At 46.9% G+C, this 69877-nt stretch overlaps 3 protein-coding genes, 1 non-coding gene and 1 pseudogene across 8 annotated transcripts in view; 1 reads left to right on the top strand and 4 right to left on the bottom strand.

The window, feature by feature from the left end:
* Abi3 (ABI family member 3) overlaps window positions 1-2065 on the bottom strand; it is a 12333-nt gene extending 10268 nt beyond the window's left edge. The window contains exon 1 of the mRNA XM_090350661.1: window positions 1919-2065. Coding sequence (XP_090206787.1) covers window positions 1919-2035 — 117 coding nt within the window. The 5' untranslated portion in view covers window positions 2036-2065. The remainder of the gene's footprint in view (window positions 1-1918) is intronic.
* The window catches only part of Gngt2 (G protein subunit gamma transducin 2), a 6217-nt gene extending 112 nt beyond the window's left edge, over window positions 1-6105 (top strand). Inside the window, exons 1-4 of one of the 4 annotated variants that reach the window (XM_090350657.1) lie at window positions 1-93; window positions 3775-3857; window positions 5350-5455; window positions 5877-6105. The exon at window positions 1-93 is cut by the window's left edge and continues 112 nt beyond it. In XM_090350657.1, coding sequence (XP_090206783.1) covers window positions 5372-5455; window positions 5877-6002 — 210 coding nt within the window. In that variant the 5' untranslated portion in view covers window positions 1-93; window positions 3775-3857; window positions 5350-5371 and the 3' untranslated portion in view covers window positions 6003-6105. Of the gene's footprint in view, window positions 94-2014; window positions 2316-3754; window positions 3858-5349; window positions 5456-5876 lie in introns of those variants that run through there. The other 3 variants (XM_090350658.1, XM_090350656.1, XM_090350659.1) reach the window with 3 other exon arrangements.
* An 11946-nt stretch (window positions 6106-18051) lies between these two features.
* Trnaq-uug (transfer RNA glutamine (anticodon UUG)) lies at window positions 18052-18123 on the bottom strand. The gene has a single exon. It is a non-coding gene; the product is annotated as a tRNA-Gln (tRNA).
* Window positions 18124-21742: 3619 nt separating this feature from the next.
* B4galnt2 (beta-1,4-N-acetyl-galactosaminyltransferase 2 (SID blood group)) lies at window positions 21743-47091 on the bottom strand. 2 transcript variants are annotated; one of them, XM_090350662.1, is made up of 11 exons: window positions 46914-47091; window positions 34707-34907; window positions 33864-34001; window positions 32218-32324; window positions 31722-31759; window positions 29256-29436; window positions 27114-27200; window positions 25535-25722; window positions 24583-24723; window positions 22898-23117; window positions 21743-22388 (listed from the first exon to the last, which is right to left on the bottom strand). In XM_090350662.1, the coding sequence occupies exons 1-11, from the start codon at window positions 46925-46927 to the stop codon at window positions 22183-22185; spliced, it is 1521 nt and encodes a 506-aa protein (XP_090206788.1). In that variant the 5' UTR covers window positions 46928-47091; the 3' UTR covers window positions 21743-22182. The 2 variants fall into 2 exon arrangements, with proteins under 2 accessions (XP_090206788.1, XP_090206789.1); XM_090350663.1 differs by lacking the exon at window positions 24583-24723.
* An 18130-nt stretch (window positions 47092-65221) lies between these two features.
* On the bottom strand, window positions 65222-66600 carry LOC150051615 (KAT8 regulatory NSL complex subunit 2 pseudogene; annotated as a pseudogene).
* Window positions 66601-69877: the final 3277 nt, after the last annotated feature.

Genomic DNA, 69877 nt, shown 5'->3' on the forward strand with positions numbered 1-69877 from the left:
ATAAAAAAGAAAAGAAAAAAGAAACTGGCCTCTGGAGTCAGAATCCTGAATTCAAGTCTAGGCTCTGCCACCACCTTGGAGACCTCTGATAAGGTGAGTCACCTTTACCAAATACCAGCTTTATTATAGGTGAGGAATAGTAGTCACCTCACAGGGCTGTTGGGGGCAGGGGATTGGGCAAGAAGGAGTCAGGTAATGGTTGAGAGCATTTTGGTATTTTTTGTCATCAGTGTTCTTTAATCTTCCATTTCTCACAGGCATTTGCTCCTCCTTTTCCCCCCACACTCTTATGTTAGGAGATTCCTGTCTCAAGTTTGGTTAAAATCCATTAGAAAAACAAAGTTTTAGAAAGCTGTGTGTAGTTGGCTCATGTCTGTAATCACTGCTATTTGGGAATCCAAAGTTCAAGGCTAGCCCAGGTAAAGTTAGTGAGACCCTTTCTCAAAAAAAAAAAAATTACAATGAAGCTTGGCCCAAGAGATAGTATAGCCCCCTCCCCCTCTCTCTTTCTGTATAGCTTTTAGTGACAGTGACAGAGTCTCACTAAATAGCCCAGTGACCCCAAATTCATGATCCTCTTACTTCAGCCTCCTGAGTGCTGGAATTACTATTATAAAAACACTCAACTCAGCATAGCTTGTCACTTTTAAGAGAGCAGAGGAGATAAAATGAAGGTGAGGCTCAAGTGGTAGCACACCGGCCTTAAGGGAAAAAAAAAAAGGCAGGGGCTGGGAGTTTGGCCTAGTGGTAGAGTGCTTGCCTAGCATGCACGAAGACCCAGGTTCGATTCCTTGGTACCACATACATAGAAAAAAGCCAGAAGTGGTGCTAAGGCTCAAGTGGTAGAGCTCTAGCCTTGAGAAAGTCCAAGGACAGTGCTCAGGCCCTGAGTTCAAGCCCAGAACTGGCAAAAAAAAAAAAAAAAGGCAAAGCAAAGCAAAAGCACAAAGCCCTGAGCTCAAGCTCTAGGACCAGCATGAGAGAAACAGAGAGAAAAAGAGAGAGCGATGAAGGAAGAAGAGGAAACAAGACAAAAAGTGCAGACAGTATCTTTAAATCACTCATCTGGGAGGCAGAATGGAGAGGAAAGAGCTCAGGCAGTCTCAACCAGCGAGTCCAGGGCTGCTGCTCAGCTAAGGGAGCTCAGACAAGTCACTTCACCTTCTGAGCTATTTTCATATCCACAACATAGCAAACACAGTAGCTGTCCCACGAGGCAGCTATGGGAGCAATGAAAGCATAGAGGTGTCCATGATTCACTTCCCTGCTCCAGGGCCTTTGATTCAGGAATCTAGATTCTCATTCCTGAGACACTCGCACATTTCACACACACACACACACACACACACACCACCACCACCACCAACAACAACAACAACAAACTGGTCCCCAATACCACTCTCCTTTTCTTTTCCCAGCCACCTGCTTCTAGGAATCATATCATAAGCCCTCTGCCATGGTGCCAGCCTCACAGTGACTTCTATCTGTCCTCAAGTACCAACCAACAAACTCCTTTCCTTTGCCCAAGTTTGTAAACTTGTCCCAAGTTTACAACAATGGGAAGTTCTTCTGAAATCTCTCCTAAAGCCAGCCTGAAAAATGGGATGAGGCTCAGGCACTGGGTAAGGGTGTTTGGGTTTCATGAACCTGGCTGAGGCTGGAGACCAGAATGGAGAGAGGATGCAGCCTGACTGGGTCCTCATATGGAGAAGGGGCTTTGCCAGCACTTGAGCAATATGGGATCCAGGCTGAGATTGGGGGAACCAAGATGACACCGAAGCCTGGAAGGAGAGGGTTTTTCAGCCAAGCCCCAGATCAGCACCTGTCAGGTGGCCCCTTGGCCCTGCCTAAGGCTCCACTGGCACAGGGGCCCGGTGCGCCCCCCACCCCATGTCCTGCCTGCATTCTCTCCACTTACTTTGGTGTAGTTGTCCTCACAGTAGTCAGCCACCCTCAGCAGAGCCCTGTGGTTGCCCAGCAGAGCCTCCCGGCCTGTGGGGATCTCAAACTCTTGCAACTGCTGTAGCTCCGCCATGGCCCCCAGCCTCAACGCTCCCCGGGGAGCCTCTGGTTTTGAGCCTCACGCTGCCCTTGATTGGTCGCTGGGCCTCCCCTCCCTCTTACTGCTTTTGGTTTCCTCTTCGTGAGAGACCCAAACCTGCTTGCAAAGGGCAGGCTTGCTCATTCCGAGACAGGAGGAAGTCAGTCCCTGCTCCCTGGGCCTGTGCCTCTCTGTCCTCTGCCTAGAGGAAGGGGGAAGCCAGTGGAACGTTTGGGGGCCCAGCCCCCAATCCCACCCAGCAGAGGAAGCCAAGGTCGGGCCGCTGTGATTACTCCCTGATCCTGGAGAGGAAACTAGTTGTTGGGGGGGGGGCGGTGAGGGGGGAGGAAGGGGCTGGACTGCTGGGGGGTGGATTTTCCACTCATGGAAGAGGGGAGGAAAGGGCAGAGGGTGGGGGCTTCCTTGGGAAGCTTGGGGATGAGTCACCTAGAGACAGGGGAATGGAGGGTGGATAGGATATGGAGATCAGTCATTCTGGGGGCACTGAGGATTAGCAAGGCAGCAGTGAAACCAGTGCAGCCAGCAGCAGGAGGAATCAGGGTTAGACACTGGGCAGATAGTGTCCAGAGATTCCTAGAAAGGTGATTATCAAGGCTGTGAAGCGTCAGGTTTGAAGTAGGTCTGTTCTACATAGCCTGTGTCTGGCAGAGGCAAGACAAGATGACACTGACTTAGATGAGACATTAGGAAGGACTTGGATTTGGGATGCAACCAGGCTCAAATTCTAGTTTAACTGGCTGGTTTTAGGCAGTAGTGGTGGACAGACCACAGAACCCAGCTAAAACGGCCTGGGCTCTAGTTCATGAATGAACAGCGGGGTTGGAATTGAAGTTTTGTGGAATCTTGTCCTGATCTCCAATTCTTTGAGCTCACAGCTGAGAATGGGACTTGGTCCTGAAGCAAGGGATGAGTGTTAGGCCTCTTCCTGCCCCATCCCTGCAGTCTCCTACAGGCAGATAATAGGAGAGGCCCATACTGGGACCACTAGTTTGGCCTAGTGTTAGAGTACTTGCCTAGCATGCATGAAGACCCAGGCTTGATTCTTCAGTACCACATACATAGAAAAAGCCAGAAGTGGTGTTATGACTCAAGTGGTAGAGCTCTAGCCTTGAGAAAGCCCAACGACAGTGCTCAGGCTCTGAGTTCAACCTCTGGGACTGGCAAAAAGAGAGACAGACAGACAGAGACAGAGGGGCCCTCACTGACCACAGTGGTTTCTTAGCACTGGCTTCTTGGCCATTAGGCAATTGTCAGCCAGAACATTGTTCTATGACGGAATGGAGAATGGGCCGGTAGATTCTTAAAAGGCAAAATAGTGGGGATCCAATGGGAGAGTCCAAAGACTTTAGAAAGAGAGTAATTAGGTGCTGATCTGAAACCTGTTCCTAGGAAAGAGCAGCCTAGGGCAGGCTCACAGGTGGGGAAAAGCCGGTGAAGGGAGTGTGGGGGCTGCAGGGCGGGGCTGGGGGAATGGCAGTCTGGAGGAGGGTCACAAAAGGAGCAGGACTGCTGCAGGGCCCAGGGAGGAGGTGGGAAGAAACTGGAGGGGTGGAAGGGCCTATTTCCTTCTTTCTGTCTGTGGGTGGAATGTGGGTCTAGGGTGGAGGTGTGGGGGCTCTGAGGCTCAGGAGGTAGCTGGGATTACAACCATGAGCCTGTGATCAGCTTAACTTCAGAGATTGGGGTTTACAGACCATCTGCTTTATCCGAAGATTTCTATGTAGCTAAGGAGAAGCCAGGCTTCCACACCATCTTGCCTGTGTCCTGGGTTGGACTGCACGCTCTTCCTTGGCAGGTGAGAGGGTTGAGAGGGCCCTGGGTGGAGCCCTGGACTAGTGTTAGTATTACTGAGGTTAGCCAAGCCTTCCCGATTACCTCCAAAAGACTGACAGCAATGTTTCTCTCAGCAATAATAAGAAAACAATGCATTGGGTTCATTATATGCTAAAGGCAGTATTTTAAACTATGTCATAGCCCTCACTCTCTCTCTTTTTTTTTTTTGCCAGTCTTGGGCTTGAGCTCAGGGCCTGAGCACTGTCCTTGGACTTTCTCAAGGCTAGAGTTCTACCACTTGAGCCTCAGCACCATTTCCGGCTCTTTTCTATGTATGTGGTACCGAGGAATCCAACCTGGGTCTTCATGCATGCTAGGCAAGCACTTTAACCACTAGGCCAAACTCCCGGCCCAAAGCCCTCACTCTCTTAATTCTCATAATAATTGTGTGAGGTACTACCATTATCATTCCCGTTTTGCAGATGGGGAAACAGCTTCAAGGAGGGTGAATGACTTGCACAGTACAACACAGCCAGGAAGCAAGAGAGCTGGGGTCAGAGCTAGAGTTCCGCTAGGTTCAGAGCCCTCGATCTTACACCAGAGGACATTCTCCTCTGCTACCCAACAAAGAAAACATCTATCTGGGTCATCTTATGGATTTGTCTTCCTCCAAGAAAGAAATTCTTCCCTTCCTTCTATCTCCTCCATAGAGAGATCCTCTGACAAAGATGATGCCTGCTCCATCACAACAGGACATTTCCTCTCCTCCAGAGCTTAGGGCAGAAGGGAAAGGGATCGAGTGAAGATGTGTTGAATGATGAGGGGCCAGAACTGAGACACATGGCAGGGAAGAAGAAAAAAGTAGGGATATGGGGCCAGGAGTTTGGCCTAGTGGTTAAAGTGCTTGCCTAGCATGCATGAAGACCCGGGGTTCCATCCCTTAGTACCACATACTTAGAAAAAGCCAGAACTGGTGCTGTGGCTCAAGTGGTAGGGCTCTAGACTTCAGAAAGTCCAAGGACAGTGCTCAGGCCCTGAGCTCGAGCCCCAGAACTGGCAACACACACACACACACACACACACACACACACACACACACACACACACACACACACACAGAGTAGGGATATGGCATGGCCCAGGGCTGCTGGCTCATGCTTAGAATCTAAGCAGCTCCGGAGGCTGAGATCTGATGATCATAGTTGAAAGCAAGCTTGGGCTGAAAAGTTCATGAGACTCTTATCTCCAGCTAACCACTAAAAAGCTGGAAATGGAGCTGTGATTCAAGTGGTGGAGTGCCAGCCTTGAGTAAAATAGCTAAGCAACAATGCCCAGGCCCTATGTTTAAGCCCCAGTAGCAGCACAGAAAGAAAGGAAGAAAGAAGGAAAGAAAGAGAGAGAGAGAGAAAGAAAGAGAGAGATGGAGGAAGGGAGAGAAGGGGAGAAAAAAGAAGGGGAGGAGGGACAGGGGTGTGGAAGGAGCAGAAAGAGCTGATGGCTTTGAGTCCTTCTAGGAGCAGGTATCTCCAAGGCAAAATGGCCCAGGAGCTCGGCGAGAAAGAGCTACTGAAGATGGAGGTGGAACAACTGAAGAAGGAGCTGAAGAGCCCCCGATTTCCAGTGAGCACCTGCTTCCTGCCCTCACCTCCTGCTCTCCATGTCTTCCATCCTGCCTGGAGGAAGGAGGGGATGATGGGCCCTTTCTAGAGGAGCAGTAAGCAATGCCTCAGGATGGGGAGGAGATGCAGAAAGAGGCTGGGGTCCCCTCTACTTGCCCAGAGGCAGGAGAGAGCTTTGGAGCCAGAGGGAGCCCAGTGGGTCCTGCCTAGTCTCCAGGCTGGACTGGTCAAGCATCCCACAAAGGTCAGAGTCTATGCTGAGGGTCAGGCCAAGGTCTCAGCACTCCTGCCTGCTTGACCCCTTCATCTCTGGCGTCTTTAGCTTCCATCCCGACTCTACCCAGAAGCTCATTTTCCTGCCAGTGGCCAAGTCGTAGATCCTGAAAAACTAAGGCTATAAACAAATTCTTGTGTTTTTACAGATTTCTAAGACAGGAAAGGACATCAAGGATTATGTGGAGGCCCAAGCGGGGAAGGATCCTCTTCTCAAAGCTATCCCAGAGGACAAGAATCCCTTCAAGGAGAAAGGTGCCTGCGGGATTAGCTGACAGCCCAGACTCCCTCGCCCTGAGTATCTGTCCCTCATGAGCCAGGACCAAATGTCTTGGGACACCCAGGATCTCCTCTTATTGCAATGAGTAAAGAAGCTGAATCCACTTTAAGTTCTTTCTTCCATCCATCTCTTCCACCTGCTGGATCTCTGTAGACCCCACTTGGAAACACCCCAGGGGGGCTTTGAAAGCTCAACAGGTGATGTATGGGTGGAAGGGAAGAGCTTGGAATACTCAGGGACAACCCTAGGAAGTATTCCCTAGTTCAGGAACTGGTGGCTCATGCCTGTAATCCTAGCGACTCAGGAGGCTGAGACCTGAGGATCACAGTTCAGTGCCAGCCTAGGAAAGTCTGTGAGACTCTTATTTCTAATGAACCACCAGAACCCCCAAAGTGGCTCTGTGGCTTAAAGTGGTAGAGTGCTAGCCTTGAATGAAAGAGTTCAGAAATAGTGCCCAGGCCCCAAGTTTATTCCCCATGACAGAAGAAGAAGAAGAAGAAGGAGGAGGAGGAGGAGGAGGAAGGGGGTGGGGGGAGGGGGGAGGAGGAAGAAACAGTCCTTCCTCCTAGACTTCCATCTTTGTTCTCCTCTCCCTTCCTAGAAAGGAAGCATTTCCACAGCAGGAAAATGGGACTAGAGGGCTGTCTCACCTTCTTGATGTGCAAGTCATCTTCTTCCTAGCCATTATATTACCCTAGATGGTCTGATGAGTTTGTAAAGTCATGATTTCAGAGTTTATTTAATATTGATGAGTGTCTATTATGTGCTTGGCACCAGAATATAAGAGTCAGCAGGCTACTTGGTGGAGAAGAAATGAAATTATTTTCGATTAAGTCAGTAAAACGTAGTTGTGTACTGGTGACTCGCAGTTGTAATCCTAGCTATTCGTGAGGCTGAGAACTGAGGATCGCACTGTTTGAAGCCAGCCTAGGTAGACAAAACTGTGAGACTCCTATCTCCAATGGACTAGCAAAAAGCCAGAAGTAAAGGTGTGACTCAAGTGGTAGAACCACAACATTGAGGGAAATAGCTAAGCAAGAGCAGAGTGCTCTGAGTTCAAGCCTTAGTACAAGCACCAAAAAAAAAAAAAAAAGGAACAAATGTTCTAACAGAGAGAGTATACACATAGCAGACAGACATTTGTAGTGATGGACAAGGCCAAGGTAAATGGCCAACTGGGGATGAAAAATAGGGAGGGGTAAAATGTGAAGCTGAAGAGGGATATCAAGGTCAAGCCTTTTTTTTTTTTTTTTTAACCAGTCCAGGGGCTTGGACTCGGGGCCTGAGCACTGTCTTTGGGCTTTTTCAAGGCTATCACTCTACCACTTGAACTATAGTACCACTTCCAGCTTTTTCTATGTATGTAGTACCAAGGAATCGAACCCGGGTCTTCATGCATGCTAGGCAAGCACTTTAACCACTACACTAAACTCTTGCCCCGGGGTCAAGTTTTGAAGCTCAGTTGTGAATTTGTGAGATAAAGATTGACCTCAGCCCTTAAGGGGAAGGGAAGGAAGGCATTTGAGTTGCTCAGGGGCCTCTCTGCTCTGTAGCAGAAGGAAGCCCTTCTTCCAGGAGCTGGGCTACATGGTAAGTGAGATTGCAAGGCCATGTCAACCGGGAACTGTAGACAAACATTCATGGTGTATCGTGTCCCCCACAACGTGAGAGTTGAGGGGCTCAACAGGAACCCCTGGAAGGCCTTTTTCATTCAGCTGAATGAGTGCCACGTTGGGTCCCAAGAAGAAGGACAGAGAAAGCCTCCAGAAGGAGGGCCCAGAGCTAAAGGGCTAGGTTGTAAATGGAGAAATGGCTAGCACTCCTGCTAGGAGCAATGTAAACAGGGGCATTTGATAGGAAAGAAAACAAAAACAAGGTGTGGTTTGGAGTTGTGTGGAGAGGTGCATGCCTGTAATCCCAACACCAGCAGGATTCCCAGCAGGTGCTACCTAGTAAGACCCTGTCTCAAAAAGCCATGGGGGCTGGGAATGTGGCTTAGTAATACAGTGCTTGCCTAACATGCATGAAGCCCTGGCTTCAATTCCTCAGTACCACATACACGGAAAAAAGCTGGAAGTGTTGCTGTGGTTCAAGTGGTAGAATGCTAGCCTGGAGGAAAAAAAAGAAAGAAAGAAAGAAAGAAAGAAAGAAAGAAAGAAAGAAAGAAAGAAAGAAAGGGAAAAAAGAAGCTCAGGGACAGTGCCCTGAGTTCACAAGCCCCATGACAGGTAAAAATAAAATAAAATAAAGCCCTAACCATATCGCTGATCTTACATACAACTACAAACTTGGCCTCCCTTCCCCACCAGGTTTCAGCCCAAAAGGACATCAAGAGTGAGGTCAGATGAGGGCATTGGTCTGAATCCAGGATCTTCAATTCCCCATTTCAACCTGGCCTCATCTCATCATTCTGTAAGGTGGAGTAAATTCATCCACAATCAATACACCACACTCAACAGAAGGAAAAGAGGACTGAGAAGATAAAATATTCAATACAGCAGTTCTTATTTCAAAAATGAGGAATAGTAAATACATATGTTCCTTCAAATAAGAGAAAGAGAAGCTGAGCACCAGTGACTCATGCTGTAATCCCAGCTGCTCAGGAGGCTGAGATCTGAGGATCATAGTTCAAGGCCAGCCCAGGCAGAAAAGCCTGTGAAACTCTTTTTTTCTTTTTGCCAGTCCTGGGCTTGAGCTCAGGGCCTGAGCACTGTCCTTGGACTTTCTCATGGCTAGAGCTCTACCACTTGAGCCTCAGCACCACTTCCAGCTTTTTGTAAGTATGTGGTACTAAGGAATCGAACCCAGGTCTTTGTGCATGCTAGGTAAGCACTATACCACTAGGCCAAACTCCCAGCCCCATGCCTGTGAAACTCTTATCATCAATTAACTACTAGAAAACCAGAAGTGGAGCTATGGCTCAAAGTGGTAGAAGGCTAGCTTTGGATGAAAGAGCTCAGAGACAGCACCCAGGCCCTGAGTTCAAGCCCCATAACCAACAAAAACAAAGAGAAAGAGAAATGAAATGGAACAACAGTCATGAGACTATAACCAAGTAGCCAAGCTTCCCTCAGCCTCCCGGGCCCCATCTTTGTTCTGCCTGTAGGGGAAAATCTTGCCATTGAGGCTCTTGATCCAGGCAGGTGACTAACCTTTCTTCCTGGGGAGGCTCAGCCTCGGCTTGGACTCTACATAAAGAAGCACTTTCTTGGCTGGGAGTTTGGCCTAGTGGTAGAGTGCTTGGCTAGCATGCATGAAGCCCTGGGTTTGATTCCTCAGTACCACATGCATAGAAAAGCCAGAAGTGGTGCTGTGGCTCAAGTGGTAGAGCTCTATCTAGCCTTGTGCAAAAGGTTCAAGGACAGTGCTTAGGCTCTGAGTTCAAGCCCTGGGACTGGCAAAAGAAGAAGGAGGAGGAGGAGGAGGAAGAGGAGGAGAAGGAGCACTTTCTCCAGCTCTCCGTTTCCCATCTGTTTCCTGACCACACAGTTATGATTAAGTACCACGGGGGTCCTTGAGCCTTGGGGTTTGTCTGTCTGAATCCTCTGCAGAATTATTATTTTTTTTTTTGCCAGTCCTGGGGACTGAACTCAGGGTCTGGACACTGTCCTTGGGCTTTCTCAAGGCTAGGGCTCTACCACTTGAGCCACAGTGCCACTTTTGGCTTTAAAAAAAAAATGTTGGGGGCCAGGAGTTTGGCCTAGTGGTAGAGTGCTTGCCTAGAATGCACGAAGACCCAGGTTCAATGCCTCGGTACCCCACATACATAGCAAAAAGCTGGAAGTGCTGCTGAGGCTCAAGTGGTACAGTGCTAGCCTTGAGAAAGTCCAAGGACAGTGCTCAGGCCCTGAGCCCAAGCCCAGGACTGGCAAAACAAACAAACAAAAAAAAAGTATGTGATAAGGAGGAATTGAACCTGGGTCTTCGTGCATGCTAGGCAAGCCCTCTACCACTCGGCCAAACTCCCAGCCACTGCAGAATGTTTTTCTAATGCATCATTTCCACTTAAAGGAATGATCACATTGTGTCCTGGTAGCTTTCATGGCTCCTTCCAGCACTCCATCCTCACATGCTCAAACTTCAGGCTAGCAGTGACCAGAGGAAAGACACATTCTGACAGGGCATTATTGACAGGACATCCCATCCTATCCCAGAGGTCCTTGAGGATTTTAACCATGAAAGAAAAGCCTAGTGTGGGACTGGGAGTTTGGCCTAGTGGTAGAGGGCTTGCCTAGAATGCACAAAGACCCTGGTTCAATTCCTCAGTACCACATACATAGGAAAAAGCTGGAAGTGGTGCTGCAGCTCAAGTGGTAGAGCTCTAGCCTTGAGAAAGTCCAAGGACAGTGCTCAGGTCCTGAGTTCAAGCCCAGGACTGGGAAAAAAGAAAAAGAAAAAAGAAAAGCCTAGTGTGTCGCCTCTAGTTGAATTCGGAGCAAACGTGGCAGCTTTTTGAAGCCAGCTCACCTGTAACTCTCCGGAGGGCTAGTGGCACCAAACAGGGCCTTTACCAGGACACAACATCTATAACACACACACACATACACACAGCTGCCAGCTGTTACATACATGATGCCATCAGTGAATGCTGCACACATTAGCCCCTACCTTTACTTTATTTTGCTTCAGTGGTTTATTTTGAAATAATTTCAGATTTACCAAAATCTTGCAAAATTGTCAAATAACGGGGTTCCCCTCTGCCCCTCACCCAACTTTCCCAATACCAGTCTCTTATATAACCATCACACACTTTTTTTGCCCGGGGGGGGGGGAGGAGGGGGGATGGGGTCGGTCATGGGACTTGCATTGTAGGCCTGGACACGGTCCTTGAACTCTTCAACTCTTCAGCTCAAGGCTAGCGCTCACAGCGACACTTGGTTTGCTGGTAGCTAATTGTAGATAAGAGTCTCACGGATTTTTGTGCTATGCTGACCTGAACCTCAGGTCTCAGGTCTCAGCCTCCTGAGTAGCTAGGATTACAGGTGTGAGCCACCGGCACCCAGCTGCCTTTTTTTTTTTTTTTTAAATCAGCACAAAAGCTTAAACTCAAGGCCTTGAGCTGTTGCTTGGCTTTTTCTGCTACTGGATGGCACTTCACCACTTGAACCACGCCTTCATGTCCAGCCTTTTGCTAGTTAATTGGAGATGAGAGTCTTTTAGACTTATCTGCCCACAGTACCTTCAAATCTCTATCCTCAGGTCTCAGCCTCCTGAGTTGCTAGGATTACAAGCACAAGCCACCAGTGCCCGACTAACCATCATACCTCTTATTAAAATGGAGAGATTGGTACAATGCTATTAGCTGAGTACTAGACTTGGATTTCTCCAGCTTTTTTCTCTTAGTGTCATTTTTCTGTTCAAGGACCTACATTGCATTGAATATATTCCTTCATTTTTGAGGGGGGAGGGGAGTAGGGAGGAGGAACCTTTGGCTGCAGATAGCAAGGTCTAAAATATCATGGCTATGAATATCGGTGAGCCATTCCATGAGCCCACCGATGTTAGTGTGGACCAAGACACAACAGAGAATGCCAACCAAGTTCCTGAATCAGAACCTAATCTGGTGAGCTGCCACCAGAGACATAGCCGCCTGGGGCGGTTGGCCTGGCCTCCTACAAGGGATTCAGGGCTGTTGCTGACTCCCTGGGTGGAAGTCAGCTGACCACAAGGAAGGGAAGTTGGCGCTGTTCCACCCAGGCGTGATCTCTATCCTGTTTCTCTGGCTTCTCCATTTCATGAAACTTGGTCAGCCTCTTGGTCATCCTTACTGAGGGTGATGCTGGACCCCTCCTGTGGGTGGTGGGCTGGGAAACCCATGACATAATTTCCCATCTCTGGGCTCCTTCCCAAAGGGTCCAGCCTTAGCACATCTCCCAGAAGCCCATTCAGACCAAGACCTTGACCATCTAGCTGGAACTTCTGTGGCTTCTCAGCAATCCGAGAAAAAAGGGAATTCTTTTTTTTTTTTTTTTTTTTTGCCAATTCTGGGGCTTGATTTCAGAGGCTGGGCACTGCTGCAAGCCTCTCTGAACTCAAAGCTACCACTTAAGCCACTGTGTCACTTCCAGCTTTTTCTGAGCAAATTGCTTGGAGGTAAGAGTCTCATGAACTTTCCTCCAATCTGGCTTCTAACTTTGATCCTCAGATCTCAGCCTCCTGAGTAGCTAGGATTACAGGCCTGAGTCATCTACCCGCACTAGCTAAAAGAATTTTTTTTGGGGGGGGGTGGATCATAGGGCTTGAACTAAGCTTGGGTGCTGTCCCTGAGCTCTTCAGCTCAAGGCTACCACCCTACCCATGAGCCAAGCCCCACTTCCCTTTTCTAGAGTTTAATTGGAAATAAGAGTCTCTGGTCCTTTTGTGCTGGGGCTGGCCTTGAACCTTGATACTCAGATCTCAGCCTCCTGAGTAGCTAGGATTACAGGCGTGAGCTACCACACCCAGCTAAAGGAATGTTTTTATTTGCTGACTTCCAAGGGCCACCCTGAGATCCACAGAGACAGGGGAAATATCTGATCAGGAGGTGAACAACTAAGGAGGGGAAGTGAGGATGGAGAGGAAGTGAAGATCTGGAAAGATAATGAAGCAGTAGTTTTCTAGAGACTGGATCATTTCACAGAGAGGAAATTAGCAAGGGTGCCTCTTTCTGATTAATCAAGTTTCTTCCTTGGCTGGGTGGGTGAATGGTGGCCATACCAAGTGGAAAGCATCCCCTCCAGGTGATTCTACATGACTCCTCTTCTTCCCCTTTCCCTTGAGCCACATTGAGAGGTGATTGATGATTTTACAACTGGCCAAGATTACACAAGAGGGCCGTGTGTGACTGCAAGCTAGGCATGGAGAACTTGGAGATACACTGATAGCTCAAACTGGGGTGAAGGAAAAGGGACCAGGAAGATGAAGTGCAGAGGCTCAGAGGCCTGAGGGTGCCAAGCAGAGACCACATCAGGTGAGTCTTCATCAGTAAAAGAGAGGGAGAGGGAGAGGATGCTCTTGAATTTGATTTCCTGGTGAAGAAATACAGAGCCCAAGCCTTCTCATGTTTCACATTCAATTCATGTTTTCACCTTTCACTTTCAATGTCCTCCAGTGACTCCCAGGATTGATAGCACCAGGCCTCAGGAGAGGAGGGGACAGTTGATTGGTTAACATGGCTCTCAGCTTCTGTGGACAGTAGCTCAAAATTGTTCCTATTGGATGAGGTAGCTGGGTACCTCCTGCCCCTTGAGCTTTCTGGTTTTCATCAGAGGCTTGGGTGTGGGAGAGACAGGGATTCAAGATCTTGTCTCTTGGCACATTTTAGAGTTTGGGGAAGAGTATGATGAAGGTATTCCATCTTCCCAATTCATCTACCTGAGCTTAACACCTGGGGACATGCCCAGAGGACAGGACATTCCACTTGTTCCGTCATCCAGGCCTGGCGTTTGGAGGGACTCACACTGGGTTTAATACTCTGTTACTACTGCTATGTCGAAATCTTCAACAGTTTGTAGTGTGTGTCTGGTCCTATAATGACACAAATATCCCAATGTGATGGAAGAAGGTCCTACACTCGTCCAGGTGCAGGGTGAAAGGTAGCACCAGTACCACCCTGCGCTTGGCCCCTTTCTTACCATGTCTGGCCATTACAGACTAGGGGGAGAAGAGTAGGAGGTGACACCTTGCTGGCCCATCTGATTCCTTACATCTAGCAGGCCAAGGAACTGGGACTAGAGAGTGACTCTGCACCCCCCCGGCATCAAGCCAGGGCTAAAGAAGCAGAAACCAGAGAAGCCAGAAGAACAGAAGTTACAAAGAGCCTGGCTCCCACCTGAGAAAGGGGTAAACCCTTCTAATCATGCTAATTCCTAATCATGCTTCAATCTCTAATGCTCTCCTGCAGGCTTTTGTCTATCCCTTTATTCTGCCACACCCTTCAAGACCCACCACACACACACACACACACACACACACACACACACACACACACCCTAGTCTGAAGCTTCCTACAGAGCTTCTTGCCCAGCCTGAGACCACCTGTACTCTGCTTGTTCGTGTGTGCGTGTGTGTATGTGGGGGGGTATTCTAACCCCTCACTAGTAATATGGAGCTTCTTTTAATTTCCTGAGCAACTCATGTGGAGCTTAAAACCTCCTTCCTGTGTCCTTCCCCTTTTCCTTCCTTCCTTCCTTCCTTCCTTCCTTCCTTCCTTCCTTCCTTCCTTCCTTCCTTCCTTGGTACCACATACATAGAAAAAGCCGGAAGTGGTGGTGTGGCTCAAGTTCTAGAGCAGTAAACTTGAGAAAGCCCAAGGACAGTGCTCAGGCCTTGAGTTCAAGCCCCAGGACTGGCAAAAAAAAAAAAGTCTTTGTAGCTGAGGAATTTCAGAATACCATGATGTAGTTTCTTTGTCTAGCTAATTTGTGTAATACATCACAGCTAGGTAATCACCAAGTAATATTTCTCTAGCTCCAGGAGCCCCTGCAACTTTGAGGGGTAAAGGGAAATGCAGTCAACAGTCCTTCTTTCTCTCTTCTCTTTTCATCCTCACAGAAAGCAAAGTTGCCAGTTTCTACTGTAACCTTCCAAAGATACTTTACACATACACAAGCAAATACATTTGTATGTACTAGTTCCTCTCATTTCTCCTCTAATGGTCCACATCCATGTTATTCTGCACTTTGGTCAAGATTTCTTTTCACTTAGTTGGATTTCATACATACATACTTCTAAATCTACATTCTGTCTTTATTTTATTTTATTAATTTATTGCCAACTCTGGGGCTTGAACTCAGGGATGAACACTAACCTTAGGCATTCTCAAGGCTAGTGCTTTACCACTTGGGCCACAGACCACTTCCAGCTTTTCTATGTATGTGGTACCAAGAAATCGAACCTTTGTACATGCTAATCAAGCACTCTACCACTAGGCCAAACTCCTGGTGCTTTTATTTTATTTGTTTTTTGGTTGTGGGCTTGAACTCAGGGCCTCAGGGCCTAGACGTTGACCTTGAGCTTTTTCAACTCAAAGCTAGTGCTCTAACCGTTTGAGCTAGAGTGCTACTTCTGGTTTTTTGGTGGTTAACTAGAGAGAAGAGTCTCACAGACTTTTCTGCCCCAGGACTGGCTTCAAACCAAGGTCCTGAGATCTTAGCCTCATGAGTAGCTAGGGTTACATTCATGAGACACGGGCATTCAGTTCTGTCTTTATTTAGTCTTTAACTTTTTTTTTTTTTTTGCTAGTCCCGGGGCTTGAACTCAGGCCTGTGCAATGTCCTTGGGCTTTCCCCAGGCTAGTGCTCTACCACTTGAGCCACAGCACCACTTCTGGCTTTTTCTATGTATGTGGTATTGAGGAATTGAACTCGGGTCTTCACGCATGTTAGGCAAGCATTCTACCACTAGGCCAAACTCCCAGCTCCTAGTCTTTTTTTTTTTTCCTGTCAAGATTACAAGCAGGGATCAAGGCTTGCTTATTTTGTATTTCTAGTATCTCAACAATAGTTGATTTCTGGCCAACCAGTATTGACTGTTTGAATTTTGTAATGCATGGGTTTCATGCGTTTATTTTTTAGTAGACAATATTGCACATATATTATTTCATGTACAAATGAAAAACCAAAATAATCAATAGCCAGCCTTGGGAGGGGAAGGCATAAATGGGGCTACACTAATGTCAGTGTGCTGCCCTCTGCTGGTAAATTTGTTCAGAGCCATAAATGCTTCAAAATGTAGCATTTTGGTTCTACCTTCCAGGAAAAGCCACCCTCCACTTCCCTGGTCTGTCCCTTCCAGAGAATGAAACCATGGGGAGAGAATCCTCAGACTATTATGAACACAAAGAGATTGTCTTAAAGCTACTGGGAATGAAAATAGAAGAGATGAGGTCAGAGAGGGTAGAGCTAAGAGTGTGGTACTTATGGATTATAAAATAAAGTTGGGCTGAGTGCAGGTGGTTTACTTCTATAATCCTAGCTGGTACCCTAGAGCCTGAGGTCTGAAGATGGTGGCACAAAGTCTCAGATTTCCAATTAACATAAGAAAACTGGAACTGGAGTTGTGGCTCAAATGGTAGAACACTAGCTTTGAGCAAAAAAGCTCAGGGACAGTGCCCTGAGCTGAACTCAGGTCTCAGGATCTGAGTTCAAGCCCCAGGACTGGCACAAAGACGTAATAATAACGTCATTGTTCAATAATAATAAATTTAGAACCAGTTGTGTTTTTTAAAAAATAATATATAGAACATTGAGCTGGATGAGGTTCAGAGTGCTGATTGTGTGTGTGTGAGCAAGGGGTTCAAACTTGAGGCCTGGGTGCTGTCCTTTAGCATTTTCAGTCAAAGCTGCCTTTTTAACACTTGGAGCCACAGTTCTAGTTTTCTTTTTCTTTCTAACAAAAAGGAAAAAAAAAGTGTTATGCTAATATGGTGAAGACCATTAAGCTTTCAGAAACTTTGGGTTCTTCTCCTACAATTTTCTTTTTGTGGTCGTGGGGCTTGAAACTCAGGGCCTGGGCGCTGTCTCTGTGCTCTTTTGCTCAAGGCTGATACTTCACCACCTTTTGGCTTTTGAGTGGTTAATTGGAGCTAAGAGTCTCAGGTGACTTTTCTGCCTGGGCTGGCTTCCAATGGCAATCCTCAGATCTCAGCCTCTTGGGTAACCAGGATTACAGGCTTGAGCCAGCTCTAGCTTCTCTTAAAACTCTCTCTACTCTGAGATTATGAAGATAATTCTCCTGTTATTTCCCTACAGCCTGACTGCTTTTCTGTCACCTTGAGGTCTATAAGTCACATGGAATTTATTGCTGCTTAGTATCAGTTAGGGTGGAATCCAATTCCATTGGTGTCCATTGGACATGCTCAATTCGTTATCCATCAGCTGCCCACAAGGATCGCTTTTCCGTTCTGTTCCACTGCTCTGTCTACCTTTGTAACCATACCTGCATCATCTTAATTTCTACAGTGTGCCGTGGATAAGAAGCCTTGGCCCTTCGCACCCTCACTCCCCTTCATTAGATACTTTTAAGGTCGGGATGGTTCACGCAGGCAGATCCACTCAAACATTTGGGGAGGGAGGGGAAGAGGATCCTGTTTCCACGGCAACCTCCCAAGAGGCGGGAACACAGAACCACCGTGCCAATCACTCCGTGGGGAGAAAGCAAATGCGTCATTGAACTCCCTCGTCCTCTACCTCACAGGGATGGACACTTCCCATAACGCAGACGGGAATCCAACCCTCCCTGCACCTGGCTCCCACCGATCCTAGAGGTGCCGTGCGCGACGGGGCAGCGCCCCGAACTCGGATCCTGGGGAACGCCTGAGAGATTCGCGGCCGAAACTGGGGGAAACACCCCCTGAATGGTGCAAACCGCGCGCAGAGACCTCACGGACAGGAGCCTGACCACGGGATGGGGCGGGGGGAGATCAGGACGCGAACGCGGTATCTTTCGTTCATTGGCTGTCCCTCTACCACTTGAGCCATGCCTCCAACTACAAAGGAGATGTTTTCTAACTGAAAGATACAAATATTCTTCCTGGCTGGTCACTGGTCAACCCACACACCGACACTAAGGTGTGTCTGACCCACAAACATACCTGGACAGAACCCCAGCCGGGTTATTGCTTGTGACCAATTGGAGGTCCGTAGGTGTCGTTTTCCCCGCCCTTTAGCCTGATGCGGTCACTTTATTCGCTGTGGAGCAGAGCAATCACGTATCACGTTCCGAACAGTAGCCAATAGACTAAAGAATCCGGGGAGAGGTGGGCGGGCCTTCCTCAGCGCCCCGCCCGAGCGCCCGCTTCGGAATCCTTCGGGTTCTTTCGGCCGAGTCCCCGCAGGGCAAAGTCCCGTTCAGTCTCGCAGCAACACATTTATTTTTCCGCCCCACTCTAGCGCGTGCGCACTACGGCCCTCTAGTTGTCCCTTGAAATAGGAGCTTGTTGAGGGAGGGGGAAGGGACCCTAAGCCTTGGCGCGTCTGGTCAGTGGTAACCCGGCATAGCCTGAAATGACAATCGTCTCCAGTGGTTCCCCAAAACGGATTGCGAGGCCAAAAAAATGTCCGCTGAGGTCCCACCGAGATTTGAACTCGGATCGCTGGATTCAAAGTCCAGAGTGCTAACCATTACACCATGGGACCTGCTGGCTGCTTTAGGCGACCGGGAGCCTTCTCAAGCCACATGGCGCGCTAGGCTCCATAAGACACGCAGGGCAGCTGTTCAAACGCTCCGAAGCATCCGCGGCTCTCCCGGCTGGCTGGGGACCTGGGCTGAGGACCGCCCGGGTGCGCGGAAGCCCAGCAGCAAAGACTCCCGCCTCCTGCGCATTCGAGACGTTCTTGGCCCCTGGGGTGTCGTCTCTTCCCGCTTCTCTTCCGGTGCGTCTCCAGGGGTCGATGCCCGCCTCCCAGGAGTCCGGAGGGTGCGTGGTCGGCGGGGCCGGGGGTGCCGGCAGTGTGGAGCGGGGCAGGGGTTCGGAGAAAGCCCCGCGGCAGCTCCGGACGCGGGCCGGGAGCTCGGCACACGCAGCCTGGGCTTCCTACTTGTTTATTTATTTACACTGGCATGCCCTCCGTGCTGGGGCGCCTTGGCCGAGCGGGGAGGGAAACGGACCCGTACGTGCTGGGACAGGGGTTCAAGCCCCCGGAGCCATCGGGATGCTCAAGCCGAGATGTGACGGTGCGCCCCACCTGGCTGCCGCAGCCATTTCCAAGAAGTTAGATTTGAAACAAACTTCGTTTGAAACTTGTTGAAGTGATGTATAGCCAATGCTGTGACATCGTACTTTCCAGAAGGATCTGGGCCACAGCAGGACAGTGGACTGTGCTATCAAGATCAAGTCCAGCACAGGTACAAATAAAAGGGCTCAAGAGAAGTCCTGGGGTCAATCCTCGCGTAGAGACCCCTTTGTCCTACGTATCCCTTTTAAAAAGAGAAGTAGGGGATTGTGCTGGTGCTTGCCTCTAAACAGGTCGACCTTCTGGCTGCAAAAGCAATAGAAAGAAAAAGAGGAATAAGCTGCATTTACAAAATACACCCAGCAGCCAGCATGGATTTTTAAAGAACCTCTTCCCCTTTCAGGGACTCCATCTGGTTAATTCTAGGAAAGATGCCCCCCTCCTCTCCTCCTGGACATTTTCTTTTCTTCTATTTCCCAAGGAATGGATGTGTGTGTGCACATGTGCATGTGTGCATGCTTGCACACCAGTCCTGGAGCTTGAACTCTGGGCCTGGGCACTGTCTGTGAGCTTTTGTGCTCAAGAGCTCTACTAATCGGAGCCACAACTCCCTATTCTGCTTTTTGGTGGTTAAATTGGACATCGATTCTCATGGTCTTTCTTGCTGCGGCTGGCTTCAAGGCCTGATCCTCATATCTCATATCTCAGAATCCAAAGTAGCTAAGAGTACAGGCATGAAGCAGTGGCATAGAGTTTCACCCAGCTTGTGTTGCTGAGATAGTCTGTGTGGCGCACAGTCTGTCCTGATATTTACCACCCTCCTGTCTTGGCCTGCTGAGGTTTGATAGCACAGGTGTTCACCACAACACCTGGTTTTCATGATAATTCTTAATGAAGGACTAGATAGATAGAAATGAACATTCACACACATGCCTTCCATGTTCAGCACTGAGCAGTAACTGCCTAAAGAATTAAGTAAAATGTACTAACACCTGTAATTCTAGCTGAGATCTGAAGATTATGGTTCAAAGCAAGCCCGAGCAGGAAAATCCAATTAACCACTAGAGAAGCTGGGAGCTTGACCTACTGGTAAAGTGCTTGTCCAGCATGCATGAAGCCCTGGGTTCAATTCCTTGGTACCACATACACAGAAAAAGCCAGAAGTGGCACTGTGGCTCAAGTGGCAGAATGCTAGCCTTGAACAAAAAGTGTCCAAGGACAGTGCCCAGGCCCCTGAGCTCAAGCCCCAGGACTGGCAAAAAACAAATTAATCACTAGAAAACTGGAAGTGGAGCTGTGGCTCAAAGTGGTAGAGTGTTAGCCTTGAGCAAAATTGCTCAGGGACAGCGCCCAGGCCTTAAGTTCAAGCCCTGTGACCACCACCAACAAAGCAAAATTTAACTTTATTCAAAGTGTCCGGGGGTTGATTCGAGCAATCATTTTTGAAAGATATTTTATTTATCTATTAAAATTGAAAGACAAAATTATATGTTCAAGAAATGTACTCACTAGCTTCCTATGTACTAGCTTCGTATATAACTCCTCTGTATATCATCCTTACAATAAAATTAAATGAAAAAAGACAAAATTATAACGAAGACTATTGTAAAGTCAACTTTTTAAAATATAAAAACAAAAATTGAGTGAAACATTGTAAGCCTACTTTATAAAAATAAATTCAGGGGGCTGGGAGTTTGGCCTAGTGGTAGAGTGCTTGCCTAGCATACACGAAGACCCAGATTTGATTCCTCGGTACCCCATACATTAAAAAAAAAAAAATAGCCGGAAGTGGTGCTTGGCTCAAGTGGCAGAGTGCTAACTTTGAGGAAAAAGCCCAAGGACAGTGCTCAGGCCCTGAGTTCAAGCCCCCGTACTGGCAAAAAAAAATTCAGGGGCCAGAAGCATGGTCTAGTGGTAGAGTGCTTGTGCAGCATACACAAAGCACTGGGTTTGATTCCTTGGTACCACAAACAGAAAAAGCCAGAAGTGGTGCTATGTCTCAACTGGTATAGCTCTAGCCTTAAAAAAAAGCCCAAGAACAGTGCTTAGGCCCTGAGCTCAAGCCCTAGGACTGGCAATAATAACAACCACCACCACCGGGCGTGGTGGCTCATACCTGTAATCCTAGCTACTGAGGAGGCTGAGATCTGAGGATTATGGTTCAAAGCTAGCCTGGGTACTGAAGACCATGAGACTCTTATCTCCAATTAAGCACTAGAAAATGGGAAGTGGGGCTGTGGCTCAAGGGGTAGGGCAGTAGCCTTGAGCTGAAGAGCTCAGCGACAGTGTCCAGGCCCAGAGTTCAAGCCCCATAACCCACAAAAAAATGAAATGTCAGAAACAATTTTTTTTTATAATAACAGTCTTAGGATAGTGAAAGAACACTATGTGGCACACTAAAATTTTAAAAGTTTATTCCAGAAAGGAGCCAATTCCCATAACGTGATAGCTTCTTACAATTAGGTGAGATTCTTTATAAGAATTATCCACAAATGACCCAAGTTAAATTTCACTTATGTTTGTAGTAGATGCAAGATTATGGCTCTCTTTAAGGCCTTGTTAATGTTTTTGTTTTGCTGAGAAATATTTTAGACTAGCACATGTATCCATTTTAATGCTGTTTCAGTAGCATTCAGTATCTGACAATGGTCAGACTAAAGAGCTGCTGCTTATATGATTTACTCACCATGTGCTCAGAGCCCTCTCCTGAGTGGCATTATCTGTGTTCATTTTATTAAGGAGCCAAGTTTTGGTGGTAAGACCACATAATTCTATGCAGTCTGAAGCAGGCACTTCTCAAGGCAAAGACCTAGACTTTCATTGTTTGAGACCAAGAGACAGAAAACAAATAACAACAACAACAAAAATACAGAATGGACTGGGCTACACTGGATTATGCCTATAATCTCAGCTACTCAGGAAGCTGATCTGAGGATCACAATTCAAAGCCAGCCCAGGCAGAAAAGTCCATGAGATGTATCCCTTTCTGGCAAAAAGCCAAAGTAAAGGAATGGCTCATGCAGTAGTACACCAGTCTTGAGCGAAAAAGCTGAGGGAGAGAACACCGTCCTTGAGTTAAAGCCTCAGTACAAGCTCCAAAACAAATCCCCAAGTAAATGCTGGAGAAGCTGAGAGCAATGGAGCAAATTATCTAATTTCCACCAATATTCTTCACGCACACAGTAGCCTTTCTTTTGTCTGAGGATACCAACCAGTTTATTCACTTCCATGAGATCAGATCAGATGAGGCCAGACCGCCATGTGCAAATGCGTCACAAACATGTAGGAATTTGTTACTGATATGTTCTCCACCACCCTGATCCGTGATTGGTCCGTTTCTAATGCTCCTGAACATTTGATTGGTCCTTCCATTGACAGCCATATCCACTTTTCCTCTCCACCAGTGGGAGTGGTCGCTGCTTATGTTGTGAAGAGTCTGCTTTTGGGAGCCCTGCCTGCAAGTTCCACGCTTCCAGATACCCACAGACAGTGAAACAGGCACTTCCCCTGGGTCATGTGCCTTTAGGTGCTACACTGGAAGTGGTTTTTGAAGTAATGCAGAGCCAGCTTGTACTGGATCTGAGCTTTGGTGTTCTTGCGGTATTTGCTGTAGTTTCTTTCCAAGGCAGCCAGCTCTGGATCCTCTGACAGACGACGGGACTGGTGACTTACAATCACCTGTGGGCAGGAGCCCACCAGCAGGCTCCCCAGTCCATCAATGAAGAACTCTGCAAGGAAAGAGGGAGCAAGAGAAAAGAAGAAGAAGAAAAAAAAAAGGCAGCTGTATCCTCAGGGTCCGCATCCAGGTCTGAGAGTAGCAGCACAGGAAGTTTAGCCCCACAGAAAGCCCCAGAATCCTGTTGGTACTGATGGGGTTAAGAGGAAATGAACAAGCTCTTTCTCAGACAGATATGGGTGAGAGGCAGACACCAGACAAAAGGAAGATGAGGACAGGAGAGGCAGTGGCCAGTTGTAGTGTTGTAGGAAAGCATGTCCTGGGGAAGAAATACGAAGCAGGTGGGACAGAGGGATGCGGCAGAGCACAAGTGAGGGGATTCTCAGACAGTAGGAAGCCAAGGGGAGTCTCAGAAGAAGAAGAGAAATGATCTGGGAAGCAAAAGCCAAGAAAGAGGTCCTTAATCTGAGGGGAAAGGGGCATGAGACCCACTGGGGTGGTCTTCTGCAAAGCCAAGCTTCCAGGGGCCACCCCCACCCCAGCTTGTTTCCTCATTCCTACCTAAATGAGCCACTCGTTGCAGTCGGGGATCAAAGCCAACTCTTTGGAGTCTCTCTGTGTGGGCCAGGAAGAAGTTGATAACGCCACCAGTTACCACGCAGTTGGGGAAGCCGTTAAGGCGCTGGACAGGCCCTGGCCTCCGGTGAATACAGTCCCCATTCTCACCCTGCTCAAGCAACAACTTGAACTGGAACACGTTTCCCTGCACACTGCCGCCCACCTAGCCAGGGAGCAAGCATGAAGACACCATTATTCATCCCACCTCTTCCAGGAAGCCTTCATGGATTGCACCTCAGTTACCAGAATAGCACCTCTCTTCCTCCAAATCCAATGATGCCACCCTGACTCTCCTTTTGCTGCGTGACTGCAATGCTTTTGCTTGGTGCTTAGAGCACTTAGCCCAAGATCAAAGTCAGCCAACTACTGCCTATAGTGAACAACCCTGCAGCCAAGTCTCTATCCTCTGTGCGGAGTTCACCGCATGCTCCCTTCCATGAGAAGGTATTCACTATGGGCAAGAAGCAGCGGCTGCATCCAGACATTATTTACTTATTTATTTGGTCGGTCATGGGGCTTGAACACTGGGGGTGCCTAGGTGCTGTCCCTGAGCTCATCAGCTCAAGGCTAGCACTCTACCACTTTAACCACCAAAAAACCAGAATTGGTGCTGTGGCTCAAATGAAGGTAAGAGTATCATGGACTTCTGTGTCCAAGCTGGCTTTGAACTGCGAACCTCAGATCTCAGCCTCCTGAGTAGCTAGGATTTCAGGCCTGAGCCACTGATGCCCAGCTTATATATGTGTGCATGGGTGCGTGCATGTGTGTGTCTGTGTATGTTGCCAGTCCTGGGTTTGAGCTCAGGGCCTGAGCACTGTTCTTGGACTTTCTCAAGGCTAGAGCTCTACCACTTGAGCCTCAGCACCACTTCCGGCTTTTTTCTCCCTATATATGTGGTACTGAGGAATCAAATCCAGGTCTTCATGCATGCTAGGCAAGTACTCTACCACCAGGCCAAACTCCCGTCCCCCCTCCCCTCCCCCCGGCCCCAGCTTATATTTTTAAAAAAGAAAATGTTGACAGAACCAAAGCATTGCTGTCTTTAATGTCACATTTGCTCAGCAAGGGAGTCTGAAATGATACAATTTTTTTTGTTGTTGCTTTTAAATCAGTCGTGGGGTTTTAACTCTGGGACTGGATGCTGTCCCTGAGCTCTTCAGTTCAAGGTTAGCGCTGTACGATTTTGAATGACAGTGCCCCTTCTGTTTTTCTGGTGCTTAAGTGGAGGTAAAAGTCTCACAGACTTTCATGTCTGTGCTGCTTTGAACTGCAATCCTCAGATCTCAGCCTCCTGAGTAGCCAGGATTACAGGCTTAAGCCACCAGCACCCGGCTCTGATACACAATCTTCACAAGTGTGTCTGATTTGTGTGTACGTGTATGACATATAACCTTAAGGCAGAACACTTGTGCATGTGTGTGTTATTTACTCAAAGAAAGTAAGCATAGAGGCAAAAGCAGAATTCCAGCCTCTTCTGAGTCCTGGTCCCTGCTCTCCACCTTGGAGCTAGGAGGGCTCCAGCATCAACCCCCCCGATTCCTGCTGCCCCTCCCTCAGTTATCCCCAGCCCTTTCCCCTCTCCCCTCCACCACCCTTCTCAATCGCCGCACACTGACAATTGTCCATACCACATCCAGTTCTGTTTTTTCCAGGACATCTACCAGCACCTCGATCTTGGTCTGGCTAGTGAAGAGAAAGTCATCGTCCACCCAGAGAACGTATTTGGTTGTGACCTGAGAGATAGCCAGGTTCCTCCCTGCAAACCAACCCTGTAAAGGAGCGCAAGGTGGATCAGAGGGTCCCCGCCCTAGATGCGTCCAGAATTTCCATTTGTTCCTCCCAGGGACTGAGTCACACCTATTCAGGGGAGGGGAGTAAGGACACTGTGCAACCAAAGCTGTAACGCAATGGAATCAAAGAGAGACATGTCTCCAAGATTCTCTAAAGATTCTTCCCTTGCCTCAGTGTCCTCTGTGACCTAACTGAGCTCTTTCTTAACCTAACAGAATTTTTCTCTCTCCTGAGAGAGGTCAAATCTGAGAGACATGAAGTATGTACGGTATGCATTTTCTCCTCTGTCCTTACAGGAAAGTGGGGAGGGGAAGAAAGAAAGGAGAGAGGTTGGGTGCTGATGGCTCATGCCTATAATCCTAAGGAGGCTGAGATCTGGCAGCAAAAAACCCAAACTGGAAATGTGGTTCAAATGCTACAGCATCAGTGTCGAGTGAAAAACCCAAGTGAGAGCAGGAGGCCTTAAGTTCAAGTTACACACACACACACACACGAGGAAAAGAAAAAAGATCAGACATTGGTGGTTCTCTCCTACAATCCTCGCCACTTACAAAGGCTCTTATCAATTTCCATACCACATATGAGACATGACAACCCCTTTCATGAAAAAAAGTGAAGGCAACCCATGTCTCTTTGGACAGTAAAGGGCCTCAGACGACAGGCCCTGCCCCCTCCCGCTCTAGAACTCTGCTTCCTCAAGAAGACCCCAGAAGCAGCCTCATCCCAGGTGACATCTCACTCTGGGGCCCTCCTGACCCAGGAGCCAGGAGTCCCCCAGTCTGAGCATACCTTCCCAAAGGGCATCCTGTAATACTCCACATAGTCATCTTTAATTTCCATGGGCTTTTCGCTGTCATCAGCCACGATGACGGTCAAGTCCGGATAATATTCTCGAATACTCTGGAGCAGGACCAAAAGCTTGTGGGGACGGAGGAAAGTCTTGGTGGCAATGGTCACCAAATTTCTGAGCTTCTTCTCTGGACAAAAACAAGAGAGGTGGGGAGGCTGAAGACACCAGATCTGTGTCATAGAAACCTCTCTGTCTCCATTTGTTTTGTCCTGGTGTGGTTTTGGTTGGCTGAGGGTTTTGGGTTGTTTTTTTTTTGTTTTGGGGGGTGTTTGGTTTGGTTTTGTTTTTGCTAATCCTGGGGCCTGAGCACTGTCCTTAGGCTTTCTCAAGGTTAGAGCTCTGCCACTTGAGCCACAGCACCATTTCCAGCTTTTTTCTATGTATGTAGTACTGAGGAATTGAACCCGACAAGCACTGTATCACTAGGCCAAACTCCCAGTCCATGGTTATAGGTTTTGTTTTTCATTTTACTCATGGTTTATTTTTTATTCATTTTATTTGCAGTACTGGGAATTGAACTCAGGGTCTTGTACCTACAAGGCAAGCACTCTACTACTTGAGCCATACCTCCAGCTTTGTTGGTTTGGGTTTTGGAATGCTAGGGATTGAACCCACAAACTCATGCACGTAAGGCAAGCATTCCCACTAAGCTCCATCCAGCTGCCAAGAGGATTATTTAATGTTTAAAATGTATGCCAGTACTGGGGCTCAACCTCAGTACTTTAGCTTTTTCCACTCAAGGTTGGCACTCTACCTCTTGAGCTCTACTTCCAGCTTTTTACTGGCTGCTAAGAGATGAGAGTCTCACAGGCTTTCCTGTATGGGCTACCTTTGAACTATGATCCTCAGATCTCAGCCTCCCACGTAGCTAGTACCACACCACCAGTGCAGGACAGTGTGTCACACCTTCTACTCCTCACATCATCATCTCCACCTCACTCTCTCCATGATGTTTTCATCTCATCCCACCATGTACCCAGCAATGGATTGAAACCTCTGAAATCATGAGTCAGAATAAATCCTTTTTTTTTGTTGTTGTTGTTGGTCGTGAAACTTGAACTCTGGGCCTGGTCATTGTCCCTGTGCTCTTCAGCTCAAAGCTACCACCCTACTTCTGGAGCCACAACACCACTTCTGGTTTACTGATGGTTAATTGGAGATAAGAGTCATATGGACTTTAGTATCCCGGCAGACTTTGAACTGCGATCCTCAGATCTCAGCCTCTTGAGTAGCTAGGATTACAGGCCTGAACCACAGAGCCCAGCTTAAATCCTTCTTTCTACAGATTCTCCCTCTTAAGTACTGGTCACAGAGGTGAAAAAGCAATGCACACATAGTAAGTTAAATCTAATGATCAATATTAGGGGACTAGAACTTAGAATTTTTTTGGTCAAGAACCAGATCAGTCGCATTGTTTTGATTGATTCTCCTCCACCTCAGACGTGATCCTCCTTTGAAGTTCACCGACAACTCTACAGGATGCCATTGTGGTATCCCAAGGACAGGAAGCAGCCTTACCTGGTCCGGGGTCATATAACTTGGGGATGACCGGATAGCGAATGGTCACAGGAAACCTGGCTACTGAGGACTGGGACTCCATGCTCACTAGAGGAAGGAGAGAGGTCAGAGTCCAGGTAGCATTATATTTGAATCAGAGTCCACGCTGGCCCCAGGCAGCTGATGTGATAGTGATGAGAAAGCCCTTCCGGGATGAGATTTAAGGGCCTCCACCTCCCCACTCCCAGCCTAAGGCTCCTGATGTGTGTACTCAAGACAACCTGCTGTTTACCTCTTTAACCCGCATTTCCTCTCCTGTGAGATTGTGCAGAACAAGGCATTAGGATTGGGTCATGAGAGTCTAGTTAAGTATGGGCACAAAACCCTGTAACAAATCACATCATCACCTCCTCCAGCTACAAAATCAGAATGAGAATACCGCCCTATCTTATTACACAGTCTCATTTTCTTTCTTTCTTTCTTTTTAGTACAGTGGCTTGATCTGAGAGCCTGGGCACTGTCTCTGAGCTCTTCTGCCCAAGGCTAACATTCTACCATGTGAACCACAATGCCTTCCACTTTTTTCTGTTTATGTGGTACTGAGGAATTGAACCCAGGGCTTCATGCATGCTACCACTTAAGCCACATTCCCAGCTCCACACAGGGTCATTTTTCTAAAGGGAGGTTTTAAAATCTGAAGCTGGGGAGAATGATCTTTTTTTAACTAGTAGTCATAGGTCGCAGGCTCCACTTCTTGTCTGTTGATGTTCTTGGAATGCATTCTGGGTAGCTTGCTACTCAAGAGTGTTTTGCGTGTGTTTGTGTGTGTGTATGTGCGCGCGCGCACACACACACGCACTGGGGTTTAAATCCAGGTTTTAGCCCTGCCCCTCAGGTTTTCCACTCAAGGCTAGTGCTCTACTGCTGGAGTTCCACTTTCAACTTAGTGGTAAGTAAATGAAGATAAGAGGTTCCCAGCTTTACCCGGGCTGGCTTTGACCTTTGATCCTCAGATCTCAACCTCCTGAGTAGCTAGGATTACAGCTATGAGCCACTGAGAGGTGTTTTGTTTATTTGTTGTTTGTTTCAAACTGACTTAAAAATAGGGTAGCAAGAATTATGCCAGGAATTACTAGAGTGAGGAGGAGACAAATCACGCCCTTGGAACTAGGATTTTCCCTCCCACGTCTCCTTCCACTCCTGCCCAAGATGAGATATTGATACACAGATTAGCTCCCTCTTAGTGGAAGATTTCAACACTGAGATCTGAAGAGAATAAGGAACAGAATCGGTCTGGAGAAGTGTTCCACAAAAGTCTGTAAAGATCCAGTTGCCAACATGATGCTACTGGGAGATGAAGCCTGGTGGGAGATCTCTCGGCTCTTGTGGGCATGACCACAGTAAAGGAGACCATAGGATCTAGTCCCTTCTTCTGTTCTCTTTTTTGCTTCCTGGCGATGGGATTTTGCTCTAGCTCCCGAAAAAGCAAAGAGGCAAACCCACTATGGAATGAAATCACCAAAGCTGTGGGCCAAAATAAACTTAATCTCTGGGATTGGATAAAGTGAGCCAAGAAAGTACTCTACCACCAAGCTGTATCCCCAGTCCTTGACTAACATGGTTGGTATCTGGCAAGCATCTACCAGGTGCAAGGCGATCAGTGCAAATCACCCCTCTTGGAGTGATTCTGTGAGGCTCTTGGCAATGTTAGGATAGTATTGGGGAGAGTAATGGGAAGTGAAGTGCCTGGGTTCTAAACAGATATGGAGGAAGAATCTCGAAAGCAGGTAGGTTTTCTAGAAGATTTTTTTTTTTTTGGTGGGTCATGGAGCTTGAACTCTGTGCCTGGGCGCTGTCCCTGAGCTCCTCAGCTCAAGGTTACTACCCTATCCCTGAGCCTGGGCATTGTCTCTGAGCTCTACAACTCCTGGCTACCACCCTACCCTTGAGCCACAGCCCCACTTCCCATTTTCTAGTGATTAATTGGAGATAGGAGTCTCATGGTCTTTAGTGAGCTGGTTTTGAACCTTGATCCTCAGCTCTAAGCCTTCTGAGTAGCTAGGATTACAGGTATGAGCCACCCTACCCGGCTTCCTAGAAGATTTCCATTGGGCTCACGGGTAATTTCTAATTCCCTAGCACTGCACAATCAAAGGCTCTTACCCATGTCTACCCTGTTGTGTTGGTAGTCTATGCTGGTGTACGTCACGTGCTGGAGGATGAAATTCAAAATCTTCTGATCCTTGGTCAAAATGGTCATCTGTTTCTGGCCTCTTCCCTGGACCACATCTTCTGGGATGTCAGCCAGGGTGTTTAGTTTCCCCAGAGAAGCTCTCAAGGTGACCTAGGGTGGCATTAAGTGTACTCAGGTTATTGTCAGGCACCAATGGCTCACAACTGTAATCCTAGCTACTTAGGATGCTGAGATCTGAGAACCAGCTTGGGCAGATAGACCTTAAAGACTCTTCTCCCCAATTAATCACCCAAAAGTCAAAAGTGGAGCTGTGGCTCAAGTAGTAGAGCACCAGACTTGGGTAAAAAAGCCAAGGAAGAGTGCAGGTCCCTGATGTCAAGCTCCAGTCTCAGCTCCCCCCCAAAACTGTCCATCTATAAAGAATTTCCTTATCATTTCCACCTGACACTTTATTTTTTTTACCATATATTTTTTTGTCAGTCTTAGAGTTTAAAGTCTGCGCCTGGACGCGGTCCCTTAGCTCTTCAGCTCAAGGCTATCGCTCTATCCCTTGAGCCACAGTGTTACTTCTGCTTTTCTGCTGGTTAATTGGACCTCTTTTTTTTTTTTTTTTGCCAGTCCTGGGCTTAAGCTCAGGGCCTGAGCACTGTCCTTGGATTTTTCTCAAGGCTAGAACTCTACCACTTGAGCCTCAGCACCACTTCTGGCTTTTCCTAAGTATGTGGTACCAAGGAATCGAACCCGGATCTTCGTGCATGCTAGGCAAGCACTCTACCACTAGGCCAAATTCCCGGCCCCATTTGCTGGTTAATTGGAGATAAAAGTCTCACAGACTTTTGGGCCCAGGCTGGCTTTGTACTGTGACCCTCAGCCTCCTGTGTAGCTAGGATTATCGGCATGAGCCACTGGCGCCCAGCTTATTTTTTCTTTATTTATATTTGCCAGACCTGGAGCTTGAACTCTGGGCCTAGGTGCAGTCCTTTGGCCTTTTTTTTTTTTTTTTTGCCAGTCTTGGGGCTTGAACTCTTGAACTCAGGACCTAGCACTGTTCTCAAGCTTCAAGGCTGGCACCCTACCACTTGAACCACAGTTCCACTTAAGACTTTTTCTATTTATGTGGTACTGAGGAATCGAGCCCAGGGCTTCATGCTTGCTACACTATATTCCCAGGCCCTTATGAGCTTCTTTTGCTCCAAGCGAGCACTCTACCACTTGAGCCACAGTGCCTCTTCTAGCTTTTTTGAGCTCATTGGAGATAAGAGTTTCGTGGACTTTCCTGGCCCGGCTAGCTTCCAGCCATGATCCTTAGATCTCAACTTCCTGAGTAGCTAGGATTACAGGTGTGAGCCACCAGTGCCAGGCCCAAGTGACACTTTATTTGCATTTAACCATCACTCCTCCAGGAAACTGCTAAAACTGTAGGGACTAGGAAAGTATATGCTCAGGAAAAACAAGTTCCCAGCATGGCCAGCAGGGGGCAAGGGATACAAGAGGCCCCAGAGAATGAAGGAACTGGCACTGAGAGGTTTGTACCTCAATTATTTGGGGCCCTATAAATTTAAGGACCCATCATTGCAAAGGTTTGGCTTGTAGACATTATTTTGTTAGGTTTCTTCTTAATCCAGCTTGGACTCACATCATATTTCATCTAGACAAGGATATAGGTTCAGTCAAAAACTGAGTAGCTGGGCACGGTGGCTCACACCTGTAATCCTAGCTACTCAGGAAGCTGAGATTGAGGATTGCAGTTCAAAGCTAGCTGGGACACTAAAGACTGAGACTCTTATCTCCAATTAACCAGTAGAAAAACGGAAGTGGTGCTGTGGATCAAGGGGTAGGATGGTAGCCTTGAGCTAAAAAGCTCAGGGACAATGCCCAGGCCCAGGGGTAGGGCATTCAGCCTTGAGCTGAAGAGCTCACTAACAGTGCCCAGGCCCAAAGTCTAAACCCTATGACCAAAAAAAAAAAAAAGAAAGATTGATCAGGCACTGGTGGTTCACACCTCTAATCCTAGCTACTCAGAAGGCTGAGGTTTGAAGCCAGCCAGGAAAGTCCTTGAGAATTTTATCTCCAATGAACCACAAGAAAACCAGAGGTGACGCTGTGGCTCAAAGTGGTAGAGTGCTGGCCTTAAGCAAAAGAGGTCAGGAACAGTGCCCAGGCCCTAAATTCAAGCCCCATAACTAACAAAACAAAAACAAAAACTATAAGCAGGCTGAGATCTGGGGATCAGTTGAAAGCCAGCCGGGCCAGGAAAGTCTGTAAGACTATCTCCGATAAATTGCAAAAGGAGTTAGAAGTGAAGTTGTAGAAAAAAAAAAAAAAAAGCTCAGGCCCCATGTTCAAGCCTGAGGACTGAGAAAATAAAACAAAATCCATGGGCAGCCACAATCAGGGGAAGGAGGACAGGATTCAGGGAGTGAAGGAGTTCTTACCTCATACACTGGGGCAACAGGCCCTTCGTACAGGAGACCTACAGGATACAAGGAAAAGAACAAACAATGCCATCTGCAAAGACACCAGCAAGGCTCCTCTAGGCTCCTCCTTACCATGCTCCTGCACACCTCGAGGCCCTTAAAAGCTGTAATCCTATCCACACAGGAGGCTGAGCTCTCAGGATCACAGTTTGAAGCCAACTTAGTCAGAAAGTCCATAAGACTCATCTCCAACTAATCACCAAAAAAAGCCCAAAGTAGAGCTGTGGCTCAAGTGGTATAGCACCAACCTTGAGCCAAAAAAAGGTCAAGGGACAGCACACAGGCCCTGCATTTAAGCCTTAGTTACCCCCCCTCCCACACACAGTCTCTCCATTTGCCTGCTCCCAGGGCCATCAGTAGCTCTGTAGCCATTCTCTGCAGGTATGCAATGATATCTGCTCTCCCACTTTTTGCCTAAAAGGAATCAGATCTGTCAGGATGCAGTTGGACCTACCTGGGATGGGAATTGTATGCAATGGCATCACTTCTACTCCATGCACTGGGTACCCAAACGGGAGGTTGGGTTGAGCCAGCAGGGGCGGTGGGCGGGGCAGTCCTTCTCTGCAGGAAAATGTAAAGGTGAATATCTGCCCAGTGCCCTGACCACAGTGAGAAACCAAAAGTACAATGCTGATTTCTGCTCTTTCCTAACTCTGTGACTTCCCCTCTTCTCCAAACCTTAGTCCACAAGTATGAGTCCACATACAACAAAACACAGAAAAAAAATTTACAAATCAAGGCCAAGTGCAGTGGCTCACATCTTTAATCCTAGCTACTCAGGAGGCTGAGATCTGAGGATTGCTGTTCAATGCCAGTCCAGGCACTAAAGACAGTGAGACTCTTTTCTCCAACTAACCACTAGAAAATGAGAAGTGGAGCTGTGGCTCCAGGGGTCAGGGGTGGCCTTGAGCTGAAGAGCTCAGGGACAGTGCCCAGGCCCAGAGTCCAAGCCCCACGACCTGCCAAAATAAAATTACAAATCATGGGAGTTGGGAGTTTGGCCTAGTGTCAGAGTGCTTGCCTAGCATGAACAAAGACCCGGGTTTGATTCCTTGGTACCACATACATAGAAAAAGCCAGAAATGATGCTGTGGCTCAAGTGGCAGAGTACTAGCTTTGAGGAAAAAGCCCAAGGACAGTGTTCAGGCCCTGAGTTCAAGCCCCAAGACTGGCAAAAAAAAAAATTACAAATCACAATCAGTAAGAAAAATTAATAAAAAGTCAAGCTGGGCACCAGTGCCTCGGGTCTGTAATTCTACCTACCTAGGAGGCTGAGATCTAAGGATGGTAGTTCAAAGTCAGCCCTGTGACTATCAAGTGATAGAGGCTAGCTTGAACACAAAAGCTCAGGGACAGCACCCAGGCCCTGAGTTCAAGCCTCAGGACCATCACACACACACAGCCATTGACATACACTTATAAGCCTCACTACTCAGGAGGCTGAGATCTGAGGATCATAGTTCAAAGTCACTCTAGGCAGGAAAGTCTGTGAGACTCTTCTCTCCAACAAACTATTCAGAAAAAGCCAGAAGTGGTGTTAGGCTCAAATGGTAGAGCATGACCCTGGAACACAAAAGAAGCTCAGAGACAGCACCCAAGCTCTGCATTTCAAGCCCCAGGTTCAGCAGAAAAAAAAAAAAAAGCTTCACTTCATCAGTTCGTGAATACAATATATCTTGTCACCACTTCCTTATTCTCCCCTTGTCTCCTAACCTCACTCATTCCCTCCTCACACAATTTTCATCATTTTACTAACTTGTCAGTTGACAGTTTCAATTCTTTTTTTTTCTTCTCCTCTCTTCCCCACTTCCCCCATCTGTTGTGGGGTTTGAACTCTGGACCTGGGCACTGTCCCTGAGCTCTTCAGCTCAAGGCTAGAACTCTACCTTTGGGAGCCATAGCAGCACTTTTTGTTTTCTGGTGGTTGATAAGAGTCTGGCAGGGACTTTCCTGCCTGGGCTGGCTATGTGGCCAGTTAGGTACTGTTAGCACAATTTGAATGACCTTCCCTGATCTAACCAGTGACTGATTCTTCCCTGGGTCCTCTCAAGAGGGAAAAGTTCGGCCTTTTTCCCCTTGGGACATAGAGGATCGTATTACCTCCTCTGAAAGTGCTCAAACTCAGCTTGTCTCCTTGCATTCACCTCCGCGAGGTCCTTCTTGTTATAGGCGCTCTGAAAGTCATATTTATTTTGTCCTCCAGTGGTTCTACATTGGCACTGATTTTGAGGGAAGAGCCTAAAACAACCAAGAGAATTGCAACCAAGGGCTGGAGGGTGGGGTCTCCCCAAGTGTGGCATTCACCCTGAAATACTACTTTTCCCATCCCCTGCGATTTTAATTGGGCTGAGGCCCTGCAGTAACCCTTTATGGAGACACTGAAAGGGAGGGAAGAAGGGAAAGCATGAGGGAAGGAGCTGGGGAGAAATACTGGCTTTCTCTTGAATTATCCTCTGTACCCAGCCTCTTTAAACCTGAAAGCTTTGCGCTCTCAGTTCATATCAGTAATCCTAACTACACAGGCAGCTGAAATGAGATGACTCGAGTTCCGAACCAGCTAAGCAGCCCCCCCCCCAAAAAAAAAGTCTATAAGACTCTATAATTAACCAATGAAAAGCAGGTCGTAGAGGTAGGGTTTAAGTGAGTAGAACCACCAGCCTTGAGTGAAAAAGTGACAGTACCTAAGCCCCAAGTTCAAGCCCCAGTGTGCACCCACACAGACAGAGAACAGTGTTTTCCCTCTGGTCTTGGCCACACAACCCTCCAGAGCTTTAAGAGATTTTTGCTGGATACCCCAAAGAATAGAGACCGCGTACAACAAACAGGCCCCTTCTGGTACGTACAATAAGAAACTGGCCACGGTTAGAAAGGGAGAAACGGTGCAGGAAGGACAAGGAAGAGCCAGAGGAAGCAAGGAAGAGAAGACAGAGGGGACTCCCTCACCAGATCCCCTCATAGCTGAAAAGTTTCCTGAGGTGCTCCTCCGGTAGAAATTTCAGCATCGGGCCGTCGGAAGCAGGCTGAAGCAGCTCTGGTTTGAAGCTATGAAGCTCTGCTTGGAGGAACACACTTTGGAACATAAATAAAACAAGTCCAAGTCCTAAGGTTAACACCAAGATCTTGAGAAGCCATTGGAATCTGAACCTGGTGGGATGCAAACAGTTTACATTAAATCCTTCTTACTAGGCTCCAACGACTCACGCCTGTAATCCCAGCCTCTCAGGAGACTGAGATCTAATGATCCCAGTTCCAAGTGGTATGTGATAGATTCGGTCATGTGACTAGAGAAGTTGCCACTTAAAAGGCCAAATGTGGACTCTTTAATTGGAGCAGTAAGCTCTACCACGCTGAATACCACTAACACAGAGCTTATATTCCCCCCAAACCACACAAGGTGCATGAAATTAAACTTCAAAAAGCAAATCAGATGTGAACACAATCAAAGTAAATCCATAACCAATGAACACTCAAATCTAACAAAGATGGGAAATGTAAGCCAAAAGAAACCAAATGTGGCTACAACCAAGGGAAATTGAGAACCAATCCTCTAAGAAGGGTAATACTTTTCTGGAACTTACCAACTCCTTGCTTCACAAGTCAGCCTGAACAGACAAACCCAAGAGACTCTTATCTCCAATTAACCACCCAAAGGCCAAAAGTAGAGATGTGGCTTAAGTGAATGAGCACCAACCTTGGGCAAAAAAAGCCAAGCAAGAGCTCAAGGCCTGAGTTCAAGCCCCAATCTAGGCACAAAAGTAATTTTTTCTTGACCAGGAATGGTGGTGGTGTACTCATGAAATCCTAGTGTTCACATGATGCTGGTACAGAATAGTTGTGAGTTGTTGGGGCAGCCTGGGCCACATAGCAAGACTCATGAATTTCCCTGCTGGGCTGGTTTTGAACTGTGATCCTCAGATCTTAACCTCCTCTGTAGCTAGAATAACAACTATGAGCTCCCAGCACAGGCTCTATGATAGTTTGAAATGGTTTCAGCTGGTTCCAGTGCCTCACCTGCTAAATATAAGAATTGCCGGGCCAGGCAGGAAAGTCTATGAGACTCAACTCCAATTAATCACAGAAAAATCTGCAAGTAGTGCTGTGGCTCAAATGGTGGTGTGCTAGCCTTGAGCTTCTTTGAAGCTAACGGACAGGGCTCAGGCCCTGAGTTCAAGCCCCAGGACTGGAAAAAAAGAAGTCCAGAATAGGAGTAGAGAGAGATAGAAACTTGCCTAGCACATTTAAGATCCTGAACTGTAATCTTAGCACCACAAGAAAAACAAAGAAAATACATGGACTATTCCGTGTGTGTGTGTAAATGAATAGTAAAATGACATGGGTGCCAGTGGCTCAAGCCAGAAGTGGCCCTGGGACTCAAGTGGCAGAATGCTGGCCTCAGGGACAGCACCCAGGCTCTGAGTTCAAGCTCTATTACCAACATTTCAAAAAAAACCCAAAAACCCAACTTTAACATTATACCATCAGTAATATTCAAACATGTTGGAAAGATAATGTAAACTTTGCACGCAGCTTAATTGAGCTGGAACCATGTTTCCAGGAATTCTCCACCTGAAGAATGATCAGAGAAATCCGCATAAGATTTGCAAAAGCAAATAGAAGCCCTTCCAACTCTGAAATGCCGATTGTTCCAGCAGTGAGCCATGGCGGAGGCCTGATGGGTTCTGCCCACTTTGCCCTGGTGTTCCTATGGAAATTCCATATCCACTGGTCCTTCCTGACAACTGGTCTTTCTAACGAGTTCAATTCCTCAGTACCACATATACAGAAAAAGCAGGAAGAATGGGGACCAGGAGTTTGGCCTAGCGGTAGAGTGCTTGCCTAGCTTGCACGGAGACCCGGGTTCAATTCCTCACCACCACATACGTAGAAAAAAGCCAGGAATGGTGTTGTGGTTCAAGTGGTAGAGCTCTAGCCTTGAGAAAGCCCAGGACAGGCCCTAAGTTCAATCCCCAAGACTGGCAAAAAAAAATTAAAATAAGCCGGGCATGGTGGCTCATGCCACCTGGGCACAAAAGGACCTGAGACTTTTATCTCCAATTAACCTCTAGAAAATGGGAAGTGGGGCTTGGCTCAAGGGTAGGGCAGTACTCTAGAGCTGAAGAGTTCAGGGACAGCACCCCGGCCAGGTTCAAGACCCATGAACCACCAAAAAAAAAAAAAAAATCACCCCAGGCTCACTATCAGACCTTTCTTTTATTTCTAGCCACATGTTAGAATCTTATGAATGTAGAAGAAATTCAGCTGGAAACCTGATGCATTGGCTCACGCCTATAATCCTAGCTCTAGCTACTCAGGAGGCTGAGATCTGAGGATCATGCTTCAAAGCCAGCTCTTGCCCCTGAGATTTTTTTTTGCCAGCCCTGGGCTTGAGTACTGTCCTTGGGTTTTTCTTAAGGCTAGAGCTCAAAGCAGTAGAGCACTAGTCTTGAGAAAAGAAAAACCAGCTCTGAGACAGTACCCAGGCCCTGAGTTTGAGCCCAATGATCAATATAGAAGGAAAGGAAGGAAGGAAGGAAGGAAGGAAGGAAGGAAGGAAGGAAAGAAAGAAAGAAAGAAAGAAAGAAAGAAAGAAAGAAGGAAGGGAGGGGCTGGGAGTTTGGCCTAGTGGTAGAGTGCTTGCCTAGCATGCACGAAGACCTGGATTCGATTCTTCGGTACCACATACGTAGCAAAAAGCCAGAAGTGGTGCTGCAGCTCAAGTGGTAAAGCCCTAGCCTTGAGAAAATCCAGGGACAGTGCTCAGGCCCTGAGCCTAAGCCCAGGACTGGAAGAAAAGGAAAGAAGGAAAGAAATCCTAGCCAGGTGCCAGTGGTTCAAATCTATAAATCTAACTACTCCAGAGACTGAAGTATACAAGAATTTCTTTCCTTTGTATATGTGGGGGGGGGGGTGTCCATTCTAGGACAATACTGGTGGCATGAGCCACCAATTCCTAGCACATATCTCACAAGCCATGCTGGCTTCAAATCTCCATCCTCCAGCTAGGCATAATGGCTCACGCCTACAAAGCCAGCCCAGGCCCTAAAGATGGTGAGACTCCAATTAACCACTAGAAAACCAGAAGTGGCACTATGGCTCAAGGCGTAGGGCGACAGCCTTGAGCTGAAGAGCTCACGAACAGCGCCCAGGCCCAGAGTTCAAGCCCCAGGACCACCCCCCCCCCCCCCCGCCAAAAAAATAGATCTCCATCCTCAGATCTCAGCTCCTAAGTAGTTAGGATACAGGTATCAGACACTAGTGCCTGGTAATACTTTGTTTCTTTCTGACCATTCTTGGAGAAAAAGTAGAGGTTTGCTGCTAATCAATATATATTTGATTTTTCCAGTCCTGGGGCTTGAACTCAGGACTTGGCCACTGTCCTTAAGCTTTCTCAAGGCTAGGGCTCTACCACTTGAGCCACAGCACCACTTCAGGCTTTTTCTATGCATGTGGTAGCAAGGAATTGAAACCAGGTCTTCGTGCATGCTAGGCAAGCACTCTACCACTAGGCCAAATTCCTGACACCCTCAAGGTCTTAATTGTAGTTAACACAATAGGATAATGGGAAGGAATTGTCCAATCACCATATGCCTAAGCTTTCTCTTTTCCTTTTTATCGTTTTTTTCCCCCACAGTGATCAAACATTTGTTTTGTCATTGAACAAGAATTAAGGAAGTTACCACTATATTTGGGAAACAGTCTTTTTTTTCTCAAGGCTAGTGGTCTGCCACTTGAGCCACAGCGTCACTTCTGGCTTTTTCTATTTATATGGTACTATGTGGTACCGAGTGTCAGGGTCCTTCGTCCCCAGTCCCTCTTGAGGAGGGATGGGAGAAACACACCCCAACCAGTCCAAGCCGCGAGAGGAGAGGGCCCGCACTCAGCCTTGCTTCTCCGGAGCACGAACAGAGATGCCACGAAGCTTCCTCAAGGCAGGAATCTCTCTCTTCCTTATATTGGGTGCGGGAGCCTATCAGCACAACAGGTGGGCAGGATAAAGAGGTCCACTTGTTTACCCCTACTACAGGTCTCAGCAGAAAGTTATTAGAATGGCGTTACTCGGCCCCCAATTTCTCCCCCGTTTTTTTTTTTTTTTTTTTTTTTTTTTGCCAGTCCTGGGCTTGAGCTCAGGGCCTGAACACTTTCCTTGGATTTTCTCAAGGCTAGAGCTCTACCACTTGAGCCTCAGCACCACTTCCGGCTTTTTTCTATGTATGTGGTACTAAGGAATCGAACCCGGGTCTTCATGCATGCTAGGCAAGCACTTTAACCACTAGGCCAAACTCCCGGCCCCTCTCCCCCGTTTTTTATCTTAAAAAAGACAAAACTTAGGATATGTGGGGTTACCACCATATCAGATTGGCTGTGCCTGCCTTAGGTGTCTCCAAGCTCATTAACAGCTGGGACTTGCCCGTCTTTGACTACCAGCCAGTCCATTTAAGCAAGTCAGACCTAGGGGATGCACCTATTTCCATGGGAGCAGATGCCTGTCGCATTAGCATTCACTTTCTGGGTTGACTTTGTAGGCAGGCAATAGACATATTGCAATTATAGTGCATAAAAACAAATCCAAACTGATCAATCCCAAAATAGTGTCAAAATAACAATCACCCAGTTAGAAATTGTCATTTGTACTGATCAATCTCAAAATAGTGTCAAGATAACAATCACCCAAAGTTAGAATATTGTAACAATTGTGCACATAACAATTCCAGTCCTCACATGCTGATTAATGGCTTCTGAGATCTACAATGCAGTATTCAAATCATTTTCTGTAGAAACTGCAGTGGCAAGGGCAATACTCCCAGCAGTAAGGGCAGGAAAACACCCAAGTTTTACTGATGAGCGGGAAAGCATTCTCCTCCTGTACAGGCACTAGTATATACTGAGTGGCTCTGACTACAACAGAGAAAATAGGGAAACATCCCAACATTAAGAAAACATTATTGATACAAAGACTATCACACAAGCCATAGGGAATAGCAAGGCAATGGAAGAGTTAGAGGAGTCTTCCAGTCCCCCCCCCCTTTTTGTTTTCCAAAAAGGACTCTGGTCCCTTCATTTTTAAGGGGTTATGGGTGAAGATCCATTTTCTGTAACTTCTTCAAGCTGACTTAGGGGCGTCATCTCTATATTTTGTCAGGGACTTTAAAAACCTTTAACTTGTTTTCAACTATTCTGAACCCGAACACAGGCTTTCTAAATCACTACCATCAAGCGTCTCTGCGCTACTTTTCACCTGTTCTTAAACTGTTTACTCCCGTAGAGACTTAGATTTACCTTTCACACACACATTCGCGGTCGTTCCAGTCTGAACCCACTTGGTTCTATCCTAAAATCTCTTGAAAAATAGAAAATAGGCCTCTCCCTCCGCGAGGTAACCATTAGCCTCGCCCTACTGCTCTGGCCAGAGACTCCGCGAGGTTCCTCCCTTCCTGGGACATTGCCTCGCCCTCGGCGAGGTTCCTCCCCAAGTGACCCGGGAATGATTAAAATCCCTTTCACACACACATTCACACACATTCGCTGGTTTTTCAGTCTTTGAGTTTTGTTTTTGTCTCCTTGTTCTAAAATCTCTTTCATACACATTCGTTGGTTTTCTTCCTCCCTGTCTTTTTCTCTTTCCTTGTGAGCAATTTCAGCCTGTATTTTTCCTTCAGATTTCCCTGGCCTTTCAGTCCCTTTTTCCTTTCAGGTTTCTCTGGTTTTTCAGTCTGAGTTTTTTTTTTTTTTTTTTTTTTTGCCAGTCCTGGGCTTGAGCTCAGGGCCTGAGCACTGTCCTTGGACTTTTCAAGACTAGAGCTCTACCACTTGAGCCTCAGCACCACTTCCGGCTTTTTTCTATGTATGTGGTACCAAGGAATCGAACCCGGGTCTTCATGCATGCTAGGCAAGCACTTTAACCACTAGGCCAAACTCCCGGCCCCAAGTCTGAGTTTTTCTTCTTTGACTTTCGCAGGTAGTTGCTTCCCTTTCTCCTGTTTATCACCTTTTTTCTTTCTCTTTCTTCCTTTCTTTCTCCTTGTCTTCCTGTCTTTTTCTTTTTCCCTGTGAGCGACTTCAGCCTGCATTTTCCTTTCAGGTTTCCCTGGTTGTTCAGTCTTTTTGTGCCTTTCAGGTTTTCTCTGATTTTTCAGCCTTTCCTCCATGTACCTCACTTGGCTCAACTCACAGTCGTGCCCCTTTCATGCCCCATTTCGTGCCTCTTTTGTGCCCCACGATGGCTCTTTTGTGCCTCTTTCGTGCCCCACGTTGGGCGCCAATATGTCGGGGTCCTTCATCCCCAGTCCCTCTTGAGGAGGGATGGGAGAAACACACCCCAACCAGTCCAAGCCGCGAGAGGAGAGGGCCCGCACTCAGCCTTGCTTCTCCGGAGCACGAACAGAGATGCCACGAAGCTTCCTCAAGGCAGGAATCTCTCTCTTCCTTATATTGGGTGCGGGAGCCTATCAGCACAACAGGTGGGCAGGATAAAGAGGTCCACTTGTTTACCCCTACTACAGGTCTCAGCAGAAAGTTATTAGAATGGCGTTACTCGGCCCCCAACAACCAAGGAATCAAACCCGGGTCTTCATGCATGCTAGCCAAGCACTCTACCACTAGGCTAAACTCCAGGCCCACATTCTTTATTCTTGACTACAATAATTTTATTTTTACGTGAAAGTTTACCTTATATTAATTTATAAATTCAATATAGTAACCACATAGATAAAATCCCAACTGGATTTTGTCATTTGTAAATAACTCTAAGATTTGTGGAAGTGATATATGAGAACATAAGAAAATATTACAAACAAGAGAATTGGTGGTGCGCTGTGGCTCATGCCAAAAGCCTATGTACTTAGGAAGCTGAGACCTAGCAAATACAGCTTTAGAGCCAGCCCTGGCTCCAGAAGTCCAGGAGACACTTATCTTCAATTAACCAGCAAAAAAAAAAGCTGGACTGGAGGTGTGATTCAGATGGTAGAGCATTTGCTACAAGAGAAAAAATCCTAAGCAAGCAAGAGTACAAGCCCTAACACCATCACACACACACACACACACACACACTATAACAAATAAGAGAAATGGTTGGGGGCCTAATGGAGTATGGCCTAATAGCAGAGTGCTTGCTTAGAATGCATGAAGCCCTGGGTTCGATTCCTTGGTACCATATATACAGAAAAATCTGGAAAAGCCAGAAGTGGTGCTACGGCTTAAGTGGTAGAGTGTTAAAGCTCAATGACAGTGACCAGGCCCTGGCAAGAGAAAGGGTGGGGGGGAGGAGAAATGGTTGTACTTCTATGGTATACTGCTACACAAGAAAATTATTATAAATGTGGAGATATAGATATTTATGAGCAATTTTAATTATCTTTGTCATATACTTCTGCAAGATTTAAATTTTCTAAAATGCTGCTTGGAACATACATTCAATCAAGGTAAAGAAACACTGACAGGAACTAGAAATACTTCATAAAATTCCTGGACTTACTTTTTTTTTTTTCTTTTTGCCAGTACTGGAGTTCTAAGTCATGGCTTCACCCTTGCTAGATTAGCACTCAGACCTCAGACCTCCAGTTCGGCTTTTTGTGTGTTATTTTGGATATGGAGTTTCAGATACTTTTTTACTGGACTACCTTTGAGCCATGTTAATCTGACTCTTAGCCTTTAAGTAGCCATGGGTGCGAGCACTTCCTGGATTAACAATTCACCATATCTGGTTCCATCTAGACAGTATTTTGTAGTGTAGCTATTAGCAGGAACTGTTGTGGGTAGAAGGATACAAATAAATATGCATATTTATCAGATAATTCTAAATGTTCTACATTGCTACAACTGCCCTGCTTATGTACTTCCGTCTGGCTAAAATGATAATTTCATGAGTTTGCCATTCCAATGGGACTATAGTGACGAAACAGACAGGAAAGGTCCCCAGGGCAACTTGTAAAGCCAATGTAAAAATAAGGAAATGAAGCAGTCACCCATATCATGGGAAAGCACCATGTCTCTTTCAGATCAGACAGGCTGTGTCCACTGCAGCAGGTAGTTCACACACAGCATGGACTCAGTTTATCTTGGGACTCACAGAGCCTGGAAGGCAGCTAGAGCCGCAGCCGGATGCTAAACCCATAGCTTCCCTGCCCAGGGCAGCAAAGTTCATGTCAACTTGTCTCCACTTCAACAGAAAACAGCTTCCTTCTGTTTTGGAGAGTAACTCTTTTGTTTGTTTGGTTTTTTTTCCCCAATCCTGGGGCTAAAACTCAGGATGTGAGGCACTGTCCTGACTTTCTCAAGGCTAGAGCTCTACCACTTGAGCCACAGCACCACTTCCAGCTTTTTCCATGTATATGGTCCTGAGGAATCAAACCCCAGTCTTCGTGCATGCTAGGCAAGCACTCTACCACTAGGCCAAATTCCCAGCCATCAATTTATTAGTATAGTGTAAATTCGTTCAGTCTGATAACATGAGTCCCAGTTTCCTCATACCCAGTCACCCATGGAAGGACTGGGAGGAGAGAAAGGGAACACTGGAATTAAAAAAGAAAAAAAAGGGGGGGTGGGAGTTTAGCCTAGTGGTAGAGTGCTTGCCTAGCATGTACAAAGGCCCGGGTTCGATTCCTCAGTACCACATACATAGAAAAAAAGCTGGAAGTGGTGCTGTGGCTCAAGTGGTAGAGCTCTAGCCTTGAGAAAAGTCCAAGGAACAGTGCTCAGGCCCTGAGTTCAAGCTCTATGACTGGCAAAAAAAACAAAAACAAAAAACCTTAGCCTGGGATAAGGATAGATTCAAGGTCAGCCTGACCTCCTCATTGCCTACCTCGTTGGCTCCGTCCATGTGTCCTGGGGCTTGAACTCAGGTCTTTAGTGCTATTCCTGTGCTTCTTTGCTCAAGGCTAGCACACTACCACTTGAATCATGGCCCTTCTTCTAGTTTTTGGTAGTTAATTATAGATAAGTGTCTCACTGATTTTCCTGCCCTGGGGTTGGCTTTGAATAGCAATCCTCAGTTCTCATTCTCCTAAGTAGCTAGGATTATAAGGCCTAAAAACCACCAAGTACCCAGGTATCCTTTTCTTTCTTTCTTTCTTTCTTTCTTTCTTTCTTTCTTTCTTTCTTTCTTTCTTCCTTCCTTCCTTCCTTCCTTCCTTCCTTCCTTCCTTTTTTGTGGTTGGTCATAAAGCAGGAACTCAGGACCTTGTTGCTCTTTTTTTTTGGGGGGGGGGCGGTTATGGAGCTTGAACTCTGGGTCTCGGTGTTGTCCCTGAGCTCTTCAGCTCAAGGCTACCCCCCTACCCTTGAGCCAAGTCTTACTTTCCATTTTCTAGAGGTTAATTGGAAATAAGAGTCTCAGGTCCTTTTGTTCCGGAGGTTGGCTTTGAATTTTGATCCTCAGATCTCAGCCTCCTGAGTAGCTAGGATTTACAGATGTGAGCTACCACGCTGGCCTTGTTACTCTTCTTGAGTGCTTTTGCTCAAAGCTAGTACTCTATCACTTTGAGACATAGCTCCACTTCAGGCTTTCTTTTTCTTTTTGTCAGTTGTGGGATTTGAACTCTGGGCCTGGGCGTTGTCCCTGGATTTTAGTGCTTGAGTTGGCTCTGAAATGAGATCCTCATATCTCAGCCTTCGGAGTTGCTAGGATTACAGGCAAGAGCCATGATGACCAGCTCTACTTCAGGTGTTTTGGTAATTAATTGGAGATAAGAAGTCTCAGATCTTAGCCAGATGGGGTGGCTCATGCCTATAATCCTAGCTACTCAGGAGGCTGAGATCTAAGGATCTGGGGCACTAAAGAACGTGAAACCCGTATCTCTAATTAACCACTAGAAAACAGGAAGTGGTGCTGTGGCTCTAGGGGTAAGGCAGTAGCCTTGAGCTGAAGAGCTCAGGGACAGTCTCTAGGCCCAGAGTTCAAACTCCATGACCCACAAAAAGAAAAAAAAAGTCTCAGATCTCAGCCTCCTGAGTAGCTAGGATTATAGGCATGAGCCACTGTGCCTGGCTATATTTCCTTTTAATGCTGGTAAAATATCATCTCACCCACATGTTTTTGCATTTTCATGAGATGACCTAATGATTTGTTCTAGAATGTTTCATATAAACCCAGGACTATGAATATTTATGCAAGTTATGTCTCCAGACCCTTCCCATTTTTATTGTAATATACTGAGTGCTGAGAATTAACTTTTTTTTTTGCCAGTCCAGGGGCCTGAACTCAGGACCTGGGCACTGTCCCTGAGCCTCTGTGTGCTCGAGGATAGCACTCTACTACTAAAACACAGCACCACTTCTGACTTTTTCTGTGTGTGTGGTACTGAGGAATGGAACCCAGGGCTTAGAGCATGCTAGGCAAGCAAGCACTCTACCATTAGGCCAAACTCTCATGCCCCATAGTACCACCTCCAAGCCTTTTGAAAAAAAAATATTTTCAAAGTCTTGTTAAATTACTCAAGCCACTCTTGACCTTATACCAAATAGCTAGGATTACAGGTGTATAGCACCTTAACCAGCTGTTCCAGAGTTATTTGTTGTTTGTTGGTGGATTTTGTTTTGTTTCATCAGTTGTGGGCTTGAATTTGGGACCTGAGCACTGTCTCTGAGCTCTTTTGCTCAAGACTAGCGTTCTACCACTTTGAGCCAAAGTGCCACTTCCAGGCTTTTCTTTTTGTTTTTGTTATTTTGTTGTTGGTGTTTGAGTCACTAATTGGAATCTCATGGGGACTTTTATGCCCAGTCTGGCTTCAAACCGTGATCCTCAGATCTCCTATTCTGGAGTTTTGAAAGGAGACAGACAGAGAGACAATGAGGGAGAAATGGCTGGATATGGATGGCTAGTGCCTGTAATCCTGCTACTCAGGAGGCTGAGATTTGAGAATCTCAGTATGAAGCCAGTCAGTGCAGGGAAATCTATGAGATTCCCATCTCCAATTAACCACCAAAGAGCTGGAGCTCTTTTTTCAAGTGGAGCTGTGGCTCAAATGGTAGAGAAGTAGCCTTGAGAAAAAAGTTTTAAGGACAAGGCTAGGAATGTGGCTTCATGGTAGAATGCTTGCCTAGCATGCATGAAGTCCTGGGTTTTATTTCTCAGTCCCACATAAACAGAAAATAACAGAAGTGTTGCTGTGGTTCCAGTGGTACGATGCTAGCCTTGAGCAAAAGAAGACCAGGGACAGTGCCCAGGCCCTGAGTTCATGCCCCAGGATTGGCAAAGAAAAAACAAAATAAGTTTAAGGCCAGTACTCTGGTCCTGAGTTCAAACCCTAGGTTTGGCACCAAAACATAAAAATAAACTTTAGGAGTTAAAAACATATTTCTGATCCCTTTGCATAGCTTATAAAAACATTAATTTTGTTGCCGGGCTGGGTGGCTCATGCCTGTAATCCTAGCTACACAGGAGGCTGAGATCTGAGGATCAAGGTTCAAAGCCAGCCCGGGCACAAAAGGACCTGAGACTCTTATCTCCAATTAACCTCTGGAAAATGGGAAGTAGGGCGCGGCTCAAAGGGTAGGGCGGTACCCTTTAGCCGAAGATCTCAGCGACAGCACCCAGGCGGAATTCAAGCCCCATGACCCACAAAAAACAAACAAACACACACACAAAACAAACAAACAAACAACAAGAAAACAACGAAACATTAATTTTGCACTTCCATGTCCCTCCCCTCTCCCCTCCACTAATTCTGGTAACTTACAGGCAGGTTAGCAAGGGAAAATGAGGGCCACAGAAGCCGGGGATGGAGACTCAGAATGGGAACTACCAAGTAGCTGGATGGGAAAAGCAAGTTTCCAAAATCCCAGACTTTGTGCACCAGCTGCTTTGGAGTGGCCCCCAAACCCCCCAAACCTGGCCAGCACCTCTAGATCCCAAGCCGTCAACTCTGAGCAGCTCTCTCTCTCTCTCTCTCTCTCTCTCTCTCTCTCTCTCTCTCTCATACACACACACACACACACACACACACACACACACACACACACACCCGGTTCCCTGCTCCTGCGTTTGCAGGGATGGGGGTGTCATCCAGTTTCCACTCTTGTCACCAGCCGCCACTGTTGCCACTTAAGCGCCGGGACGCGGGGTCGGACCCATTCCGTGGAAGTGCTGGCCCCCTCCCTCGGTCTCGGGGTCCGCCCGCCCGCCTCTTCTGCCCTGGGGACACTGGGGACACTCACTCCTTGAAAATCATCTCGAATCCCACCGCCCGCGAAGGCCCGGGGCTCTGGGGGCCAGGCAGCCACGCCGCCGACAGTCCAGCGCTGGTGCCACCACGATAGGTTGTCCCCGAGTCCCGCTGGTGGAGGAAGCTGCCCGAGTTTGGGGTGACGCCCGCCTTGGTGTCCTCCCCTCACCCCCAACTCCCACCCCCGCCCAAGATCCGGGACCGCCCAGCCCGGCATCTCCACTGGACTTTGCGCACACACCGCGCGCCCACTGACCCGCCGGTTACCCGGCAACTCCAGAAGGCGACTGGGTGACCCGGGACCTTGAGTGCAGTGCTGACTAGGTGAGTTGTGAGCTCAGACCCAAATGCTTTATTTACGTGAGGTCTTTATTTCCCAGTCCCAAGCGTCAGCCCCACTTTTCAGATCACGAAGCCAGGCGCGGGGATGCAGCTGGCTTGGGATTCAAATCAGATGTGGACGATGGAGGGAAGCGCTCGCCCCTCCTCCCCCTGGGCCTCAGCTCAGAATCAGACTCCTTCCTCTTGCTCCCAGACTGGCCTGGCCCCGACCCCGGATGCTTCCAGTGAACTGCCCAGCCCACAGCCTCCACGGCTGCAGACCCGCCGGATTCTGGATTCACCTGGTGGAATGGGAATGGGGTGGGCAGACGGCCAAAGCAGATCCCTCTCCGTCCCACCGGAAAAAGAAAGCAGCAGCACCCCGCCTCTCTTCTTCCCCTTCCCAAGCTCCAGCCCCCTTCCCCACCCTCGGCCCCCACCCAGCTCCCCGCAGCCCCGCCGTGAGGTTAACCTGGGCGCACAGCGCACCAGCGCCCTCAGCTCGACTCTGGTGCTGCTTTCCTGACCGCCCTGCATCTCTGGCGCCCCGCCTTCCCTCACTGAGACCCATTTCCTCCCCAGGCTTCTTTCTCTACAGAGAAGTACAATTCTGAAGCCCACTCTCAGAGCCCAGTCATCCCGTCACTGGGGCCCTATCTTCCTCCTGCTAAAGTCTACTCATCCACTCATCACTCCGCCTCTACCACAACAGACCCGTGCTTCAGGGGAAGGATGGCTGGTTGGTAGGTAGGTAAGGTAGTGGGTGGATGGAACGTTGTATTCGTTTTAATAAACATCAGAAATTAAAATCCAGAAGTAAACTACAAAAGCAGTAAGCTCCCCTTTCATTGTTGACGGTACAGACAGACGTTTTGTTCATGGTGGGGCTTGGACTCAGGGCCTGGGCATTGTCCCTGGGCTGTTTTCACTCAAGGCTGGCAGCTAGGCTAGCAGAGGCTGGCTTTGAATCTTGATCCTCAGATCTCAGTCTCCTGAGTAACTAGACATGAGCCACTAGTGCCCAGCTACGTAGATTTTTGTGGCTGGTGGAGGGGTCAGTACTTAACATCTCAAAGTTCTGCCTCTAAGACCAGTGACGCCCCTTTCCCCATCTCAATCCTATCTGAATAAGAAAGCTCTTGGACCTGTGAGCTCTTCTGGTGCCTTGAAAGCGGTTAACTCATTATTCCTCAATGCAATGCTATAATCTGTAATTCGTTCCCAGGAAAGGTCACAGATAACTCTTTATCTCCAATTTAGCAGCAAAAAGCTATAAGTAAAGCTGTAGTTCAACCCTGAATGAAAAAGCTAAGGGCAAAATCTGGGTTCAAGTCCCAGTACCAAACAAAGGGAAAAAAAGGGGGGAGAAGAAGGTGAAACCCTAGTTTAGTTATCTGTGATAACTAAGTGAATGGAAGAATGTTGGACGCCAGGGGGTTCAAGTTTAGGCATTTTCAATGTTCAGGCATCATCTCCACCAGCCCAAATCTTCAAAGCAAAAAGTACACAGCAACAACAGGAAATATCAATAAACCATTTGGTTCCCAAAAATATAAGAGAAGGAAAAAAACCAAGACTATTTGGAAAGCACACTGTATGGTATAATGGTTATGTTGGAAATACAGGAGTCTCCAGTGCCAGAAATAAACAGACACAAAGAGATACAGGAGATTTCATCAAGGCAATTTACTTTTGTGTAAAAAGGGTACAAGGCTGACACAGTGCACAGGGCAGTTTGGTAGGTTTTTATCCCACTCAAAAATGTCCCTCCTCCTGGTAAAAGAGGTAGGCTCACAGTCTAAGCACAATTGATTACCAGGGTTAGAAAGCGGGTCAGTTGTTTTTGTTTGTTTGTTTGTTTTTTGTTTTTTTATCAGTCCTGGGTCTTGAACTCAGAGCTTGGGCACGTCCCTGAACTTCTTTCACTCAAGGCTAGCCCTCTACCATTTGAGCCACAACACCACATCCTGATTTTTCTGTGGGAACCTGTAAATGCTGAGCCATAAGGTCTGTCACAGAATTGAAATGGCATTCCCAGAAAGCTCGGAGTGGTCCAAATTGCTCTTAGCATTACAGAGACCCCAGATTCTGCCCTAACTGGGAAGTACTCAGAATACCTTGGACTTTAGAATCAGATCGAAGAATTGAATGATCTTATTCCCTACGGTCAAGCAAAGCAGCAGGTACACAAACACCTGCTTATCTGGAGGCTGATAATTCTGACCTTGGTTCCCCAGGGGACCAGGGGATAACAGCCCCCACACCCTCAGAGGAGACTGTGGGCTTGGCAAGGACTTCACCCTGTGCCTCTTACAGATCATCATTCACTTTCTTGTTAAGCCCTATATATGTCCACCCCCAAATCCAGTCCCTCGCACTACCTCCACTCCCAAGGAAAGGTCTTTGCCCCCTTGTTGTTCCTGCCTTGGCTGGATCTTAAACCTCCTGAGTAGCTTGGATTACAGGTAGATCTCTGGTTTTGAATACTGCGGAGTAGAATACTGTGTTTGTGGAACTTTTACTAAAGTTAGGATATGTGCTCAGTTCTTGGAGGGTTACCACAAATTGGGCTCAGCTACTTTACACCAGAAAGTGAGAGAAGTGAGCCTGCAGTTTCACATAGTGATAGAGTGCTTGCCTAGCATACACAAAGACTGGGGTTCGATTCCTTGGTACCATATATATAGAAAAAGCCAGAAGTGATGCTGAGGCTCAAGTGGTAGAGCACTAGACCTTGAGAAAGCTCAAGGACAGTGGTCAGGCCCCGAGTTCAAGCACCAGGACTGGCAAAAACAAAGAAAGAAAGAAAGAAAGGAAGGAAGGAAAGAAAGAAAGAGAAAGAAAGAAAGAAAGGAAAGAAAGAAAAATTAATGATAGGCAGGAAGGTAATTTTCATGGGTGTGGCCATACTGGGAAGGCAAAGTGGACCAGCAGCATGCCTCCTGTCTTCCAGGACAGTAACTGGAGCACTCAGATGGCATAGTGCAAGCATAGAAGCAGGTGGAAACATGCAAAATGTATCAGTCCTAGTCAAACTACAATCTTTGGTTGATTATTAGCTCAGGATTGGTCAGGTAGGGCTTCCTTAAGATTAAATGAAAGTCATCCTGCCTGGGTGTAAATTGGACTGTGGTTACAAGATGTATATGCCTCAGACCTGATGTTTCTGGAACTTTCTTCTTCTTTTTTTTTTTTAGATTGGTCTTGGGACTTGAACTCTGTGCCTGGGTTCTTTAGCTACCAAACCATATTTTCTATAAGCACCCAGGATGGTAGGTTGATATTGCAATTTGATATGTCATCTCTGACATAACTGGACTTGCAGCAGTGAGTTACATAGGAATCCAGTGCTAAACAGTGTCCTTTAAGGGTGGGGAATGTGGCCTAGTGGTAGAGTGCTCGCCTAGCATGCACAAAACCCTGGATTTGATTCCTCAATACCACATACACAGAAAAAGCTGGAAATGATGCTGTGGCTCAAGTGGGGGAGAGAGAGAGAGAGAGACAGAGACAGAGACAGAGAGAGACAGAGAGAGACAGAGAGACAGAGACAGAGAGAGAGAGAGACAGAGACAGAGAGACAGAGAGAGACAGAGACAGAGAGACAGAGACAGAGAGAGAGACAGAGAGAGATTGATTTGGCCATGGATTTCCCAAAACTGGAGTAAGGAGCAGATATATGGGTACAACAGGTGGCGATGTGAAGCCAGTCCCACATAGTCTGCTTCTGAAATATCCCACTTGCTGGGTGATCCTCCTCTCAGAGGCACATACCTCAGTGGTTTTCATCCAGTCCTCCAGGTGAGTAACTCTCTCCAGGAAGACCTCCTGTGTGCTTGGCTCTCATGTTTGTTCTAGAACAAGCACTTTGACTACTTCTGCTAAAAGCACGTAATCTTCATTTGGGCTTGCAAATGTTTGACAGGTAACAAAAGCACAAGAAAACCATGGCATTTGTCTCCATTATGCAAATAGCTTCTTGGCTCTGAGTCATTTCCTTTGGCAAGTCCCTTAGAATTCCAAGAACAAACTGGGTGCTGATGGCTCACACCTATAATCCTAGTTACTCAAGAGGCTGAGATCTGAGGGTGACAGTTCAAAGCCAGCCCAGGCATGAAAGTCTGAGAGAATCTCTTCTCCAATAAGCCACCAGAAAATCAGAAGTGGTGCTGTGGCTCAAGTGGTAGAAAGTGGTAGAGTACTAACCTTGAGAAAGCCCAAGGACAATAGTGCCCAGGCCTTGAATTCAAGACCCAGGACTGGCCAAAAAAAAAAAAAGATTGGGTCAGGGGTCAGGAGTTTAGCCTAATGGTATAGTGCTTACCTAGCATGCATGAAGACCCAGGTTCAATTCCTCAGTACCACATACATAGGAAAAGCCAGAAGTGGTGCTATGGCTCAAGGGGTAGAGCTCTAGCCTTGAGAAAGCCAAAGGACAGTGGCCAGGACCTGAGTTCAAGCCCCAGGACTGGCAAAAAAAAAAATTAGGTTAGTCAGGTGCCAGTAGCTCACATTTGCAATCCTGGCTACTCAGGAGGCTGTGATCTACGTGTAAGGAAACTGAGTCAAGATGGTATCAGAATAAAGAGAAGGCAGAAAGCAAACTCAAGAGACCAACAGACTTTTATTTTGGGTGAAAGTTTCCTTACACTAAGAATCACAGTTGAAGCCAGCCTGGGCAAACCAATCTAAAAAAGATTCTTATCTCCAGTTAACTACCTAGAAAGTAGAAAAAGTAGAGGTATGGCTCAAGTGATAGAGAACTAACCTTAACGGAAAATCACACACACACACACACACACACACACACACACACACACACACAGTGAAACCAGAGGATATTATTACCTGTTTTGCCCATAAACTGAGTTCATTTTTCCTCTTGGAATTATGGAGCCATTAACAACTGTCATGAGTGTGCTATGTCAGAAACAGTGACATCCTGTGTCTTTGCCAAGTACTATTGATTTTGCTTAATAGTCCCTGAGCCATTGGCAAACACAAGTTTTTGTTTTGTTGTTTTCCTGTAGTTTGGTGGAGATAAGAGTCTCATACTTTCTTGCCAGACTGGCTTTGAACCATGATGAACCCTAATCCCCAGATCTCCACCTTTCTGAGAAGCTTAGGATTACAGGTGTGAATCATTAGTGCCCAGATTACCTTGGTCTTAATTACTAAGGATAATTCTCAGGTCATACATTACACTTCACAAACCATATGAAATTCACAAAAAGCTGGAAAAAGGCGACTGTGATGGTCATAGGATTCAAAGGACAAGAGCAGATTGCTGATACAAATGAAGAAAAACCATTACAGGTAATTAGGGAAGGTACCAGTAACCCACGACTGGCCTGCCTCTGTGGTGTCAGAAAACAGGTTCGAGGCATAGAGCTGATTTCCAGGCTTACTTCAAACATAGGGATTCAATTGAGCTAAAACCCACTGGACAGAGAGTCATTGCCTGGCATTTTTAAAGGGGGTTTGGACTCAGGCTGTCTTGCTCTCAAGCTTACAACAGGTATTTTACCACTTGAGCTATACCTCTATATCAGGCTTTTTTTTTTCTTGAATTGGAGACTCAAGTTTTTCTGATCTGTCAAGACTGGCTTCAAATTGATATTCTCAGATTTCAGCCTCCTGAGTAGCTAGGATTACAGGTTTGAGCCACCGTGCCTGGCATGTCTTTCTTTCATTTTATATATTTTAGTTTCTTTCTATCTTCTTTTCTTCTTTCTTTTTTAAAATATTAGCTTACAGGGCTGGGAGTTTGGTCTAGTGATAGAGTGCTTGCCTAGCATGCACAAAGACCCAGGTTCCATTCCTCAATACCATATACATAGAAAAGCCAGGAGTGGTGCTGTGGCTCAAGTGGCAGTGTACTAGCCTTGAGGAAAGCCCAAGGACAGTGCTCAGGACCTGAGTTCAAGCCCAGGACTGACCCCCCCCCAGAAAAAAATTAGCTTACATTAGGTTATGCAGAGGGGACATTTCATTGTTAAGTTTCTCCACATAAAACAAAGATTTAGGGGGCTGGAAATGTGGCTTAGTGGTAGAGTGCTTGCCTAGCATGCATGAAGTCCTGGGTTCAATTCCTCAGTACCATATAAACAGAAAAAGCCAGAAGTGGCACAGTGGCTCAAGTGATGAGTGCTGGCCTCAAGCAAAAGAAGCTCAAGGATAATACCTAGACTCTGAGTTCATTAAGCCTCAGGACTGGCAAAAATAAAAGTCCATGAATCTTTCTGCTGGAGCTGACATGAAACTTTGATCCTCAGATCTCAGCCTGGAGTAGCTAGGAGTCACTGGTATTGAACTCTTGCCTGAATATTCTCCCTAGACACCAGGACTGAGGTCAATAACTGAGATGAATAAACAATTCTTGTATTCTGTCCTCCAGTCCCAAATGTCAGTGGAAATTCAACGTAATAACAAGATTTCCTTCCCACATTTTCATTGTAAAACGTGGATTTTGTTCCTATAGCCAGACAGAGGAGCCATAAACAGAGAGTAGAACACAGGACAGGGAAGTGTCCAGGCCAGGATGGTCAACATCCTGAACCAACAACTGACATGGTTGTCGGGGAGCCCACATCCTGGGCCATTAAGAAAGGAAATTAAGATAAGGTCGCCCATTCCCCAGATGTAAGTTAAACAGGAAGGACAAGGAGTAGCAATTCTCTTTCTTTTTTTAATGTATTATTTTTTTCTCCAACAAGAAAGTGTTTTATTTGGTTTGTTGTGGGGGTTTTTTTTTTGGTTTTGGGTTTGAGGTTTTTCGTCAGTCATGGGTCTTGAACTCTGGGCCTGGGTACTTGTCGCTGAGCTCATCAGCACAAGGCTAGCACTCTACCCCTTGAGCCACAGCACCACTTCCAGTTTTTTGGTGGTCAATTGGAGTTAAGAGTCTCACGGTCTTTTGTGCCTAGGTTGGCTTTGAATTGAGATTCTCAGCTCTCAGCCTCCTGAATAGCTGGGATTACAGGTGTGAATCACTGACCACCAACTTGGTTTTTGTTCGTTTGTTTTGTTTTGTTTTTCCAGTCTTGAGACTTGAACACAGGGCTTGCTCAAGGCTAGCATTCTACCACCTGAGCCACAATACTATTTCCAGACTTTTCTGTTTATGTGGCACTGAGGAATTGAAGCCAGGGTTTCATGCATGCTAGGCAAGCACTCTACCACTCAGCCACATTCCCAGCCCCTCCAAGAAAATGTTTAAGAACAATTTTTTTTTTGTTAATCCTCAGATTTCAGCCTCCTGAGTAGCCAGGACTACAGGCATACGATATCAGTACTGGCATCTCTCTCTCTCTCTCTCTCTCTCTCTCTCTCTCTCTCTCTCTCTCTCTCTCTCTCTCTCTCTCTCTCTCTCTCTCCCTCTCCCTCTCCCTCTCCCTCTCTCTCCTCTCTCCCTCTCTCCCTCTCTCCCTCTCTCCCTCTCTCCCTCTCTCCCTCTCCCTCTCTCCTCTCTCCCTCTCCCTCTCCCTCTCCCTCCCCTCCCACTCCCCTCCCCCTCCCTCTCCCCCCCTCTCTCCCCTTTTTTTGTCCATTGTGGAACTTGAACTCTGGGCCTGGGCACTGTCCCTGAGCTATTCAGCTAAGGCTTCTGCCCTACCCCTTCCCCGTTTTCTAGTAGTAAATTGGAGATAAGAATCTCAGGTTCTTTAGTGCCCCACTGGCTTTGAACCTTGATCCTCAGATCTCAGCCTCCTGAGTAGCTAGGATTACAGGTGTGAGCCACTTCACCTGGCTTAAGAACAATTTTTTTTTTTTAATGTAGGCTGGATCAAGTGCCCAGTGTCTCACGCCTATAATCCTACCTACTCAGGAGACTGAGATCTGATGATCAAGGTTTAATGGCAGTTTACTGAAGACTCTGGGGCCAGGAGTTTGGCCTAGTGTTAAAGTATCTGCCTAGCATTCATTAAGACCCGAGTTCGATTCCTTGGTACCAAATACATAGAAAACCTGGAACTGGTGCCACTGGCTCCATTGGTAGAGCTCCTAGCCTTGAGGAAAGCCCAAGGACAGTACTCTGGCCCTGAGTTCAAGCCCCAGGATTGGGGGAAAAAAATGTGTGTGTGTGTGTGTGTGTGTGTTTGTGTGGCTATTATCTCCAGGTAGCTACCAAAAAAGGTGAAAATAGAGTTGTGTGGCTCCAGTGGTAAGCTCTAGTTCTCTCTTTCTCTCTCTCTCTCTCTCTCTCTCTCTCTCTCTCTCTCTCTCTCTCTCTCTCTCTCTCGCACACACACACACATACACACACACACACACACACGCACAAATGGAGGTGGGGGTATCAAGATTTTCTCCTACTTTTAGTTCACATATAGGCCCAAGTAAGGAGTTAATAACTTTTTTTTTTTTTTTTTGCCAGTCCTGGGCTTGAGCTCAGGGCCTGAGCACTGTCCTTGGGCTTTCTCAAAGCTAGAGCTCTACCACTTGAGCCTCAGCACCACTTCTGGCTTTTTTCTATGCATATGGTACTGAGGAATCGAATCTGGGTCTTTGTGCTAGGCAAACACTCTACCACTAGGCCAAACTCCCAGCCCAGGAGGCAATAACTTTAAAATTACTTTAAGTAAATTTTAGAATACTGTGTAAGCCACTGCGCGCCAGGCTCCCAGCTGTTCTGTCTTTTAGAGAAGGATAAATCACTTTTCTTAGTCCGCTAAATCCTAAAGAGAAGCCCCACCTAAATGGTTAAAATGTCAACTACTAAATCCTTAGATTAACAAAACCTGAAACACCTGACAACCTGTCTAATACCTCACCCTTGCTCCCCAGTCCTGAGCAGTAACTGGCAGGGACAGTCCCAACCCAGGAGGCAGGAGTCTATGGAGATCTGTGTAGACCTCCATTAAATCTTTTTGTGTGTCTATTCTGGTAATGGGGCTTGAATTCAGGGCCATATGTATTTGCTTAGCATTTTCCTCCTTCATAGTCGCTGCTCAAATACTTGAGCCGCATCTCTACTTCTAACTCCCCCCTCCCTCCCTCCCCACATCATGGGCCTGGGTGCTGTCCCAGAGCTTTTCAGCTCAAAGTTAATGCTTACCACTTGAGCCATAGTACCACTTTTGGCTTTTTTTTTTTCTTTAGTTTTGGTGGGTCCTGGGGTTGGCCTGGGCGCTGTCCCTGAGCTCTTCAGCTCAAAGCTACCACTCTACCCCTGGGCCTACACATTGTCACTGAGCCCTTTAGCTCAAGACTACTGCCCTACCCTTGAGCCAAGCCCCACTTCCCTTTTCTAGAGGTTAATTGGAGATGAGTCTCAGGTCCTTTTGTGTCCGGGCTGGCTTTGAACCTTGATCCTCAGATCTCAGCCTCCTGAGTAGCTAGGATTACAGGCGTGAATAGTTTATTAGAGATAAGAGTCTCACAAACTTTCCTGCTTGAGCTGCCTTCACACTGTGATCCTCAGATCTCAGTCTCCTGAGTTACAAGTGTAAGCCACCAGCACCCAAATACAAGTCCAATTCTTAATGTGTTTGCTTTTGTGAAGACTTTTTATTTAGCTCTTTTCATCCGTGGACTCTAAAGCCAAAAGATGTGTATATTCTGCTGAGAATGTGGCTTAGTGGTAGAATATTTGCCTAGCATGCATGAAGCCCTGGGTTTGATTCCTCAGTACCACATAAACAGAAAAAATGGAAAGTGGTACTGTGGTTCAAGTGGTAGAGTGCTAACTTTGAGCTAAAGAAGCTCAGGGACAGTACTCAGACCCTGAGTTCAAGTCCCAGGACTGAGGAAAGAAGGAGAGAAAGGAGGGAGGGAGGGGGGGAGGGAGAGAAGGAAGGAAGGAAGGAAGGAAGGAAGGAAGGAAGGAAGGAAGGAAGGAAGGAAGGAGGCCAGGAGTTTGGCCTAGGGGTAGAGTGCTCTCCTAGAATGCACGAAGTCCTGGGTTCAATTCCTTGTGGGTACCACATACATGGAAAAGGCCGAAGTGGTGCTGTGGCTCAAATGTCAGGGTACTAACCTTGAGCCAAAAATGTCCAAGGACAGTGCTTAGAGCCTGAGTTCAAGCCCCAGGACTGGCAAAAAAAGAAAGGAAGGAAAGAAGGAAGGAAGGAAGGAAAGAAAGGAAGAAAGAGAAGGAAATAGAACAATGAATGCTGTTGTAATTGGTCTGAGAAAGGAGGTTAAGGGTAATGAAAAGTGTAAGGCTTGCCAGGAGGAAAAGGAAACCTGCCACATAGTTCAGACAGAAAAGAGTTTATTGGCTGGGAGAGCAAACTGCGGGCCTGAACAAGATGGAGGCACATAGTCTCAGAAGGGAAGGTAAAAGAGAAAGAGAGAAAAAAAAGGAGGGGACCTGTGTTGAACCAGATTATATACGGAAAGGTGGGAGGTGGGACCACTGCAGATGTGGAAGTGATCTCAGGGCTGGGGAACTCTCACTGTCCAAGGGAGGTATCACTGGGGTGGTCCAGGATGTGACCTCAGAAGATCAGGAAGTGATCCCAGAGTGTGGGGTCCTTTGTGACTCAAAGTCAGGTGATTGACAGGTGATGACTGGTTTCAAGCAGGTGAAGAGGAAGAGGAGAGGGGCTATTCTCCAGGCAGACCTAACAAAAGGCAAGAGGAGGGGGAGGAGGAGGAGGAGGAGGAGGAGGAGGGGGAGGAGGAGGAGGAGGAGGAAGTGGTCGTAGGGGTGGTGGAGGTGGCGGTGGCAGCCAGGCTCTGGTGGCTCACCCCTGTAATCCTAGCTACTCAGGCGGCTGAGATCTGAGGATCAAGATTCAAAGCCAGCCTGGGCACTAAAGAACATGAGACTCTTATCACCAATTAACTACTAGAAAAGGGAAAATGGGGCTGCGGTTCGGGTGGTAGAGAGATAGCCTTAAGCTGAAGAGCTCAGGGACAGCGCCCAGGCCCAGAATTCAAGCCCCATGACTGACAAAAAGAAAAAGAAAAGAAAAGAAAAGAAAGAGCTCAGGGATAGCACCCAGACCCTGATTTCAAGTCCTAGGACTGCCTCCTCCCCCTATCCCCCCACAAAAAAAAAATTGGGGTTCCATAATTGCCTCCTCGTGCATTAGCTATTTCATAAACATGAATAGTTCAGGGGTTGAATCAACATCACTACTAAGAAAACCATTTTACCAAGCAATAACTAGGATTAACATCTCTCAGCAGGAAAAATTAGTCATCATCATAAAAACTTATTCTCTTAGAAGGGTGCAAGTCTTTTTTACAATAAGCCATCATTCAGAATTGCAAACCTGTGTCCTATAATTAGGGAGTTCTCCTAGGACTCGTGTCTTCATTTAGACTACATTATCTGATTTATGGAGCTGTGAGCTATGCAGGTAGTAGGTGGGTTTGATGAATGGTGAGGAGGATGTGCCCCAGGCTACAGGACTGCACTCTAAATGCTCATTTCCCTGTTTGAAGGGTATAACAACTGCTTTAAGACTTTATCCTGGTGGCCTTAGCTTTGGAATGGCAAAGAGGAGCAGGTGCCTCTGTATAGGCCTTCTTGTTGTTAGGAAAATGGAGGAGAAAGGAAGGAGAGGCCTCGGAAAGAGAGAGTAAAAGCTCGATGAGCGGCAGCCAGACGGCAGATAGAGGGGCACTTGTGCTCTCCTGGGTTTTGGCACCATATGTTAGGAAAATGGAGGAGAAAAAAAGGAAACAGGCAAGACTAGATCTTCCACAGTTGAGAACTGTTTGTTGAGATACAACAGTGAGGGACACGCTTTCCATGGGCTTGGAGACTGTGGAAAGGAGCTGGGACAGGAGCTGGGTTGTTATGAGGTCTGAGCAAGGAGGCAGAGGTTAATGGAAAAGCCACTAGGTAAAGGGAGGTCTAGAGCTTTTTGGTTGGGCCCACAATGAAATGTTTATAGCCAGGCTTAGATTGCCCTGCAAGAGTCAGGCAATCTGCACTTACCTTTGGTGGCTTTCCTGGTATCTCTATGCACAGGGTGGTAACACAGGGTGGTAACACAGTCTTTCATTTGTAATTGGGCCTGGGCTGCCATTAACAGTGGTCATGTCATTTAAGGAAACATACAAGGTATAGGCACCATAAATTCACCCTACCCAGTTATAGAAACACCAAATCCCTAGGTCTTATAGTGTGTGTGTGTGTGTGTGTGTGTGTGTGTGTGCACACGCGCGTGCCAATCCTGGGGGTTGAACTCAGGGCCTGAGTGCTGTCTCTGAGCTTATGTGCTCAATACTAATACTCTACCAGCTGTACCACACCTCCACTTCCAGGTTTTTGCTGGTTAATTGGAATTAAGTCTCTTGGGTTTGTCTGCCTAGGCTGGCTCTGAACCCTGATGCTCAGAACTCATTCTCCTGAGCAGTAAGGAACGTAGGCGTGAACCACTGGTAATGGCTTGAAGCATTTCATAAATCAAGAGCAGGGACAAGCTGGGAGCCTGTAGTTCCTGCCTGTAATTCTAGCTACCCAGGAGGCTGAGCTTTGAGAATTATGGTTAGAAGCCAGTCTAGGCCAACAAGCCCAAGAGACTTAGTTCCAATTAACCAGCAAAAAGCTAGAAGTGGGGGCCAGGAGTGTGGCCTAGTGGTAGAGTGCTTGCCTAGCATGCATGAAGACCCAGGTTTGATTACTCAGTACTACATACATAGAAAAAGCCAAGAAGTGGTGCTGTGGCTCATGTAGTAGAGAGCTAGCCTTGAGAAAGCCTAAGGACAGTGCTCAGGCCCTGAGTTCAAGCCCCAAGACTGGCCTAAATAAATAAATGTGTTGGAGATGCAGCAAAGCAAATTAAAACACAGGAATTCAGACTCCAAATAGAGTCTGGCTGTACATTATAACCTGGCTTCTTTGATGAGCAGCAAGTTATCATCCATCCTTGAATACATCTGATGGTGACTTGAGATATGACCAAGGTTCTGTCTGCAAGTCAGCCCTGCAGACAGGAATAAAATCACAAGGGAAAGAACTCACTTTCTTATTCAGGCCAGTCCAGAAAACCAATCAACTGGTTTACTACAGGGGACTAAACAGCAACCAGGAGAGCCTAAGGATCAAACCGGGAGTAGAGAGGGAGAAGAGGAAGTCCTTGTGAGTCCGAGGTCATGGACACAGACAAGGCACAGACACCTTGATTCTCATCTTGTGTCCCATTAAACTCATTTATAGGGAATGAATGAGCAAACCTTTTTTATTTTTTTTTTAATTTTTGGCTGTTCTCTTAAAACACAGACCACATAATTTCTGAGCCTTAAACTTTGATTATGAGTATACTGGACTGCCATATATATTCCACATGACCTTTATATACAGCCCTGCTGAAGCACTACTGAAATATTCTCTTTCTTTTTTCTTTTTTGTTTGGCCAGTCCTTGGGCTTGAACTCAGGGCCTGAGCACTGTCCTTGGGCTTTCTCAAGGCTAGAGCTCTACCACTTGAGCCTCAGCACCACTTTCAGCCTTTTCTATGTATGTGGTATCAAGAAATGGAACCCAGGTCTTCGTGCATGCTAGGCAAGCACTTTACCACTAGGCCAAACTCCCGGCCGCACCTCTGAAATATTCTAAGTTTATCTTCAAATCAGCTGCCCTTAATGAAGAGAACATTAATATTATTCAGAGCAGTGTCACACACCTGTAGTCTCATCTGCTCAGATATGGGAAGTTCATTTAGGCCCAGGAAGCCCACCTAAACAACAAAGCAAGACCAAAAAAAAACAAAAAAAAACAACTAAGCACAGAGCACCTGAGAATGTTGACTTGGTGCTAGCCTCTAGCCTGAGCAGATAAATCCTTCATACTTTCATCTATAATTAACCAGGAAGAAAAAAAAAAAAGCTGGGAACAGCTCGCCTTGTAGAGCAACAGCTGAGTAAGGGGGAGCACAGAACTGGAGACAAGGGGAACACATGCAGTTGTGGTGCTCAGTAGACATTACGTTGAGAATGAACTGTGCAACCTGAGGGCAGCGGCAGGAGAGAGGACACTGAGACAGTGCAAGGCAGGAGGGGATGCCGTCCAGGGAGAACTGCAACTCAGTTATCTGACACATGGACTTATGGACAGTGACAGTGACCCCTCTGTATCTCACCTTTATCATCTTTTTTTTTTTTTGCCAGTCCGGGGCTTGGGCTCAGGGCCTGAGCACTGTCCTTGGACTTTCTCAAGGCTAGAGCTCTACCACTTGAGCTCAGCACCACTTTCGGCTTTTTTCTATGTATGTGGTATGGAGGAATCGAACCCAGGTCTTCATGCATGCTAGGCAAGCACTCTACCACTAGGCCAAACTTCTGGCCCCTATCATCATCTTTTTTTTTTGCCAGTCCTGTGGGGGTTGAACTCAGGACCTGGGCATTGTCCAAGGACACTTTTTCTTTTGTTCAAGGCTAACACTCTGCCACTTGAACCACAGTGCCACTTTCAGTTTTTTCTGTGTATGTGATACCAAGGAATTGAACCCAGGGCTTCATGCATACTAGGCAAGCACTCTACCACTAGGCCAAACTCTTGGTCCCAATGGTAATTTTTTAAAAACCCAAAGCTCAAGCCCCAGTAGCAGCACAGATAATAGATAGATAGATAGATAGATAGATAGATAGATAGATAGATAGATAGATAGATAGATAGATCGATTAGATAGACAGATAGAAGTAGATAGATGAGATAAAGGGATAAGAAAAAAGGAATCAAGGAAGTGGTGCTGTGGATGGAAGTAGTAGAGTTCAAGTCCTATGTCCAACCAAAAACAACAGAAATCAAGGGCCAAGAATGTGGCCTCATGGTAGAGTCCTTGCCTAGCATGCATGGTTCAATTCCTCAGTACCACATACACAGAAAAAGTCAGAAGTGCTGTAGCTCAAGTGTGAGAGTGCTAGTCTTTGGAAAGTTCAAAGGCCCTGAGTTCCAGCCCTAGGACTGGAGGAGAAGGAGGAAGAGGAGGAGGAGGAGGAGGAGGAGGAGGAGGAGGAGGAGGAGGAGGAAGAGAAGGAGGAGGAGGAGAGGAAAGGAGGAAGGAAGGGACGAAGGGAGGGAGGGAGGGAGAGGGAGAGAGAGAGAAGGAGAAAGAGAGAGGTTAAGCCAGGAAATGTGAGCTATGCTACACAGGAGGCAAAGGCAGGAGGATCATGAATACAGGCCAGCCCAAGCAATGTTAGCAAGACTCTACATCAAGTGGCTCACGTCTATAATCCTAGCTACTTAGGAGGCTGAGATCAGAGGATCACAGTTCAAAGGCAGTCCAAACAGAAAATCCATGCGACTCATCTCCAACTAACCACTAAAAGCTGCAAATGGAGCTGTGGGTCAAGTGGTAAAGCACTAGCCTTGAATTAAAAAACTCAGGGATAGTACCCAAACCCTGAGTTTAAGCCCCAGTATAGACAAAAAATAATAATATTTTCTGCAAGCATCCCCACAAAGCTCAGAGGGTTCTAAGATAATCCCTACTCCTCACCCCCCAGCTCCAGCTCAGGGTTGGGGCTGTAACCCAGAGCCTGCCACACTCCCACATGCTAGGCTAGCACAACACCCTCCCCTCCCCCCTCCCCCCACCCCATCATTTCCTTTTCTAGCCTCAGCTTTCATCTCTTAGGTAAAGTACAATAAACAGCTGGCCAAACTCAGATTCAAAGAGTAAGAAACAGAATCCAACTCTTATTATGAGGATTATCAGAATCACAATGCAGAGGGCTGTGCCCAGAGCAACTGGAAAGCATGTTTTATACTTCCTGGTATCAGGGCCAAGACTAAATCAAAAAGTGTGGTTACCATACCCTTTTTAAGAGGAGTTTGGAAGGATTAAAGTGGTGCCTGTAGATCTATTCAGCACGGACAAAAGGGTTCTGATGCCAGGAAAGCCAGATAGGGCTTTTTTTGAGGGGGGTTAGGGGGGTCACAGGGAGGAGGTACTCAGTGAGGGTTGATACAGGGCTTTCTAGCCAGCACTCTAGCACTTGAGCCATACCACATTTGTTAAGTCCTCTAACTGATACTAAATCTAGACAAAAAGCACCAAAGAATGTGGCCATGGCTTTTGGCCCATGAAGTAGATAGAAGGCAAACACACAAAAAAATGCTGAGTTTTGAGGGATGGAACTATTTTGGTAAAGTGTCCCAGCCTAGAGTGAAAAAAATAGATGACCAAAACTAATAGTATAAAATAATCTCCTTGCTCCAACTCTTCAATTAGGCTTGTTACATATTTAGGTGATTGAAAAGTTGACGTTTCTTGATGTCTTCAACTAAGTTGAATGGAGACACACATGTACACACACATATAAAGTGGCTTCTGAAACTGTAACTCCTCTGTACATCACCTTTATAATAACAGTACAAATATATAATAATAAATGAAATTAGCCAGGCAATGGTGGCTCACACTGTAATGGTATTCAGGAGGCTAAGTTCTGAAGATCATGGTCAGAAGCCAACCTTGGCAGGAAAGTCTATGAGACTCTTACCTCCAATTAACCACCAGAAAACTGGAAGTGGGCTGTGGCTCACAGTGTTAGAATACTAAGCCTTGGGGCCAGGAGTTTGGCCTAGTGGTAGAGTGCTTGCCTAGCATGCACGAAGACCCGGGTTTGATTCCTTGGTACCACATGCATAGAAAAAAGCTGGAAGTGGTGCTGAGGCTCAAGTGGTAGAGCTCTAACCTTGAGAAAGTCCAAGGACAGGGCTCAGGCCCTGAGCTAAAGCCCAGGACTGGCAAAAAAAAAAAATACTAAGCCTTGAGCACAAAAGCTCAGGGGCAGCACCCAGGCCCTGAGTTCAAGCCCCACAATCAACAACAACAAAAAGAAGCATACAGGAAGAAGTCATCGACAACGAGTTGATCTTAGAGAAATGAGGGATCATGACCTGCCAGGTTCATGGAAGGGATTTGCCCACCTACTAGACTGTCATCCAATAAGATTAGGTATACATACAAGATGTAACCTTAAGCAGGAGTTTGTTCCTAAGCACACATTTACTCTGTGCCGGTGCCTTCAATTTGGTTAGAACTGGACTGGAGGTTTCTAACCCCTGGGGAGAAATTCTAGTTGCTAACTGACCACTGATGGTCTACAAGGCGTGGCCTAGGAGGTACTAGAGAGGAAACAACTCGTGGTTTCCCAGGGCATGCTGGGATGGTTTCAGCCTTCTTTCCTTTAGCTAACCTGCCTCAGGAAGCTTCCCAGCCAACCCACTGCCTCTGTTCCTCTATGCCCGCCTCCAAAAATGACCAAGGAGGAAGAAAGAAACGGAGTGTGTAGAACTGAGAACCTCGTCACTTTTCTGTGTTCAAGCTCTTTGCTTTGCTGAGTATAGAACCCAGGGCAAGTGTTCTTCTGCTGGGATACATTGCCAGATCTTGATTTTTTGAGGTAAGGTCTTCCTATGTATTTCAACTCCTAGCCATGGAGTCTTCAATTCCCCATCTTCTTGTTTCAACCTCCAGAATGCTAGGGTTATAGGCACATGCCACCATGCCTAGCGGAACTTCAGTTTCTTTTTTTTTTTTTATAACATTTTAACATTTAATAGAATAGAAACTATATACAATAACTTCTTACTATATTTTACATAGGATAGCCAAACAGGAATTTGCCTAAGTTAGAAGATGGTTTATGCCCAGTTCTGTGGGCTTCTCTCATAAAGCCGGGTACACTTGGGAAAGGGGTTCTAATGGCAGTTACATGAAAGTGAAGGTAAGGAAAGGCTGAAGTATAGGCCTTTAGGTAAGAGATAACCAGATCCTAGGAGCCCCCAAAATCTCAAGGGCACCATTCATAAACACAGCCCCACCGAGTCATCTACGTGCACTCCTGCTCATAACAGGAAACCCCATTATAGGGATCTCTCTTCCTGAAGATAGTCCCAAATGTTCATTCAACTCCAGACAGGCATTAATAGCTCTTTCTTATGAAGAAATCTTTAACTTTTAAAATACTATTGGTCCATTCCCCCAAATCTGGTTTTCTTGTTTAGTTATTGAACTCTACAACCACTAGGAAAACAATGTGGCCTGGGTTGTCCTTGTTTAGTGAATAGATACTTGTCTGAAGAATGGGAAATTCAATCCACCATGGCTCCCAGAACAAGCTGTCAAGTGGGTTCTGGTTTCCCATTTGCAGTAGCCAATCCACTTTGAGGCAGCGGCACACAAACTTTCTCAGAATTTCGAGATCCCTGGGATCTGCACCCATCTCTGGCCACTGGCATTTGGCCCAAGATATCCACAGGGCCTTCAGCAATTTCTTTGATTGAATGATCTTCAAGGGTAAGTGAAGGGTCAAAAAGCAAAGGTGATGGAGGACATTGCATACCATCACCCAGACATCCAAGTCATCACTGAATTCCAGTGGTAAATTCTCAGTGGGCTGAAGCTCAGCAGCTCTCAAGTACAGATCCATGGGGCCGGCTTCCAGATCGTGTGACTCGGACAGTACCTGTTGGGGCTTATACATCTGAGGAGGCAACTGGAAATGCAGGGGACAGCAGGGATCCTCAGAGAGGCTTACAGGAACTGCCTTGTTGCAAGGCACCTCCTCAGATCCCTGGCAGCATTTGAAGAGAACCTGATTTGTGTCCTGACAAATATGGGTGAGGCAGTGTCTGGTCATTGGAAGAGACTGATTAGAGCAACGAATGTCATCCACAAAGGCCAAGCACCTCTGACTGGAACGAGTAGTGTGAGCCTGCTGGGCGGCACCATCAGTGGCCAGCATTCTGCACTCCTTCAGCTGCCTGTGTAGCAGGGCTTCCACTCCATAGCGTTGACGGTATCGCCGAAGACATTTTAATCACTTTAAGTTTTCTCGTTCTTTGGCCAAAAGTCCCTCTGGGCCAGTCAGGAGACTGCTACCTAGAGCGTCATGTTCCACTTTGCGATTATGTAAATACCGGCGCTTCTTCTCTTTGAGCAGATGCTGAAGTCGTTTAAACTGATCAATGTACAAAGACTGCAAATGAATTAGCTTCTCACGCATAATCAGAGCCACTTCTTCTGCTGTATAGACACCAACATGTCCAGTATTTGGTTGGCTTCACTTCGGCTACTTTCTGGAGTCTGAGAACCCAACTCTGTCTTAGCATATGAGCTCAGTTGACACAAAAGTGTCTCACCCACTGGTCCAGGGTTGGTCTTCATTTGAGCGTGAAGTGCTAGGGCATTCCTACGGGCATGCTCAGCACAGAAGGACACCCCATCTTTCTTCTCTGGCTTTGGAGCAGCACTGGGACACTGTTTAAAAGGTGCATTCTTGTCTTCAAGGATATGTTTAATGCAAAATTCCTGGCCTTCCAGACGAGGTTGAGAGCATGGGCGATGAGTGAATGAACAAGTCAGGGGCTCCTGAGACCTGGGCACTGGGGTGATCCTTCCCCGATTGGTTGGTAAGACGTGAATTCGAATCCTGTTCATACCAAAACCTGTAGGGTCACAGGAAAGATCAAAATGCCCTTTTTACCCTCCCTGAACACTCCTACTGTACCATATCCGCATTAAAAGGCAGCACAAGGCCTCGCAGGACCGGGATCCCCAAGTCCCCATCGCCCTCCAGTCTCTCCAGCTTGGTGTCTAACGTGCTCCCCACCCGGACACACACACCGGTTCTCCCTCCAGGCCGGGGCCTCCACGACCCCAGCCACGCTGCCCGCCATCTGCGGGAACCGCAGGCAGCGGCACACCGGCACCACCCGGAACTTCAGTTTCTTACTGAACTTAACTGGTATGGCAAGTAGGGAGGGAATAAAAGACACCACAAAGGAACCAGAACAGGTATGGAATTGTATCCTATCCAGGTATATTTTGCCAAACATCCTGCTTCCCTATTGTCCTGAAGTAACAGTTGGCTATGTTGAGGCGACTTCTCGGTACAGGAGCCATTAAGCCTCGGATAATGATCCCAACTGGGATTTCCCCAATCCTAGAAGTGAGCTATAGGCCTGACTGACGTCTCATTATAGTTGCGGTATCAGGGAGGCATCCTGTCACCTTGGCTCTGAGGAAACTTTCCTAGGTAAATCCCTTTCTATTCCCTGGTTCTTCAGAAACAACCTCCCATTTCTGGGTAAAGTTTACAATCACGCACTTTTCCACAGAAGAGCCTAATGTGGAGCCTCAAGGCACTTGACTGCTTGATCAAGCTGCCTGTTCTCTATTTCTTTGAGGGGGGTGAACTGTCACTTTATAATCACTTGTGCTTCAGTGAAACCTGGCTTTAGCTTAAATACATCTTCTCTATTAGAAATTTCTGTGTGGGGCCGGGAGTTTGGCCTAGTGGTAGAGTGCCTGCCTAGCATGCACAAAGACCCAGGTTCGATTCCTTGGTACCACATACATAGAAAAAAAGCCAGAAGTGGTGTGGTGGCTCAGGGTAGAACACTAGCCTTGAGGAAAGCCCAAGGACAGTGCTCAGGCCCTGAGCTCAAGCCCCGGACTGACAAAAAAAAAAAAAAAAAAAATTCTGTGTGTGCACCAGAGTTTTCTTCCATGAGACCACAGACCTGCCATTCATTTGCCCTGACATTATGGGAAGAACCATTTCTTCTCCCTGTAGACAACCATCCCAGAGGACCATGTGGAGACAGTTACATACAGAATTATAAGGTTTATTAGTGGGAAGAGGGAGAAACACGGCATTTGTCCCTATGCAGGTAGCTCCTTGTAACACCAGGACTAGTGGTGGAAGGTACTCTTCTAAGTCTGGGTGGAGAGTAGGAGTGCTCACCTATCCTGGAGGGAGAGCAGGGTGTTCAGGTCTGGGGAGCGGGGGCAGCGCTTCTGCAGATGCAGCTGAGGGGTACAGGCTGCCCTGGGGAAATGTAGTAGGAGGAGCTGAGGACCTGAGGTGGGGAGAATACTGCTACTCCCATGTTTGTGGATCTCTCTCCACCCTTATTGTCACACTGTCACCTACTTTTTGTCTATCACTCCTACAGACTGCTCCTACTTCCTCTTTTCTTGCTTTTTTTAATTTTTCTTGTTATTTTCCGGATTTTTTTTCCCCTGCCAAATCCTGTGCTTCACATATGCTAAGTACACTATTCCACTGAGCTAAATTTTCAACCCCATTATCATTTCTCTTTTTGAACTAATTGTACAAGGGAGCGGCTCATTTGGACATGTCCATATATGCGTGTGCTGTGATCACATTCACTCTGCAGCCATTAATTTTTTGGGGGGAGGGTTGGTTGCTGGGGCCAGCCGGCAGTGAATGGGGATTCCTGATTTAGGGGGTGAGGACTTGGAAAAGAAGACAAGAAAAAGATGGGGTTGGGAGGTCTACAACTCAATTCAGCAGCTTGAGAAGGCTGTGAGCTTAAGACTGTAGCCCCTTTTATTTCAAGTTCCAATCTTAAATACTTTTCTTCTTTCTTTCCTGGGCTTGAGCTCAGTCCTGGGCTTGAGCTCAGGGCCTGAGCACTGTCCTTGGACTTTCTCAAGGTTAGCGCTCTACCACTTGAGCCACAGCCGTACTTCAGCTTTTCTGTTTATGTGGTATTGAGGAATTGAGCTCGGGTCTTCAGGCATGCTAGGCAAGCACTTTACCACTAGGCCAAACTCCCAGACCTTAAATACTTTTCTTAAAACCAAGAAAGTGCTAGATGTTGCATTTGTACAAAACAGCAATCAAGTCTTGGATCTGTTAAACAAGAAGGGATTAACATGGCCCAAAGTCATGCTAATAGCTCATTTTCTTGTGTACTCAGCTGTGCGGGTCCAAGGTCACTCTGACCCACACTCGGTCCCCAATATCTCCCTCGTCTTTATTTTAAAAGAAGTGAACACCCCTGTCTTAGGTGACTCTGCCTTACCTGTCATGGGGAACTTCTTCAGATCAAGCTGAAGGCCCTGTCTTAGGTTGGTCAGAGCAGCATCCCTGGACCAACAAAGGTCATCAGCAAGCTTTTAAGTTGCTCAAGGAGGGAACATTGTTCCCTGGAACTGTTCAAACAACTCCTTGGCAGACTGTGTTACTTCAGCGTCAAGTGATGGTGTCTGTTCAAGTCCAATAATTTGTCTATGAAGCTGAAACAAATCTAAAGACAAGTTTGTATGATGCCAAATTCCATTTCTCTGGGGATCTAAAAGTCCAAAGTCCTCACATGCTGTCTCCACCTACGAATGATGAATCCAGTAGCTCTTTACTGGAAACCAGCTCATGAACATGTCCCCAAATCAACTTGTAAGGCCTGTAAGGACAAGGGTTTAGTTCCACTCCTCTCAGGAAGCAGCTGCCAGGTGGTGGAATCAGGCAGGACAGAATGTGTAGCAGCAGCCTCATCTCTCAGCAGCTCCAATGGAATGTCACGCCTCCTGCTGGGTCGCCTGCAAATTTCTGCACAGACTGGTTAAAGAAGCTTAACCTAAGGCCTGACTTTGGTGAATTCTCCCAATGATTTTCTGGTTACTTTACCTGAGCACACTCGTTTTTGCAGGCTGGCACCCCATTAGTTTTTAGGACAGTATAGAATTGAGATTCCAAAGTAATACCAGGGTGATAACTTTTAGTAACCAGATTTCCTTTAAATGAGGCTAGGATTCTCTAGACAGGTATAGGAGACTTGACCCTGTAGCCATTTCCCACAAGTGCAGTCTCTACTCTTGCACATCTGTTACTACTGTTTCTCATGCCTCTCATTTATCCTGTTGTACTTCCCAAAAATGACTCTGGTCCCTTCATCTTAAGGGGGTTGATG

Source organism: Megascapheus bottae, chromosome 17 (assembly GCF_031878675.1).
Source record: "Megascapheus bottae isolate mThoBot1 chromosome 17, mThoBot2.hap1, whole genome shotgun sequence".
Classification (NCBI taxonomy): domain Eukaryota; kingdom Metazoa; phylum Chordata; class Mammalia; order Rodentia; family Geomyidae; genus Megascapheus; species Megascapheus bottae.

Excerpts from the sequence above, each read along its gene's own strand:
- B4galnt2 (XM_090350662.1), bottom strand. Across the intron at positions 29,437-31,721 it reads CTGTTGCCCCAGTGTATGAG|GTCACCTTGAGAGCTTCTCT; the intron begins GTAAGAACTCCT and ends ATGCCACCCTAG. Across the intron at positions 27,201-29,255 it reads ACACAACAGGGTAGACATGG|TGAGCATGGAGTCCCAGTCC; the intron begins GTAAGAGCCTTT and ends TCCTTCCTCTAG.